General features: G+C 38.9%; 1 protein-coding gene and 4 long non-coding RNA genes across 9 annotated transcripts; 1 reads left to right on the top strand and 4 right to left on the bottom strand.

Moving 5' to 3' along the window:
• Window positions 1-22,499: 22,499 nt before the first annotated feature.
• LOC132641195 (uncharacterized) lies at window positions 22,500-25,795 on the bottom strand. The gene is made up of 2 exons (XR_009582752.1): window positions 25,285-25,795; window positions 22,500-24,927 (listed from the first exon to the last, which is right to left on the bottom strand). It is a non-coding gene; the product is annotated as an uncharacterized LOC132641195 (long non-coding RNA).
• A 3,911-nt stretch (window positions 25,796-29,706) lies between these two features.
• Window positions 29,707-32,637, bottom strand: LOC132641194 (uncharacterized). 4 transcript variants are annotated; one of them, XR_009582750.1, is made up of 3 exons: window positions 32,123-32,637; window positions 31,397-31,537; window positions 29,707-31,078 (listed from the first exon to the last, which is right to left on the bottom strand). It is a non-coding gene; the product is annotated as an uncharacterized LOC132641194 (long non-coding RNA). The 4 variants fall into 4 exon arrangements; XR_009582751.1 differs by lacking the exon at window positions 32,123-32,637 and having other exon boundaries at window positions 29,707-30,094; window positions 30,250-31,078; window positions 31,397-32,115; XR_009582749.1 differs by lacking the exon at window positions 32,123-32,637 and having other exon boundaries at window positions 29,707-30,094; window positions 31,033-31,078; window positions 31,397-32,115.
• Window positions 32,638-37,509: 4,872 nt separating this feature from the next.
• Window positions 37,510-39,105, bottom strand: LOC132639649 (uncharacterized). Its single transcript, XM_060356090.1, has one exon. It carries the CDS (start codon window positions 39,103-39,105, stop codon window positions 37,510-37,512), a length of 1,596 nt encoding a protein of 531 aa, XP_060212073.1.
• A 4,905-nt stretch (window positions 39,106-44,010) lies between these two features.
• LOC132641193 (uncharacterized) lies at window positions 44,011-47,816 on the bottom strand. Of its 2 annotated transcripts, none has more exons than XR_009582747.1 (2): window positions 47,469-47,816; window positions 44,011-47,141 (listed from the first exon to the last, which is right to left on the bottom strand). It is a non-coding gene; the product is annotated as an uncharacterized LOC132641193 (long non-coding RNA). The 2 variants fall into 2 exon arrangements; XR_009582746.1 differs by having other exon boundaries at window positions 44,011-47,113.
• Window positions 47,817-56,521: 8,705 nt separating this feature from the next.
• On the top strand, window positions 56,522-57,491 carry LOC132642634 (uncharacterized). The gene is made up of 2 exons (XR_009583281.1): window positions 56,522-56,857; window positions 57,138-57,491. It is a non-coding gene; the product is annotated as an uncharacterized LOC132642634 (long non-coding RNA).
• Window positions 57,492-72,089: the final 14,598 nt, after the last annotated feature.

Genomic DNA, 72,089 nt, shown 5'->3' with positions numbered 1-72,089 from the left:
ATTGTGTTTATTGATGATATCCTTGTGTATTCAAAGAGTCGTGAGGAGCATGCTGGTCATTTGAGAGTAACTCTGAAAAATCTTGAGCAAAACAAGCTTTATGCAAAATTTTATAAGTGTGAGTTCTGGCTTAACTCTGTGGCCTTGGATCACGTTGTGTCCAGCGAAGGTGTCAAAGTTGATCCGTAGAAAATTTCGGCAATCAAGGACTGGTCGAAACCTATGAGTGCAATAGATATTCGTAGCTTTTTGGGTTTGGCAAGTTACTATCGGAAGTTTGTCGAAGGTTTCTCATCTATAGCCACATCACTGACAAAATTGACTCAGAAGGCTGCTAAATTCCAATAATCTGAAACTTGTGAAAGAGCTTTCTAGATATTAAGGTAAGATTGACTTTGGATCCCGTTTTGACTCTACCTTCAAGATCTGGTGGCTATGTAGTTTATTGTGATGCTTTTAGAATTGGCTTGGGTTGTGTGTATATGCAGAATGGTAAAGTGGTCGCCTATGCTTCACGACAGTTAAAGAAACATGAGAAGAATTATTCGACCCGTGATTTGGAATTGGCTGCTGTGGTGTTCGCTTTAAAGATTTGGCGTCACTACTTATATGGTGAGCACTGTGATGTCTTTACTGATCACAAGAGATTACAATATATCTTCAAGTAGCTAGAGTTGAATCACAGACAGAGGAGATGGTTAGAGTTGCTAAAAGATTATGACTTGAAAATCTTGTATCATCCTGGTAAGACAAATGTTGTTGTTGATTCTTTGAGCCAAAAATCTATGGACACGTTAACATATTTGCGTGCTCAGGATATGCCGACGGGTAGGGAAATTTGAAGGCTTGCTAGTTTTGGAGTCCGACTCGATGAAACTGATAATAGGGAGTTAGTGGGAATTACGTAAGCGCGATATGATGTGGTGAGAATTAAGTCTAAGCAATATGAAGATAGACTTCTAGTGAAGCTGCGAGATGGGGTGGAGAAGGGTGAGTACACTTTATTCATTGTTAGTGCCAATGACGATGTCCTGCGGTTTCAAAGATGCTTATATGTCCTTGATGTTGATGGCCTCCGGCAAGAATTGATGGTGGAAGCGTATAGTTCCAAATATTCGGTGCATCCGGGATCCATCGAAATGTATAAAGATTTGAAGCAACACTATTGGTGGAAAAGCATGAAGGTAGATATCTCAAACTTTGTGGCTAAGTATTTGAACTGTCAGCAGGTGAAGGCCAAACACCAAAAGCCTGGTGGTTTGGCGTAGAATATTGAGATTCCCCAATGGAAGTGGGAGATGATTAATATGGATTTTGTCATGGGTCTACCCCGCACAAAAGCCAAGTTCGATTCTATTTGGGTGATCGTGAATAGACTCACCAAGTCTACCCATTTTCTTCAGGTGAAGATGACGGATACCGCGGTAAATTACGCCAAGTTATATTTAAAGGAAATCGTTAGATTGCGTGGGATTCCGACATCTATCATATCCAACAAAGGAACGCAATTCACTGCTCATTTCTAGAAATCGTTCTAAGAAGGCTTAGGAGCTCGGGTGAACTTGAGCACTGCCTTCCATCCTCAGAAGGATGGGCAAGCAGAGAGAACTATACAAACTCTTAAGGATATGTTACGAGCATGTGTAATTAATTTTGGAGGTAATTAGGCTGAACATCTACCTCTTGTGGAGTTTGCGTACAATAACAGTTATCAAGCAAGTATCCAAATGGCTGTTTATGAGAGGCACTACAGATCTCCAATTGGGTGTCTTGAACCTAATCAGGTAAAACTATTGGGTTCTGACTCGGTTCACGAAGAAATTGAGAAGGTTAACCTTATTGTACAATGAATCAAGACAACTTAGAGTCGACAGAAGTCTTATATGGATATGAGGTGTCGTGAGCTAGAGTTTGTTGTTGGTGACAAGGTATTCTTGAAAGTGTCGCTAATGAAAGGAGTAATGTATTTTGGTCGGAAGGGTAAGCTCAGTCCTCGTTTTATTGGACTGTATGAAATTGTAAGAAGAATTGGGAAGGTGTCTTACAAGTTGAAATTACCGTCCGAGATGGCTATGGTGCATCCTTTATTCCACATTTCAATGTTAAGTTTGTGTAAACGTGATCCTTCTCATGTTGTAACGACCCGTTTGGCCGTTACTAGACTTTTCACAGTAGGTGCCTAGAGACCCTGTGGATTAGTGTATGATTAGTCCACGGGGAAGTTTTACGCTTAATTTTAGCTATAGTCAAGCCAGTAAGAGCAAAAATAGTCTGGGGCCACGATACAGTATCATCGCTACAATGGTTGGAAGACCGTCGCAGCGTGTCTGCCCCTGGCGGACATCCCCTCCGCTATAGTGGGAGGCACTAGTCACCAAGGACCACTATCGCGGTACGTCTATTGCCATAGCGGTATCACTACCGCGGACCTGTAGGCCGCTGCAGCGGTCAACGCTGACCAGACCCAATATTAAAACCTTATTTCGGGATTTGACCTCACTTTTCCACCAAACTTTCTTCTAGGCTGTCACTTGGGAGGATTTCTGGGTAGAACACTTGAGGCTTGGGAAAGGTAAACCTTCAAACCTCCTTTATGCCCTCTTCCTTAAATTTAATTCTTCCTTTAATAGGCCTTGTCTCTTTGGGTTAATAAAAATGGAGTCTTGATCATTGTTTCCACCCTAGGAAAGTGAAATTGGTAATCTTGACTAGAAATCTTGCATATTCGAAACTCCATATAGGTTCTTACTCCCGAATGATAAACTAAACCCGAATAATGACTTTTTCGGTATTTAGAGACTGGGTTAAGACTTGGTTTCTTGAATTGGGAACTTAAGGGAAAGGTTATTTTATATTACTGGTAAGGAGTAGTTAACTATGGAGTCTTGACTACTATGTATGCTCTAATTTGACTCTCGTTCTCAGATTCATGATATTGCTAGACTTCTCCGTCATGTTTTTCGATTCGAAAGCGGAAAGGTGAAGCTTACGTGGACGTTCGTGACACCTGCTCGGCCTCGAGGTAGGTTATGGTCTACTTGAGTTAGACATTAATTAGTGAGTCGAATATATAGAGTAGAATTGACGGGAGAAAGCATGATTATGTATTCGTACACGGAGTTCGGTTGGATATTATTTAGGTTGGTATGTTTTCTGATTATGTGGGCTCATCGCCGTTATTTGTATATTAGAACATGAGGGGTAGTGGTTTGTGTGTTCTGGATGTTGGTTAAGTTAGTGGGTGGGATTCGTTCTATTACTGAGCTGGCCATAATGGGGTCTTGTTGTACTTTATGCTAAGGTGACTTGTACTTAAATTGTATTTGACTTCATTATGTTTGCGTAGTGTTGTCGAGTTGATTCTTCTGAGTTATTTTACGCATTGTGGCATGTGGTGTAATTGTTGTGTTTGGAAGTGAGGTGGTATAGTAGGTTCACTAAGGCGACCTAAACTAGATTGTTGACTTCTTGTTACGCTTATTGTGATACGTGCCAATGAGGATGTAGGCCACCGGCTGAGTACTATGCAATTATTCTCGTCTCACATGGTTACATATGAGTTGATCTTTCATATTGGGGTTTCTATACTTGATTCATATATTGAATACTCATTTTGCGCGCGCGCGCGTGCGCACACACACATATACAAGGTGTTGACACCTAATTTTTGACCTCCTATAATTTATTTTAATTGCTGAAAACACTTGAATATTAAATGGGGGAATATATGTTTTGTTTTTAAATCAGGATGATTTTATAAAATATGCAGATAATATTTTACCTTTATTGTTTAGTTAAATAATTTCTATGATAAATCATTTGGAAATTATTTCACAACATTAATGATGCATTTTAATTTCAACAATAAAATAGTGTAAAATGGCTATTTATTTAATTGTGCAATTATCATAAATTAATCAGTAAATATTTACCCCATTTTAATTCAAGGAAATTGATTTGATTGACATAAATAATCATTTTTACCCCCAAACTTTTATTTCTTCATACTCCATTTATATGGGCAATTCTCAAATTGATTATAATTAATTTAGATTAATTATGGTTATGTTTGTAAATTGCTTCTCACAGGTTTAATTATGACTACAATTGAAATAATCAATTAGTTATTCAAATAGGGCCATAATTGAAATAATAAATTCATTGTTTTATTTCAATTGAGGGCACACTTGTAGCCCCAATATGTTTTGTGAAATCAGTCGTGTCATTAATTAATTAATTATTTAATTTCAATTTAACTATTTACTGAATTAATCCTTTAATTGTTTTTTACCTACCCATTAATTTTAGTATTTTTTATCTTTTGTCCCTTATATATATGCATTAGTATACAGGTTATATATATATATATACTGGGCTACCCGAATTTCCCTTTAAAGGGACCGAATCCAGCCCAACAAGGGCCAGACCCGGCCCAACCCATGAATTAAGAGAAGGGGCAAAGCCCTTTTCTCATTTTCCTTCATCCAAACGCACCCCACCTCCTCTTTCCCTCTCCCCTTAAACCCTAGCCGTTGTGGCCCAACTCCTTCTCTCTCCTCGTCATCGTCTCCAAATGGAGTAATTTTTCAGGTATATGGTGCTTTTTCAGAGCATGGCATGGCCGAATCGAGTAAACATTTATTGCTTTACTCTTTCTCACCTAATTCCACCTCAAACACGGTATTTGTATCCCTTTTTCTTCTACTTTTTCTTGCAATACAATGGCTATGTTTGAAATCTTTAATTGTTCCTTGTTGTATTCGTTTTGAATGCTTAATTTCTATTGGTTCGTGAAGAACCCTACGGATTGACCCTCGTTGGTTAAAATCCAACCGTTAATGCTTTGCTTTGACCCAATCCTACCCCTACAATACAGATATGTGAGGAGGAAATCCCAATTTGAGGATTTATCCCACATCGGTGAACCTAGGGTTTTGGGGGTTTGGGGATTCTATAAATACAGGTCTCATTTTCATTAATTGAGGGGGTGGACACAAACAATCTAAGATTTCTCATTTGTTATACATTAAATACCTAGGGTTTCTAGCCTTGTTTCTTAAGACCCTAATTTTCAGTGAGTTTATGTTTTAAAGTTTATTTGCTCACTTTCTTCGTGTGGTCTATTGATTTTGAGCTTTGGGGGGAACAATTAATCTTTCCAAATCCAAATCTCGACAAAGGCTGCACTACAAAGAGGTAATCCTCTATTCTCTTTTATCTTATTGCATTTTACATTTCTCTGTGTGTTTTAGTGCTTTATCTGCTTAATTTGGTTTTGCTATGTCTATTTTCTGTTGCCTGTCTAGTTTAGTTATCATGGTTTAGGGTAATGTTTATCTTCTGTTTAGTTTAGTTATCATGTTTAGTATAGTTTAGTTTAGTTATTTGTGTTTAGTGTGGTATTTATGTCCTGTTTAGCTTGGTTATCATGTTTAGTTTGTTTAGCTTAGTTATCATGTTAGTGTAGTATTAACTTCTTATTTCTTTGTTGGCTGGGTTATTATCATGTTAGATATAGTGTGGCTGTCCCGTGTTTTTTTGTTTGGCTCAGCAGTTCCCATGTTTAGGGTGGCATTAACTTCCTATCTCTTTGTTTAATTTGGTCCTTGTCATCTTTAGCACAATGCTTGCTTCCCAGTTGCTTGTTCAGATTGCTCTTGATTAAGTTTGAATCCCGTTACTCGATTAGTAGAGTTCTGTGTGCCTAATACCATGTCTAAATTGTTTGATTTCATTTTAGCTTAATGCAGCTTATCCTACACCATGTTTAGCTTCTTAGTTTGTATAGCTGATTACCATGCTAGTTTAGTGTCTTGTTTTTGTGCACTCTCTGTGATCGTGTATATATAAGCTATTTGGTGCTGACAAACTATGCCTCTATATCCTGTAGTTGCTTACCTTATTCCAACTTTCTTCATGACCTTTGTGTATATGTATGTGTTGATCACTGCAATGTTTATTTGTCTGAATGTCTTAAGTCTGGATGATTGTTTGCTTACCACTATTTACAGTATACTTACATTGTTTAAATGTGTATATGCATATGTCCTTTGATATATTTAAAGGAAAACACACTGCTAAGGAAGTCTAGTGGGTCATTATGGATTAGCTTGAACCCTCCCTGGTGCTAGGCATGCCTGGGATTTCCTGGAAATCCCTTGGAACTTGTGCAACGTAGGTAATATGGAGGCGAAGGCTTTCTATTAATGACCAATTAGGAATCCTTTAAGTGGTGTGTATATATTTGAGTATATCATATGGATATTTATGCATATCACCTATTTATTTGCCTATGGACTATTGTTGGAATTAACTTATGCCATAAATTGCCTTTTTTTTAACACCTTGTTTGCTACTTGGCTTATTTGCATAAATATGTTTTTTATACGGTATTAATCCTTATTCTCTTCTATGATAATAGTCCTTCTGCATTTGGGCCCTTCTCTGCATCAAATACAGGGACTGGGCCTCTATTTTGGCCTGTTCGCGTGTTTAAAAAATGGAAGGTAATATTTGTTCGAAGGCCCAACCATGGGTTGTAAATGGTGTAGGCCCAACTATGAGTGAAAATAGTACTAATGGGGCAGGTAACCCATTAGTAATTTAGAATTCTTTTTCTTTCTTCTACATTATTTGTTTGTATGTTTTGGGTTTGTAAAATTAAACCTTTTTATTAGTGAAACCTTGTGAGATGTAGATACTAGGATTATCACCTAGTTAATTAGGTAAGCAAGTTAAAAAAGAGGTTCAAATATTTTTTCAAACTTGGGCTTAAAGATCAATTTTCTGAAAAATTGGATATTTGGCTAAGTAAGGAGAAATGAATTTCGGACCATTTAACAAATTGATTTTGAGATGGATAACCATAGTTTTATAATACTATGTTTGTCAAAAACAAAATGTCGAGTTTTTTCTCATGTTAAACTTGGACATTGAAAGACTAAAAATAGTTATGGCAAAAACTGACTTTAGCACATGAAAATGGTTTGTTTACAATGGATTTTTTTTTTTTTTGAGATGAAGTATAGTAGTATAACCTTGGCTGATTTAGACCAGGAAGTCTACTAAAACTGGACTAAAAATGGCATTGGACTCGGAAAATTAGACACATTTTGGCAAAACTGGACTGTGTTTTTTTTTAAACGTTCGAAGGATTTGAGATGAAAAAGATTTGGACCTTTTACATGGATAAAAATGGATGTTTTGGGAGGCCAGCTCGTTATTTGCAGAATTGGACTAAGTTGTGTGACATTTTGTGGACTAAGACGATATTGGGCTGAGAATTTGACATTGGGCCAGAATTTAAGGTTTGACGGACTATGGTTTTGACTTATTGGGCTTCACTAGAATTTGGACTTAATAAAAATGGACTTTATTGGTGTGTATGTATATATATATATATGTAAATATATCTCATATTTTCATATATAAGTATAAAACCCGTAAATACTAAACTCATATCGTTAAGACTAGAAAGTAACGACTCTACTCGGGGGTGATCCCGGGTGTGTCCTAGTCCGAAAACGAAGTGAGTTGAACACTTACGTGAATTTTTTGACCCAAAAAATCCCTAATTTATAAGGGGACCTTTTTGCCGAATTTTTCCAAAAACTATACTTATATGATGCTAAAACTCTCCATTTTGCGAAAAATTTTATAACACATAAGCAAATAAATAAACCTTATAGTGAAGCTCGTAGGTCAACCGTATTCTACAGATGCTTAATAGCAAGGTGCGTAAAACCTTCCCTGGGGGATCACCACAACCCTTACCTCGAACTCTGGTCCAAAAAGACTTTTTTTCAGTTTGAAAAACTCTTTAACCCGATTTTCCTAATTTTCTTTTTGAATAAATTAGGTGGAGACTCTAATACACTAAATATCCAATTTAGAGCACCAACAATCTCGGATTACTTTTATGCCCTAAACCTGCGTAAAAGTGAACCATAACATAAGGCGCATTTGACAGGGGGTGAGGATGTGACCTACTAGTAATATACACAGGCACATTTGATAGAGGGTGAGGATGTGGCTTAGTTATGCGCTCGTGATCCGAGGTCAGTTCCGGAGCGAGTAGTACATGGACACCATGGGTCCCCTTCAGGTCATGACTATTGTGCGAAAAATGCCTTTAGCATGTCTGTACGGTTGAGATACTATCAGTGGTTGCATTGCATTGGACTTTATCTTATTCTTGTGATTCGTGGGCATTTTACTTGTTGTTATTGGGTTGTTGTGTCTACTGTGAGATTAAGAGTCTGTTTAATTGTCGAAGAGAAGGTAAGGTAATGGCCTCACTGAGGATTTGTGGGTGTGAAGGGTATTGGTTGTTATTCATCAATTATTGAGAGCTAGGTGGTCTAGGCGTTCACTTGGGTTATGTCTTATTGTTGTTCGTTAGTCTCTATTTCCTATTATTACCTTCATTGTGGTAGTGGTAGAGGGAAACTGAGTATGCATAGTCATGGTTGCTACTTATGGTTGGGATAAATAAAGGTGTGAACGATTTTACGTATCTGTTTATCCTGATTATATGCGTGAACTAATCTTAGTCGGCCTATGATACTTACGGGTACGTATGGTGTACTGATACTACCCTTGCTACATACCTTTGGGGGTGTAGATGTGTTTCAGGTTATTGCTTGAATTTTCGTTCACTGGAGTAGCGGATGTCTTCTTACAACTTCTATATATCTCATTCCAAAGGCAGAAGTTGGGTCAGTTTATTTTGGTTACATCTATGTATTGTAGAAGCTCTTGTACATGTCTAGACTAGGTCTTGGGAAAGTGTAATTTTTTCAATTAATAAAGAGTGTCATTTGTGTTTCTTGCTTATTGTTTCATTATCACCTGTTATTTATTTGTCAAATGAATTTTACAAGCGGGTTGGTTGGTAAGGGTTCACCTACCAGGTGGGATAAGGTAGGTGCCCGCACGAACCGTGAAATGGGTCGTGACACATATCTTGACTCGTGAAGAGATTGAAATCGAAAGGTTGTCTTATGAGGAGGAACCTTTGTAAATCTTAGATCGACAAGTTAGGAGATTGAGAACCAATGATGTAGATTCAGTTAAAAGTCATGTGGCAGAACCATAACAACTAGGAAGCAACGTGGGAGGCGGAGGAAGATATGAAGAAGAGATACCCTCACTTATTCCCTATTCCCGGTATGTGTTGAACCTTCCGATTGTAGAATCCTAGCGAAAGTGTAGACTTAAGGTGTGAATTCCTTATTTCATATTTCGGCTTGTTTGCGTTAGTTACGAGAGTCCCCGTAGGGACCATGTGGTTATTTCTAGGATACTAACATAGTTGTATGAGGGGATAGATTGCAATACAAAAGAACTCTAGAAATTCTTAAAATTGAAGGTTTAGAGAAAAATCTTCGGCCCTGACTTTCATTCAAGGACGAATGATCCTGAGAGGGGGATAATGTAACACTCCGTAAATCCGAGTTAGGAGTGAATGAGTAGAATGAGTATTAATGTGATATTTTAACTATATGAAACCCTTTAGGAAGAATTTGTGTGAAAGATAGTTGTTTCGAAGTCAAACCAAATAAGGGAGTTTGTAAAAGTTCTTAAATTTTTCTGAGTTTGAGATAGTTTTCACTTATGCTTAGTTTTTGGGTATTTATGATAGGAATCTAAGAAAAAGTAAAACAAAAGTTGTAGGTCTTTGAAATACCTTTCCAATCATATATGGCGGAGCTCAATCCGAGCTACGTAGGAGAAGTTATGACCATTTTACTGAGCGAATGTCGAATGTCGAGAAACGTGCGTCACGCGCCCAGCGCGCTGAAAACCTATCTCGACAAATAGAGACAGGCGATGGGCCAGTGTCACATGGCCATCGCGAGACCTACCTCGCGCAATGGGTATGCGACGCACGACCATCGCGGGAGCCCGTATTCTTTGGTTCATATAAGTTTTCCACTTTGTTATATTTATTCCCACTTCGTTTTGGTCGAATGTTTACAGTAAAAGAGACCTAGAGAACTCTCTCCTAGAGAACTCTCTCAAATCTTAAGGTGAGTTCCTGATCCATCTATATCAATTCTACATCAAATTCATCCCTTTTGACACTAGTTCATCTTTCCAAACCCTAGATTCTTGAAAACTCAAGAAAGAAAAAGTGCACGTGTGGGATTTCATCTTAAAAGTAATACTTCTAATTCTTCTTAGATTATTAGTGAGGTTTGGACTAGTGTAGAGTATGCTACGGGATTAGAATTCTCTAATGATTGATATAAGGTTCAAGAACAAGATTTAAGGCTTAGAAAACACCCTAGTTTCTGAAACTGAAAGAAAACTCATAGAAGCGATTAAAGTTCTAATCTTTCTTGTCTAAATCCATTGTAGAGTATAGTTGAACCTCGGAAATCCTATTTGGTGACGTTATAACAGAAATTAAGGTATGTCTCTTTTTCGAACATACTTTTTCTATTTTAAAAATGGTTTCTTCGGCAAGGTTTCATGTGCGTGAAGGACAAGCCCTCATGGAACCTTAGGTGTGCTATACTTTGTATTATATTCATGATTTTCTTATTAAAAAGGGGTATTGAAATTGAATTATACAGATTGAACATTAAACATGGATTACCCTTAAAGGGATGCTTTAAACTTGAATTCATCGGTATGGATATTTGAGGTGTTTTGCCCTATGAACGGGTTTGTTGAATTGAAATAGAATAGTGATTTGAAGGTGATTTCTAAATAAGTTAATGATATTGGTATACTCCTATTAACGGGACGATGAGCATGATCCATAATGATAAATTCGGCTTCCATCCTACGATTTTGATTCGGCTGTTATGCCATGATTTTATGTTTGTGTTTGGCCTAGCTACTCAAGAGGAAGGTAGTCACTATGGATCCTAGTGGGGTTAGCCTAGCCATTCAGGAGGAAAAATGGCCATCGAGGGTTCATAACCCCGGTGTGGTCTTTGCCTAGTTATTCAGCAGGAAGGGTGACCATTGGGGATTGATAGCCCCGATGTGGTGCTTCTATATAGTTTAGGGAACCTTAAATGGGTATTCCTTCATTATGTTGATTTGGTTGTCTGTGAGTGACTTGTCGATAATCTTGATTTCATGATTGAAGAGTTAAATGTGACAAACGACACAATAAGTGAAGCTAATGTATTTCTTCTTAAATGACCTCCATTATTGATCTTATTAAGTTGATGATTTACTCTATATCTAAAATTCAAACTGCTGTACTTGACACTGTTTCACTGATCCTTATTATATTATTTAGTTATATTAACTATTGTCCCAGAGACACTCACTGAGTTTCCAGTACTCGGGCATACCATTGTTATTTTGATGGTGTGTTAGGTAACGTTGAAGAGCAAGTTCTGATACGCTTGCAGATTAGGAGAGCTTGCTACTTTCTGGACTATTTGGTGCCCCCACATGCTTGTTGGTGGGGCACCCCTATCTTTATTTTATTAATTTAGTTTCCCGGTCTGCGTTCCGATGAGTTAGACATGTAATTACTATCTCAGATGCTCCACAGATAGTTGTCAAATTGTGTTGAAGTCTCGTATGACTTGTTAAGGAATTTTGCCACGTTTTACAACTAAGTGTTTTGATTAGACTTCCGCTGAATTGTATCTAAGAATGATTATGCTTTCATCCAATTATAAATGTCTTATTTTTTATTTTTTTTAAGATAGTTGTTTAACATAAAGGATTAGAGGTTCGTTGACTAAAATAAGGTGCTTCCGGTGTTGTTCATAGCATCGGATGCCTGTTACGTCTAGGGTCGGGTTTGAGGCGTGACATTTAAAGTAAATGCTGGCTGAAAAGTTTGCATTGTTTGTCAGACCCCAAGTTATTCGATTGGAAGATAATGTAAATTGAGGTATGTAAACCAAATAGATCTTATCTAGATTATTTTGGGACAGTTGAAAAGCAAGCTGGGTGAAGTTCCAACAATTGTGTCTACGAAATTGAGAAATTATCGACTATGTTTCATCTCTTTGAAGAGGTCCCTATATGCAATTTCTAAGACATATAGTTCTGGCTGGATCAATGTGTCCATCTAGAAATTTATGTGTGTCCCCTTGCTTGGTTTTCAAATAAGACTATTTTGACAATATATATCTCCAATCTGGTTGGATGTTTTCTAGGTATGAGAAGAATTGCTCAGAGTTGATGAGTGAGTATTTTATTGTAAAAGATATTAGTGTTGTAGCAGTACAACCCATATAGAATTTGTGAAACGAAAATGCCTTCATGCAGTGAATGTAAGTTAGGCTTTGTTTTTTTGTGTGTAACAACTGAATCCTCAACCACCCATCTTCTTTGGGCCTAATCATTGTAGCCATTTAATCAACTGACGAGTTTTCTTAAGATTGGTGGAACCCGATAGAAATTACATTGGTAGCGTCAAGGGATGGACCTATGTGCAACCTGGTGGTGCTTTGACACCTGTTAAACCCGACACAGACTAAATATATGAAAATTGGGTATAAATATTAAAAAAGCACCTTGAAAGTCAATAAGACAACTTAGTGCTTTAGTTTCCAGGTGAAAATCTCAAAGGTTTGGGCGGCTGGGGCATCTGTGTTCGAACCTTCCGTTCAAAATTTCTATTTTTAACTAATGATACTCAAAACTTTCCGTTCCTTATTTCCTCTTGCATAAGTATAACTTTTTTATTTTTTCTACTTTCTAATTTATCAAATATACTTTATTCAAAAGTCAAACGACAGGCTGAGGCAACTATCAAACCCTTCTCCCCCAAAACTAAAACACCATATTTCAATCTTCTCTATTGTTCTTCTCAATTTCGTTTTCAATTTTCATTATTGCCATCTATTAATCTCAAAACGCATGTACTTTAATTTTTTTAGAGTTAAAATTTTAAGTTAGGATTTTGGATTTAAATTTTTTCATGCTATTTGACTATTTTTTACATATTACAAGTTAAAGACTTTTATATTGTCTCACCAATCTTCCGTAGTTTGTTTTGATCTTTAAAATGGTATTATATATGGATTTATTGCATGTTATATTATTAAAGCCTTGTTGCTTTCCGTTACTGGTGTTAGTACTTAAGTGTAGTCATGTAACGACCCGTTTGGTCGTTTAGGCATTTTGACTCTTTTACCCCAGTTGACCCTTCTCCTAGCTGCGTTAGAGCGTGTTTGACTTGTGGGGATGGGTGGAACGGTTCCTGAGGTCGTCGGATGAGTCTTGGTCAAATTTGAGGAAATTAGAGGCTTAAAGTGAAAAACCTTTGACCAATGGTTGACTTTTGGGTAAACGAATCTTTTGGGGAATTTCATCGATTCTATGAGGTCCAGAGAGTCGCTTATAACTTGGTGGGGTGGTTTTTTTGGTTGTATCTTTGACCAAATTAACTCCCGATACCTGAAAACTAACTTCCCAACCCAAGTTTCAAAATGCAACTGAGTGCATTGAGAATCTAACCGAATATAGACACAATTTCTAAAAGAACATCCAGACCTCTTGAAATCGACGGATTCCTGAAAAATGTCCGTTTACCTAAAAGTCAATTTTGAGTTAACTCTTTTTCGCTTTCAGCCCAAATTGCCCACAAAGTCACCCAAATTGTAACAAAAAACCTCGAGAAGCGTGTCAACAGGTTCCCTTGGGTCAAATGTGAGCTAAACAAACTCAGGTAAGGGTCAAAATCACCGAAAAGGCTACAACGACCAAACTGGTCGTTACATAGAAAAGAGTCAAAGACTCTGCCTTATACTTGCTTAGGCACATTAAACTTATTCTATCAAATACTGTTACACCTCAGAAGAATTTTATGTCGTCATATGATAGATAGACTAATGTGTGGTGAGACGAATATGATGTTTCTATAAGTAAGAAAGGTTATTTAACAATCCTAGTTAAGATTTCAAAGATGTTGAATGTAAGAGGAGAAAGTTCCTTAAGAAGGGAAAACTATATGTGGTGTTTTGGAAAAGTTCCGTAAAGTACCGAGCTAATGTTGACTTAATGATGTCTTAAAGAAGAGTTGTAACTCTCCTTATATTGGTAATGAAGTGTTAAACAAGTATCAAGAAGGTTCCATAAGGATTGGAGATCGAACGAAACGACGGAAACCATTTCAGGGAAGTGGAGTTATACGACCACTTATACGGACCGTATAAGTGTCCGTATGGTATCTGTCAGGCAGATTTTTAGTTGTTGTATAAATAGTCGCCCTTGGTTCTTTTATTTCATTTTTCATCTTCTACAAGTATTGAGAGCTCAAAACCCTTCTCTAAACTTATTCCACCCCAATCCAAGATAAAACAAAGATCAAGAGGCAAGAATTAAAGTGTTTATACATTGGAAGGTCTCTTAGGGTTTGTAGACTACAAGAAAACTTGGGCATTGTAGCTAGGGTTTTACACAAAGTTGGTAGCTGCTCCAAAGCTTGTTTCTATGGGATGAAAAGGCTAGTTTCCATTCTTATTTCATGTTTTTGAGAATGTTTGGTTGTAGTAAAACTTGGGTAGAAGAAAAAAGTAGAAAATGAAGTCTAAATGTAGCTTTTATAGTGTTTATGAGTAGTAATCTATGTGTAGTCATGATTCTTAGTATGATATGGATATAACTATGTTTTGGAAAGTAATAATGGTGATGAAGAAGCATTATATGAAAATGTGCTAAAATGGGTATGAAGTTGCTAGTATGAGTTGAACATAGGGGTGAATATTGAAGGCTTAGTGTAATGTGATTACTTGAATTGGGTATTATGAGTGTATTATGGATGTTATTGTGATTGTTGGGAGTTGTTTTGTGATATGGTGGAAGTTGACGAAATAGGGGAAATGCTGCCCAATTTTAATTAGACTATGAACTGTTCTAGTTTGAATTTAAGAGTGTCATTAAGGCTTAACAATGGTATGGATCCTTCTAAATGTAGATTATTCTAGCTTTAACGGTGAACTTTAGATAGTTGAGAAGACAAAGAGGTATGTAAGGCTAACCCTTCTTTCGATAAGGCATGGTTCCTTGGCTATGTATATCCTTTTATGAGTTCTATAATGTCCTTCAAATAATTCTATCTCTAAAGCTATTAAAGCTCATGATTCTCGATACTTTTACGATCCTATTACTTTCCTTATATGATGATTGTTCCTCCAAGGATAGACGTAACAAAAGCGATAATGGTGATGATATTGATGACGCTTATGGATTCTTAAGTATACGTGTCTAAGCATATATGATTATTATGTAACACCGAGCTTATATGACCGGGTATAATATCTATTGCGCGCACACCACTGCAGTTGGGTACGGATACCACTGAGCCTTGGTAGGGCCAGGTATGTATGATCACCGAGCCTTGTCATGGCCGGGTATGCGAAACACCGAACTTTCATGGTCGGGTATGGTATGGATACGAATATGAATACAAACACGAATGTATATGTATATATGTACGAGCACGCTTTAGAAATGGAAGGTCCCTATGAAAGACAAGTAAGTAAGTAAGTAAGTAATGATGATGATGGCTTTACTATCTCCCGATTCTCCCATCTTATGCTATTTCTTATGCTGTCCCTTATGTTCTTATTATGATGTTGACTATGCTTTACATACTCAATACAATATTCGAACTGACGTCCTTTTGTTTGTGGACGCTGCGTCATGCCCGCAGGTGGCCAGGGAGATAGGCTCAATCCATAGCTTTCTTATTCAAGGACTACTTAGAGCAGCTCCATTTCATCTGGAGCTACAACTTTTGGTATTATTCCTTTGTGTACATACATGGGCACGGCAGGGCCTGTCCCGCCTATATGATGTTACTTACTCTTCTTAGAGGCTCGTAGACAGTTGTATATGGTTAGATGTCTTGAAGCCTTGTCGGCTAGTATTTTGTATATTTTTTTGGTGGCCTCGTCGGCTTATGTATAATGATGTGGGCATAGTTGTTAATGATGGTATAAATGTGTTGTTGCCCAATGAGTTTAGAATTATTGATGTATAGCATTCATGAGTAAGATATGTGGTCCACCTAGATGTGAAAACGAATGTACGATAAGAGGTACTCGGGTGGATTAGCACCGGGTGCCCATCATGGCCCCCGGGTCGGGTCGTGACAAAAGTGGTATCAGAGCAGTTTTGTCCTAGGGTGTGTCTATGAGCCGTGTCCAATAGAGTCTTGTTTATGGGTGTGTTGCGCGCCATGCTTATAAACAGGAGGCAGCGGGCATTTTAGGAATGAATGACCTTCTTTCTTCATAAGATCGTGCAATAGAGCTATGATATAAGGACTTCTCTTTCCTTAACCGTGTGTTATGTATTTTAGAAATGCCTGTAAAGAGAAAGGCTACAACAGCCCAAAAAGGCAAGACAGTGGCAGAAAAGCGGGCTGAAAGAGAACCACCAATGGATATCGAGGAGGGCGAGTCCCAGAATGCGGCTCAATCTCAGTCCTCTCATTCAGTACTTATTTCTGAGGAGCATGAGGGAGCCTCAGCCCCAGCTCCAGCACCTCCAACTCCTCCACCGGATGCTTCGGGCCAAGATGTAAAAGAGCCCATTCATTTACTTACTCAGTTGGTTGCCGCCCAGACACAACGGCAAGGTACGGGGCAAGGTGATAGTGCTGTTAGTGCAAGGGCCCGTGATTTTATTAGCTTGAAACCTCCGAAATTTTTCGGGTCAAAGTCGGATGAGGACCCTCAGAATTTTATTGATGGAATGTTGAGGACACTTCAGTTAATGCATGCTTTAGACATTGAATCAGTGGAGTTAGCATACTATAGGTTGAGGGATGTCGTGGTTCATTGGCATACGGTTTGGATGGCTTCACGGGGAGCCAATGCACCTCCCCCGGTATGGCAAGAATTTATGAATGCCTTCCTCCGACATTACTTACCTCCAGAGGTTCGACAGGCTAGAGCCGATAAATTCCTGAATCCTAGGCAAGGGAGTATGAGTGCTTTAGAGTATAGTCTCCGCTTCAATTCCTTGGCTAGGTATGCTTTGGCCATGGTAGCGGATATGGGTGACCGAGTGCACTGATTTGTTAGAGGCCTAGGGCCACATTTGATGGATAGGTGCTTGACTGCGCCCCTTCAAGACAATATGGATATTTGACACATTCAAGCCCACGCCCAGAATTTGGAAGAAAGCCAACAACAGCAAAGAAGTGAGCGTGAGTATGATAGAGGGTATAACAAGAGGGATAGATCTTCGAGTCCGATGAGTGAGTTTTGAGGCGAGCTGAGACAGCAGTTTTCTAGACATTCAGGCCATGCTATGACTAGTGCGCCTCCACGGTTTACAGGCCAGAGATTTGATAGATCTACGTATTCCGGGCCGAGTCAAAGTTTCAGGGCTTCAGGTTCCCAGTTCAAAGGTGATTCGGGTCAGGCGAGGCCACCTGTGCCGCGATGTTCCCAGTGCGAGAAGTTACATTGGGGCCAGTGTCAACTAGGTTCAGAGGCTTGTTATGCATGTGGTCGGCCAAGCCATATTATGCGCGATTGCCCCTCGGTTGGTGGTAGGGGTAGGACCCAGCCTTCAGGATCGATAGCTGGATCTTCATCATCCATATGTCCTATGGTCCAGGTTCACATGCACCAGTCAACCATGGTAGAGGTAGGAGGAGAACCCCCAGTTCTAGCGGTCCTCAGCATCGTATTTATGCTTTGGCTGGACGCCAAGATCTTGAGTCTTCTCCTGATATTGTCACAGGTATATTATCGGTATTCTCTCATGATGTATATGCTTTGATTGATCCGGGATCCACATTGTCATATGTTACTCCATATATTGCAGGTCGGTTTGGGGTTAAATCGGAGACGATCAAACCTTTTGAGGTGTCTACACCCGTTGGTGAGCCGGTAATAGCTAGTCGAGTATATAATAGTTGTTTAGTTGTGATTTGTGACCATCGTACTATGGTTGATTTGCATGAGTTAAAAATGGTGGATTTTGATGTTATCATGGGCATGGATTGGCTGGTTTCTTGCTATGCCAATGTTGATTGTAGAATGAAAATTGTTCGCTTCTAATTTTCGGGAGAACCAGTTTTAGAATGGAAAGGGAATACTGCGTCACCAAAAGGTAGGTTTATTTCCTATCTTAAGGCAAGAAAAATGATCATAAAAGGTTGTATTTACCATCTAGTTCGAGTTCAAGATGTAGAAGTTGAACCGTAAGCTCTTCAGTATGTCCCCGTAGTGAATGAGTTTCCGGATGTGTTCCCGGAAGAGCTTCCAGGCCTCCCTCCAGAGCGGGAGATTGATTTTGCTATCGATGTGCTACCAGATACAAAGCCCATATCTATTCCTCCTTATAGAATGGCTCCCGCAGAGTTGAAAGAGTTGAAGGAGCAATTGAAGGACTTGCTCGAGAAAGGCTTTATTAGGCCTAGTTCATCCTCGTGGGGAGCACTCGTGTTGTTTGTGCGAAAGAAAGATGGCTCCTTGCGAATGTGTATTGACTATTGGAAACTTAATAAAGTGACGACCAAGAATAAATATCCTCTTCCAAGGATTGATGATTTACTCGTTCAATTGCAAAGCGCCAAATGGTTTTCAAAGATAGATTTGAGATCCGGGTATCATCAGGTGATAGTTAGGGAGAAAGATATCCCTAAGACGGCCTTCAGAAAAAGATATGGCCATTTTGAATTCTGGGTAATGTCGTTTGGGCTAACTAATGCACCGGCAGTATTTATGAATTTAATGAACAATGTGTTTAGGTCCTTCCTAGATTTATTCGTGATTGTGTTCATCCACGATATCTTGGTGTATTCTAGGTCCGAGGCAAAACATGCGGATCACTTGCGTACCGTTCTTAGAGTTTTTCAAACTCGAGAGTTATTTGCCAAATTTTCTAAGTGTAAGTTTTGGTTGAACTCAGTGAACTTTCTGGGGCATATTATTTCAGTCGATGGTGCTCGGGTAGATACCCAGAAGATCGAGGCCGTGAAGACTTGGCCAAGGCCCACAAGTCCTATGGAGGTTCGTAGTTTTCTGGGCTTAGCAGGTTACTACAGGAGATTCGTAGAAGGATTTTCTTCTATTTCTACACCACTCACGAAGTTAACCCAGAAATCAGCCAAATTTCAATGGACAGATGCTTGTGAGCGTGGTTTCCAAGAGCTAAAGGATAGATTAACTTCTGCCCCAGTCCTGACACTTCTAGAGGGATTGGAAGGTTATGTTGTTTATTGTGATGCTTCAGGCGTTGGGCTAGGCTGTGTGCTGATGCAACATGGTAAGGTGATTGCGTATGCTTGAAGACAGTTACGGAAACATGAGAAGAATTATCCAACCCATGATCTTGAATTGGCTGCAGTGATTCATGCATTAAAGATGTGGAGACATTATTTGTAGGGTGTCCATGTGGATATTTATACAGATCATAAGAGCCTCCAATATATCTTTCAAGCAAAACAAATTGAATTTGCGACAGCGGTGGTAGTTTGAATTATTGAAAGACTATGATGTTGACATCCTGTATCATCCAAGAAAAGCAAATGTTGTGGCTGATGCTCTTAGCAGTAGATCCATGGGAAGTTTATGCGATGTGCAGCCAGAGAAGAGGGAAATGGCTCGTGAGCTCCAGCAGTTAGCTAGCCTAGGAGTTCGAGTAGTGGACTCAGGTAGTATGGGATCTACCCTTCAGAATCTAGCGGATTCATCACTAGTGGTCGAAGTGAAAGAGCGACAATATGAAGATCCCATGCTAATTCATTACAAAAATACACTCCCTCAGAAGAAGAAGAAGTCATTTGAGATTTCTGGAGATGGAGTTCTCCGATGTCAAGGCAGGTTGTGTGTTCCCAATGTTACAGGGCTACGCTGCTAAATATTAGAAGAAGCCCATTGTTCCCGTTATTCTATCCACTCGGGAGCAACGAAAATGTATCATGATCTTAAAAATATATATTGGCGGAATGGGATGAAGAAAGATATAGCGGAATTTGTAGCTCAATGTCCCAACTGTCAGCAAGTGAAAATCGAGCACCAAAAGTCGGGGGGATTATTGCAAGCTATAGAAATTCCAACTTGGAAATGGGAAGTAATTAACATGGACTTCATTACAGGCTTACCCCGTTCCCGATGTAAGTATGATTATATATGGGTGATTGTGGATAGACTTACGAAGTCAGCTCATTTCTTACCGGTTAGGACTACATATGTAGCGGAAGATTTTGCAAAGCTTTATGTTAAAGAGATAGTGCGGCTTCACGGTGTTACAGTATCTATTATCTATGATAGAGGGACTCCATTTACAACAAATGTTTGGAAATCTTTCCAAGAAGGTTTGGGGACTCAGGTGAACCTAAGCGCGGCATTTCACCCACAAACGGATGGGCGAGTTGAACGTACCACTCAGATTCTTGAGGATATGCTACGAGCGTGTGCATTGGATTTTGGAGGTAGTTGGGAGGATCATTTACCACTTATTGAATTTTCTTATAATAATAGTTATCACTTTAGCATCCAAATGGCACCATATGAGGCTTTATATGGGCGAAAGTGCAGATTCCCAATTGGGTGGTTCGAGGTAGGAGAAACTAAATTGATAGGGCCAGACTTGGTCCAGCAAGCCATAGAGAAAGTTAAGCTCATACAGGATCGATTATTAACAGCTCAGAGTCGTCAAAAGTCCTATGCGGATAATCGACGAAGAGACTAAGAGTTCCAAGTGAAAGATTGGGTATTCTTAAAGGTGTCGTCGATGAAGGGCGTAATGAGATTTGGCAAAAAGGGAAAGCTTAGTCCCCGATACATTGGGCCTTATGAGATTGTGCGCAAAGTAGGCAAAGTGGCTTACGAATTAGATCTACCTCCTGAATTAGAGTTAGTTCACCCAGTTGTCCATGTATCAATGTTTCGTAAGTGCATTGGAGATCCTTGTAGAATAGTACCAATAGATGATTTTCAAGTTACAAAGCAATTGTCTTATGAAGAAGTCCCCATTGCCATTTTAGATAGGCAAGTACGAAAGCTCAAAACCAAAGAAATAGCTTCAGTTAAAGCTTTATGGAAGAATGATAATAGAGAGGAAATGACTTGGGAAGCCGAAGCAGACATGAAATTCCAGTACCCACATTTATTTTCACCCTCAGCGGAGACTCAGGCAGAGACGCCATTATCCTCAGGTATGTAATGCTTTTCTTGGTGTTTTCTTGGTCGTGCGTGGCCATGGTATTTGTCATTGTTGTTGTAGCCATGTGAGGCGATGTATTTTGGGTTGTTGTGCAGGATGGTAGTGCCTTATTATAGGGGGAACTCTGGAGAAATTTTTATAGAATCCCCGAGAACCAAATATTCGAGGATGAATGTTCTTAAGGGGGGAAGAATATTACACCTCAGAAGAATTTCATGTCGTCATATGATAGATAGAATAATGCGGGGTGAGATGAATATGATGTTTCTATAAGTAAGAAAGGTTATTTAACGATCCTAGTTAAGATTTCAAAGATGTTGGAAGTAAGAGGAGAAAGTTCCTTAAGAAGGGCAAAGTATATGTGGTGTTTTGGAAAAGTTCCGTAAAGTACCGAGCTAATGTTGACTTAATGATGTCTTAAAGAAGAGTTGTAACTCGCCTTAGATTGGTAATGAAGTGTTAAACAAGTGTCAAGAAAGTTCCATAAGGATTGGAGATTGAACGAAACGATAGAAACCATTTCAGGGAAGTGGAGTTATACGACCACTTATACGGTCCGTATAACTTTATACGGTCCATATAAGGGGTCCGTATAACCCCCAGAACGGAGATGTTTTTCATGGTGGTGAACCACGGCCACTTATACGGACCGTACAATGCTATACGGACCGTATAAGTGTCCGTATAGTATCCGTCGGGAAGACTTTTAGTTGTTGTATAAATAGTTGCCCTTGGTTCTTTTATTTCATTTTTCATCTTCTACAAGTATTGAGAGCTCAAAAACCTTCTCTAAACATATTCCACCCCAATCCAAGATAAAACAAAGGTCAAGAGGCAAGAATTAAAGTGTTTATACATTGGAAGGTCTCTTAGGGTTTGTAGACTACAAGAAAGCTTGGGCATTGTAGCTAGGGTTTTGCACAAAGTTGGTAGCTGCTCCAAAGCTTGTTTCTATGGGATGAAAAGGTTAGTTTCCATGCTTATTTCATGTTGGCATGCCCTATTTTCAACGGATTAAAACTAGTTCACAACTTATGACTATGTTTCCTCTGGTTTTTTTGTAAATTTTCAAAGTCGCCACCTAAGTTTAGGAAATATTAGGAAACCATTTATAAAAAAGTAAACTCCATTTTTTAGTCTTTCAAACATGTGAGATTCTAGGTAAGGGTTTTATTTCCTCCGAGGGAAAGGTGTTAAGCATCCCTCAGGCCTATCCGAAGACAGTCTTTAAACATAGCTTAATTAACACTAGAGGGGGATTATTTAATTATTTATAATCACCTATTTAAAGAATTGTGGAAAAGAAACTACACTTCACTGGAAAGAGAATAAGTGTGCAGCAAACTCAATATAAATAGTATTGCAATGGTGACAAAACTGAATGCCAAAATTAAGTACTCAAATTTATTGAACTAGCATGACAAGGAACAAAGACGCCTGCAAGTATGATCTCTGAATTGCCCCAAACAAACTTGCACTGAGATTCTAAAAAAATCACATGAATACACCGTTCAAGCAAGATAAATAGAGAAGAATTTGAACTAAAATGAAACTCACTAAGTCCCAAACAGTAAAGTTTATATGTTTGCTATAAACTCAAACAAAACTCAACACCTTTGTAGCTTCCTCCTAAAACAGTAGGTTTGTGGCACATACTCATAAGAGACAATATATATTGCTCTCCTGGTGGTTGTACACTTGATCTATGAACATAGTGCAAAACATCAGAAGGGTCGTACAAACAAAACTGCTATAGAAAATCCCACAAATGTTTTAGTGGCACCAAGCTGTTCATACGACTACCAAGACCTCCGGCAAGTCTAGGAAGCATGTTCAAGGGAACTGCCAAGAAAACATCAGCGGAAACTTGCAAGAGAGCATATTTGAGCTCACTGTTTTTTTTTTCTCTGATATGAAGTTTCATGGGTGCAGTGCAATAATTCCACATAGTTAATTTCAGGAATTTAGCAAGGTTCAAATTACCTGAAGCATCCCAGTATTCACAATTTCTTATAGCTCCAAGGAATATAGTAAACAAATTAGAACGGGGATCAAATGGAAAGTTTAATTCGAATTGATTATGGCAAAACTGACGCCAAGTTAATCTAACCGCGGAATGACCAGGTGTACTGAAACGAGAAAATATTCCTTTGCTTGTAAGCTGGACATAACAATAAGCTGACATAATAAACATCTCCTCCAAGCGTTGGCCAAGGCCGGGTCGACATTGAGGGTAGATATTTCTAGCGAGTCGAGCAAGAAAATGATTCCTGTCCTCATCAGAGGATGGTTCACTAAGATGTTCACGGCTTCCACGTTGTATTTGTAAAACACATAACATCAGGTATAAGGCTGCCACAGTGTACAAAAATAATCTGATCTCTGCCTTGTATAAGGGGTTCTAAATAAGATGATTGACTGATCTTTTTATGGGAAATGAACACAAATTAATAACTATTCGTTTTCTTTAGAACATCTGAAGTCCTAAACAAAGGTTAATATTCAAACTCGGTTGGACTAAGTAGTTTCCAACTCTAAGAGGTTTACTTCTAAGCCTTTACATTTATTTTGAAAACAGAACCAAAAGTGGATGTTTGAAAGGGGAAAGAAGCTTGCAGATTCTTATTTATTGTGGCCACAAACTTAATATTTTATCACAGAATCCCATTTAGCAACCAAGCAGTATTGTTTTAAACCATTTATCAACTTCTAGTGTATAGGCATATCATGTAACCAAAACAGAGGTGAATTCCCAACACTTTTGAACAAATAATAGTAGTTTGGTCACAACAAAACAAACCGATACAAGGCTTCCACAGATCCAAACTTTAAGCTATTTGTACTTCAGAAAGAAAGGAAAAGGGGCTCAATTACATCTTACTTTCATAACCACACATAGACAGTCTAGCAAGCTAAATGAGTTTACACCAAAACAATGTTTGAATACCTTTAATACCTATGATCATGGGATATTTTTACACTTAAAGATTCCTGCCTCAGTTAAACAAAAGAGACCTCTCAAGACTTGAATTAACCTACACTTAAAACAGACGCACAAACAAACTATAATCCAGGCTCAAGGCAGCATTCATCTCAGGTTTAACAAGAAGCTTTTAAGGACACACACGGGTTAAACATCCTAGTCTCATGCTTATGTCACAATCTCGAGCTAGTACTTCATTGAACTCTTATTTAAACCAACCATGATGATTAATTGAAACCAAATGTATGTTAACAGCTACCAAACAACATTCATGCTAATTCATTCCCCAAATGACTTGGGAATCAGTTCTTACATTGGTACTAACCTAAACTAATCATAATGAGAGAAGCAAAGCACCAATCATATTAACGGTTAAACCAACAGTACTGCAGTACTTTAAACGATTGCCAACAGCCTTTAAAGCTTAAAACAGCACCATTTTTCTGCCAACGTTAGGCTACATATTTTAAAATAAATCTTCTCAAAACAAACCAAAATAAACACTTATATGCTAATGCGAAAATGAATGATAGGAATAAAATGGGGTTCAATTATTATCTTTTGACGGCAGCGACGGGGCGACGGGAGTTAAACACATATTCGACGAAATTAATCGCCTCGCACTAATTTACAACAAACTAAGAGAGAACACATTCCAGCCAACCAAACCAAGTAAACGACGAAAAAATACTTGAACGACTACGTTTTACTTCTTATAAAATGAAAGACGAAGAGAGGACGAGTGTGGTTACCTTCTCCATGACAGCGAACTAAGGCTAATGTCGCCGTCGGGTCTCCGAATCAGCTCCAAACAGTCCTTGCTCAACCTAGAACTTGAAATGAGATTTTGATAACCAAAAACATAGAGATAAAAAATGGAATTTTCTCAGAATCCAATTTCTAAAGCAATAGGAATTTTATACGAGGGAAAAACTTATGAAAAAAAACAAAAGAGAGTTATTTTTTTTCTGTCATTCTCCTCTGCCTAAAACAGCCCACGGACACTGGTATTTATAGCCAAAGTCTTAGGGGATTTCATCAGCTTCCCCAAGAGGCTAAAAAAATTCGGAATTCAAAAAAAAGAGGGGGAAAACGTGACGTTTTTTTTTTTTTTTGATGGGAAGTTCTGAAAAAACAAGATTTTTGATGGACAATATCAAGAAAAAAGGGGTGAAAAATCTCACCTTTTCAGTTCGATTTGAGAGGAGAAGAGCCGAATCTAATGGTTTTTTCCATGGTTTTGGGCTCCAACGGATTGGAACGAGCCCTTACCCCATGGATTGTTGGAAGATCTGCCTAGAAACCCAAAGATCCTTGCATGCTTTTTGATTTGGGGGCTGATAGACTTGGACGAGCTGTTCGAAGCTCTGTCACTTGAAGAAAAGGGGAGAAAGGGACAGGGGTTGATGGGAGGTGGCGTCAGTGACGCCGAAATCGGCTTTCGCCGTCGGTCCGATGGGTAAAGGGGGGTGGCGGCGTGGTGGAAGAGAAGGAGATGAGAGGAGCGTTTGGTTAGGGGGTTGTTCGGTTAGTTTAGTTGCTGAATAATGGATTAGGGACTTGGGGAATTTAGTTTAGGTGCTGGGCCGGTTCGGTTTTGGGTTGGGACAGTTGGGCCTCAGATTTTGGGTAAGGGTAGAAGAGAATTGGGCTGGGGCGTTTTGGGTTAAGGGGATTTAATTTGGAGTAGAAAGGAATTGGCCCAATGTTTGGTAGATGAATTATTTTCTAATCAATTAATACAAACATGCTTCTTTGTCCTAATTAATTCCCAAAAACGTGTACATATGAAAATTATAATACAAGTAATTTAATATGCGTATTTAGTTTAAAATAGAATAAACGATTATTAACATAGTAATAAATAGGATCAAAGGAAAAATGCTAACGCCAATATTGATATAGGAATATCAACACTATTTTTGAGTGATTTAATTGTAAAGCATGATGTTTAGTAATTTTTTTTAATTATATATATATATAATGTTTTGGTGATTTTTAAGAAACGCCAGAAATCTTTCTTAGTTTTAGAGAAATAATATCTTAAAAATAGTGTAATAATTAGTGAAAATATTCCAAACTTATTTCTGGGGAATTTTCACGACTGGGAAGCATAGTGAAATTAATTAAATGAGAAATGAGTGCCAAAATTGGGTGTCAACAGCTTGTTCCTCTTCGACCAGGGATGATGAAAGAGTCATTGGACGAAGACGCTGACGTAAACCCGATTTTGTCTCGACGAGTACATCAGATTGGGTTTGGAAAGAGTACACCTACAAAGGGGGTAATTCTTTTGGGAATCGAGAGGTGAGTTTATGAATTCGACCGAACTCTGGTTCCTGAGTAACCTACATATCTCGGGTCCTAAGAGAATCAGGTCAATGTAGTTCGAATAAGGAGACGATAGAATTTTGAGAGGTCCTCAAAATTTTGCCTCAGTGTCTGAATTATGAGGACACTGGTTCTCTTGTCATGGACAGGGGATAATAGTTTTGTTGGAGATTTGGAAGGTTGAGTTGTTGAAAATTTTTGAGTGATTCTCAAAAAAAATTCCCAGTGTTGTAGTTATGGCAACACGAGGTTTCGGTAGTGGTTTCAGCATGAGCGAAAATGCCTAGAGTGGAATATTGACTAGCTTGACTATGAGTCCCCTACGTATTGAAGAGGACGGGAGTTAACTTAGTTAAAAGAAAACGAGAAGATAGAAAATTTTGAGGGATCCTCAAAATTTTGTCCCAGTGTCGAATTATGGTGACACTGATGTTGTTAAGAATATGATGTCAAGTTTTGGGAGGGAGACGACTGCTGATGAAAAAGATCTTTCTGAAGACGGGATATACTTTTGCAGCCTCCTGATTATAAATGTGGCGACCGCAAAACACTCATAATCAAGACTCTACACGAATGCATCTTCTTGCTGTCATAGGATCATATCAGCCCGTTGTAGAGGACTGACGCTCAAAATTGTCCCAGTATCACATTATGACGACCTTAGGATGCGGAAGAATTTGACTGTGTTTCTAGAATGTATATTGTCAAAAGAAGTGACTTCTTGAAAATTTGAAAGAAAAATTGGTTGGCGAGCTAAAGCGGAGAGCGGATTCATTGACTCTAGCTTGTGAGTTTGATGTCCTCATCAAGCGGGGCGCCTCAGTTCGCTGTGGCAGAGATAGTTCCACGTTGTATTGTGTTCATCTGCAAAAAATGTGAAGATACCTATGCAGTTCAAAGTTATAATGTAATAATAACATAAGGAAATAATGGAAGGGAATGTAGACAAACTAGAATTGAAAGCACCGATTTGCGGAGCGACTGAAATGTAAAGCTTCCGGCTGGCGAAGCAACTGTAATGTGGAGGCTTCCGGTTGGCAGAGCAACTGTAATGTAGAGCTTCCGACTGGCGGAGCAACTGTAATGTAAAGCTTCCGACTGGCGGAGCAACTGTAATGTAAAGCTTCCGGCTGGCGGAGCAACTGTAACGTGAAGCTTCCGGCTGGCGGAGCAACTGTAACGTGAAGCTTCCGGCTGGCGGAACAACTGTAATGTAAAGCTTCCGACTGGCGGAGCAACTGTAATGTAAAGGCTTCCGGCTGGCAGAGCAACTGTAATGTAAAATAAAATCTCCAATTGGCGGAGCAACTGTAATGTAAAGTAAAAATCTCCGATTGGCGGAGCAACTGTAATGTAAAGTAAAAATCTCCGATCGGCAGAGGTGTTGACGAAGTTAGACGGCGGTCCCCGATTGGCGGGGTAATTGGCGTTGTTAGAAGGTATCCTCGATTGGCGAAGTTAGTCGACCCAATTAGATGGTATCTCTGACCGGCGAAGTTAGTCGCAATTAGATTGTCTCTTCGATTGGCTGAGTTAGTCGCAGTTAGATCGTATCTCCGATTGGCGTAGTTAATCGACGTGATTAGATCGTATCTCCGATTGGCGGAGTTAGTCGCAGTTAGATTGTAGATCTCCAATTAGAGGAGTTAGTCACTGTTAGATTGTAGATCTCTCATTGGCAGAGTTATTATTAAGGAACAAGGCTGCTACGGGGGCCCCCATCTCTCGAATAATCGACCTTGACCCTGCTTCTGGAGATACTTGCAAATTTAAATGAAATGTTCAGAGATGAATAAGTCAAGATAACAAAATAAAGTAGGAGAAGGTTATTTTGGCTCATGGTGTAGTGATGGATCTTGTGACGCCTCCACCGGAAGCTCGCTTCGATGTCATCTTGTCCTAATTCCTGTCAATCCTGTACTCAAAGAAAAATTCTTAGTTTGGGTGGGGGTGGTGATTTGTGTTGATCGTGGCCCTAGCCTTGTCACTTGAATCCTTTGAGCTTCTTTGGTTGCGGAGATCTCCGTCCGGAGACTTGGTAGGTGGAAAAATACGTAAATGCACTTTGAAAGAAGAAAAAAAATGGTATTTTAGAAATCGCATTTAGCTTCACCATTCTGACGCCTGCATCCAAAAGGTGTCTTTGCATAGTTTGTTCCTTTGATGATGCTTCTTCGTATTCACGCCAAGTGTCGCGACGTCTTTGACGATGAGACCGATCCTAATCTATAGTTACATTACAAATAAAAGGTTTCCTAAGGGTATGACCGAACCTTTTTAGGTTTCCTACGTATCCCAAATAGGAATCAGGTCTGTACGTAGTTCGGGGGTACAAATGAAAAGAAAATGATATGTAATGTGATAGTGACTGAGCCTGACTCAGGCTGCCTACGTATCCAAATGGAATCAGGTAGTAACGTAGTTCAATTACAATAAAGGGGTAAAATAAAGCAATGACCGAGCCTGACTCAGGCTGCCTACGTATCCAAACGTAATCAAGTCATGACGTAGTTCAATTACAATAGAAAAGAAGGTTAATAAAGGGACCGAATCCGATTGGGATTGCCTACGTATCCCACCATGGGATGTCAGGTCGAATCGTAGTTCCAGTTACATGAAGATAATGTTTTTAGGATTTTCTATTACAAGAGATCGGACCCGATGTGGGTTGCCTACGTATCCCACTGTGGGAATTCAGGTCAGCGTAGTTCTGTTACAATAGAAATGCAAATTAAAACGGAAAAGAAAAAGCTAGCTTTGATGTCTTCAGATGTAGTACTTCTTGATCGAGTCTGAGTTGATGGGCTTCGTGCTCACATTACCATCCATTTCTGCCAAAATCAATGCTCCTCCTGAAAGCACTCAATGAACCACGTATGGACCTTGCCAATTTGGTGCGAATTTCCCTCTAGCTTCGTCCTGATGAGGAAATATTCGCTTTAAAACCAACTGCCCTGGTTCGAATTTCCTAGTCTTTACTCCCTTGTAAAATGCCTTGGACATCCTATTCTGATAAAGCTGACCGTGACAGACAGCGTCCATCCTTTTCTCATCAATGAGCATCAACTGTTCATGTCTACTACGTATCCATTCTGCATCGTCCAAACCTGTCACGACCCAGCCCCGTGGGCCGCGACTGGTGCCCTACTTGGACACCCAGACAGACAAACATATCAAATCGTAACACACTTATCCAAATCGAATCACATACAGATAGCATATACGGCCACAATACTATATGCCGTCTCAAACTATATCAAACTGTATCGAACACATTTCAACGCAACCATATGCGGACATATATATATATCAAAAAGCCGGCAAGGCTATCAAATGTATCAAAAGCCGACAAGGCTAACAGATGGCGCAACGGCCCAAAACATATACAAAGTGCACGCCGACAAGGCTGCTATAACGAATGGGGTCATACAAACACATCTGTACAGAAGTAGGCACACACACACCCACAAATACGTCTACAGACCTCTAAATAGACAAACCGAATCATATGGCGGGACAGGGCCCCGCCGTGCCCCTGAACAAATACATATATACATAGCGAACGAATATATACCAAAATGTGTGCTCTGAAATGAGAAGAGCACTCCAAACAGCAGAAGAGGGTGTCCTAAATGGGTAGATCACCAAACTGTGCGTCTGTACCTGCGGGCATGAAACGCAGCCCCCCGAAGAAAGGGGGTCAGTACGAAATATGTACTGAGTATGCAAAGCAGAATATACAGAAAGCAAATCTGAGACATAAACGAAATGGAAGTACCAAACATAAGTGCAAATCCAACATATCAAAATTTGCTTACTTTCAAAAATATGTAAGTAATGCATAGGGTACAGAAGAATATGGTCGCCCACCCGTCGATGGCGCCATAACACAGCATAACACCAGAAAGTTTCAAATCTCCGTATCCCCGTCACATATCACATCACAACATAACGCCATACACAGCATAACACCAAATATAGGTGGAACCCGACCCTCTTTTGCGAGTAGCTCGATGAACCATAAACACAGCATAACTCCGGAGTATATCAAAGTGCGCACGATAACAGAACCGGCCCGGGAACCGGCGAAAGATATAACAAAACGCACGAGTAGAGTCATGAGTAACCATATGCATAAAATCATTATCATAGACTCAAATATAAGTAAATGACCATACTTGAAATTCGAAATGATAATCATACCAAATTCTTTCAAAAGTCGTCCGAATTACATAAAGGAAAGTCGCGGGACCCACGGACGGGTATTGACCCGAGACGGGCCCGCCTATGGAAAACATACTCATTATACATCATGCAAACTCCTATAAAAATATTGGAGCAATCCGAGCCTTTATGCGAAAGATATGGCATTTCGTAGTTACGGAATTCTTTAAAACAACTTTTTGTACAAAGTTTGGAAATCAATGCTTTCGAAGACATAATGGTTCATACTTCATCACAACATACATAAGAATGCCAAGAAATATATATAAGGATCATAACGTGCTCGGATTTCGAATTTGGAATTTCCTCGAGGCTCGTGATATAGCCTATTGAAAACTAAGGCATGCCAAAAGAAAGAAGGGTTGCGCTTTACATACCTGTTAGCGGCTATTCGTAACCCGTTCGTCTCGTCGCTCTTTTAGCCTATTTATATAAGAATAACGTTATTGTTAGTAACTATATTATCTAGTTTACAAATCCATAGCCTATTTCTCATCGAACCTATATTCTAGCTTATACATATTCTCGTTTAAGATTTTCTATTATCTAAAATTTAACGAAAATCCGGCAGCACTTCCCCTATATTTTCACCTAATCCGAATTTTCAATTATTCTCCTATTAACACAGAAATACCACCGACAGAGATGTACATATATGTACATATAAAATTCTCATAATTCAGCCCACAATTTAGCTATGACTTGGACGAAATTAAATATATCTAGGGGAAAGATTCTTACCTTATATACCAAGAAGTATTCTTTTTCCACTTTACTTCACTTCGAAAAATTCTTCAATTTGCCAGCACCGGAGGAAATTGATATTAGTATCATCACGTCAATGGAATTGAACTTGACTTGATATTTATTAGGACAAAATAGCTGCTATGTTGCACAAACGAAAGGTTGTTACTGTGTATTTAAGAAGGGCATTGCTAGTTGATTTGGAAGTTCACGTCACTGTCCATTTTTTTTTGTCTAGGAATTTGTCGGACTTACCTTGAAAGATTGCTTCCAAGAAAGAATTGCTACGTTGTGCTCCTTTTTAAATATATGCAGTACTTAGTTCCATAAAGTGAATTCTCCAAAAGTGGAATAAAAAGGTTACGCATGCACTCTATTCCTTTTGACGCATGGGGCTTTTAGGACCTTTACACCTCAACAGCCATTATCATCCCATCTGTTCCATGCGTATATTTAAAACCCCATCTTCCCAATTAACAAGCTTCCATGTGGATTATAATATTTATCCCAAAAAAAATCGTAATTAATTCTAATATTCTAATAGAATTCCCCATTTAATCAATTACACACATAATTAATTTCTTGTCTCAATTCACTTAAATAGAAATCACCTTTAACATACTCCATATACCCATTACCATGACCACGTGATATAAAACTAGTCCCACGATTTAGCTGTGATTTCAATGAATTTAAATATATCAAGAATAAGAGAATTCTTACCTTAGATGACAAGAACTAAGTCCATTTTCACCTTACTTCATCATAAAGAAACCTCCAATTTGCTATAATCCGAAGAGCAATCGATGGTAAAATCACGCAATAGATGTGGACATAATCTCAGAGTCAACCCTTGTAGTATTTTTGCGTAGAATCTTAGCATATCTTTTGAGTAGAATTTTATTTGCTCTCGTTTTGTATATGGATAAATTGCAGCATATACATAAATGATTTGCTCATAAAAGGTACTGAGAATAAAGATCCCAATTATTCTTTCTTTTGTGGACCATTGACCCCACTACTTATTCATTTTTATACTCATTATTATTATTATAATTATTGTTGTCCCACACGTGTACACCAACAGATTCTATCCAAAACATTAATCATATGTTACACTACTTTGCAAGGCCCCACGTGGAAATGATAATTCAATACTTATCCATTTTATTTCTTAATTACACTTCTTTGTTTTCCACTAAAATTAATAATTAATTCTTTATTCCCAGTTTATTTAAATATTAATCACTTTTAACAAACTTCATATTCTCATTCTGAGATTCAAGTGATATAATATTAGTCCATAGCCTCTTTCGGGATACACAAAATATTATTCCCAATCACCATCGTCACACTTGTCAAGTGCAAAATTATTTCGGGACCTCAAACTCTTTGTACACCGAGCTCTCGATTTTTATCCTTGAATATTACCGAATCCTACGGCCTCGGTAAAATTAGCTCATATCAGATGGTTCAATTTCCTGGTCCAACAATACGGGATATTATAGCTTGGACCGTATTTCCTGCAAATAAATTTCGAACCTTGACAAAACTTATTTTCTTAGATTTGTTTAACTTCTAATATTTACAACACATATGTACCGTCACTCTAACCACCTATAAGCTTGGCGGATAATCTCATTTCCGCTACTAATATCATTTAACTCGCACGCTTTCCAACGCATAAAAATACGGGATCTAACAAAACCAACATCTTGGATAATCCTTAGAGACGGTATCTCTACTTCTGCGGGTATCACAGCTTCAGAACCATAGACCAACATATAATGAGTTGCTCCTGTGATGTTCTAGCAGTGGTACGGTAACCAAGCAAAGCATATGGCAACTTTTCATGCCACTACCTGTGACTGTCTGTTATCTTCCTTAAGATCTTCTTGATGTTCTTATTTGCTGCCTCGACTGCTCCATTCATCTGTGGTCGATAAGCTGTGGAATTTCGGTGGGCAATCTTAAACTTTTCACAAGTCTCTCTCATAAGATTGCTGTTGAGATTGGCTGCATTATCTGTGATAATTGACTCTAGAATCCCAAACCGGCAAACTATATTGTTGCGAACAAAATCTGGTACCACCTTCTTTGTTACTGCCTTGTACGTTGACGCTTCGACCCATTTAGTGAAATAATCGATGGACACCAAGATGAAGCGATGTCCATTTGATGTAGGGGGATCGATAGGTCCAATCACATCCATGCCCCCAAGCGGCGAACGGCCAAGGGGAGCTCACTACATTGAGCTCATTTAGGGGAACTCGAATGAAATCTCCGTGAACCTGACATTGATGGCACTTTTGTACATAGCGAATGCTGTCTCTTTCCATAGTCATCCAAAAGTATCCTGCTCGCAGAATCTTCTTTGCCAAAGTGAATCCATTCATGTGGGGTCCACATGTCCCTGCGTGTACTTCTTCAAACAACCTCGTCGGCTCTATGGCATCCACACATCTTAGCAATCCCAGATCTGAAGTCCTCCTATATTGGATTTCTCCGTTAAGAAAGAAGTGATTCTCCATTCTCCTCAAGGTCCGCTTCTGTTTGTTAGTTGCATTTTTCGGATATTCTCTCGTCTCGAGCAACTTCTTAATGTCGTAGTACCGTGGCTGGCCATCCAATTCCTCATCGACATGAAAACAATATGCTTGCTGATCGTGTATCTCTACCTTGATAGGGTCGATGTAATTCTTGTCCGGATGTTGGATCATTGATGACAATGTCGCAAGGGCATCAGCAAACTCATTTTGGATTCGAGGCACATGCTTGAAGTCAATCTCTCTGAACTGCTTGCACAATTCCTTCACGCAATGTAAGTATGGAAGAATTTTGACATTCTTAGTGGTCCATTCTCCTAGTACCTGATGAACCAATAAGTCAGAATTGCCTATTACCAAAAGTTCTTTGATGTTCATATCAACTGACATCCTAAGCCCGAGGATGCAAGCTTCGTATTCCGCCATATTGTTCGTGCAGGGAAATCTGATCTTTGCCGAGATAGGGTAGTACTGACCCGTCTCGAAAACCAAAACTGCTCCTATTCCGACTCCTTTGAAATTTGATGCTCCGTCAAAGAACATCCTCCATCCTGAATAAGGCTTTGAAATATCTTCCCCTGCGAACAGTACCTCCTCATCAGGAAAATAGGTCGTAAGCGATTTGTATTCATTGTCTACAGGGTTCTCTGCAAGGTGATCCGCTAAGGCCTGGCCCTTGATGGCCTTCTGAGTTGTGTACACGATGTCAAACTCACTTAACAAGATCTGCCATTTTGCTAATTTCCCGGTGGGCATCGGCTTGTGGAAGATGTATTTGAGTGGATCCATCCTTGAGATCAAATACATGGTGTACGCAGATAAGTAGTGCCTCATCTTTTGTGCGATCCAAGTCAAAGCACAGCACGTGCATTCCAACAAAGTGTACCTTGCCTCGTACGGTGTGAATTTTTGCTTAGGTAGTAAATGGCTTGCTCCTTTTTCCCCGTCTCATCGTGTTGTCCCAACACACATCCAAACGCACCATCCAATACGGACAAGTACAGCAATAGAGGTTTTCCCGGTTCTGGCGGGACCAATACAGGTGGATTGGACAAGTACTCTTTGATTCTTTCAAAGGCCGTCTGACACTCTTCTGTCCATTTTGTGGCAGCATCTTTCTTCAGCAGCTTAAATATGGGTTCACAAATCACCGTCGACTGTGCGATGAATCGACTAATGTAATTGAGCCTTCCAAAACTTATTACATCTTTCTTGCTCTTCGGGGGAGGCAGGTCTTGGATTGCCTTGATTTTTTAGGGACCCAACTCTATACCTTTTCTGCTGACAATGCATCCCAATAATTTTCCAACAGGAACTCCAAACGCACATTTTGCTGGATTCAACTTCAAGTTGTACCTCTGTAATCGTTCAAAGAACTTCCTTAGGTCAGCAAAATGATCTGAACTCTTTCGAGATTTGATAATGACATCGTCCACGTAGACTTCAATCTCTTTATGAATCATATCATGGAACAAAGTAGTCATGGCCCTCATGTAGGTCGCACCAGCATTCTTGAGGCCAAATGGCATTACTCGGTAGCAGTACACTCCCCATGGAGTGGTAAACGCTGTCTTTTCTGCATCATCCTCATGCATCAAAATCTGATGATATCCTGCAAAGAAATCGACAAATGATTGCAACTCATGCTTTGCATAGTTATCGATGAGTATGTGGATGTTTGGAAGGGGAAAGTCATCATTAGGACTAGCTTTGTTGAGATCCCGATAATCCACACATATCCTGATTTTTTCATCTTTCTTGGGAACGGGCACAATGTTGGCCAACCAGGAAGGGTAGTTTGTAGCCCTTACGACATTTGTTTCAATCTGCTTAGTGACTTCCTCTTTGATCGTTAAACTCAAATCGGGCTTGAACTTCCTTGGCTTTTGCTTGATCGGCGGGCGGGTGGGATCAGTTGGTAGCCTATGAGAGACAATGTCGGTGCTCAGCCCGGGCATGTCGTCGTAGGAACAAGAAAATATGTCGACATACTGCTTAAGCAATTCCAACAGTTCTTGCTTCCATTCAGCTTCTAAGCGTATACTGATTCGGGTTTCCTTCACTGTCTCGTGTCTCCTAAATTAACTATCTCAGTTTCCTCCAAGTTCGGTTTCTTTTGATTCTCGAGTTGCTCGATCTCTTGCGGAAGATTCTCAGGCATCATGCTTTCTTCATATTCTTCGTAATCTTGTTCGCCGTTTGTACTTTGCTTAACAGTTTCGTTACATGTCATAATCATAGAATGAATATTTTTACTAGTTTGAGTGCTGAAAAAGAAAAGCGAGTATAAGTAAGATATGATATTTTAATAGAAAAATAAAAATGCATTTTCATTAAAGAAGCATTCAATGCTTTTAAAGAAAAAGGTGGATGACAAAAGAGCACAGGCATGATTCAAGCCTCAATTGATCATGCTATTTTGAAAACAAACTACAATTCCACACTACCAAGACTCCCGGCGAACCAAGGATGGGCTGACAGTCCAATTCTGCAAGATCTCTCCTGGTTCGGCATCACGAATAGTCGATGTCTCGGCATCTGCTTCAGTCTCCCCACAATACTCCTCGATCATTGTCACGAACAGGTTCTCCATTCCTTCTATGATTTCTTCATCGACTTCCGGCACAATCATCTGACCCTGGACAGGAACTTTCTCTGGCACAAAGATCCTTTGGGTGCCGCTAGTTTCTCCAAGCATAGGATCATACCCGAGCCCAAAAGTACCCTTCTGCTGCTTCAGTCGGATTGGTTCAATTATGCCATCAGATTTTGGGCCTAACCCGGACTTTGGCTGGTAGCCGTACTTCAACATCTCTGACACTACCATCTTTGCCGCACTTGACATCTTTATTTCATCATATCCCGCCATCTCATCTATTTTTACAGCTTGCATGATTTCCACAGCATGAAAGGTAGCTCCATCTAACTCTCCCATTTCTTCAATAACCGGAATAGAGCGTTCAGAATAGACGGGGTGACTAAGTTCCCCCTGAACTACGATTTGCTCCCAACCCCATTCGAATTTTAAACACTGATGTAAAGTGGAAGGAATGGCTCCAGCCATGTGGACCGATGGTCTTCCTAACAACAAGTTGTAAGTTGACGATATGTCCATCACTTGAAAAAGGACCGGGAACTCCACGGGCCCGATCTGTAAATGTAGACAGATTTCTCCAATGACACCTTTTTGTGTCCCGTCAAAAGCTCGAACCTTCATACGGCTTTCTTTCATTTCTCCCGTGTCCATCTTCAAACATCTCAGGGTGTTGAGAGGGCAAATGTTACACCCTGAACCTCCATCGATAAGTACCCTAGATACAAACTTATCTCCGCACCTCATGGTGATGTGAAGTGCTTTGTTGTGTTCTATTCCTTCTGGTGGAAGTTCATCATTGCGAAAAGAAATCTTGGTTGCTTCAACCATCTGCCCAATTGTTGTGGCCAGCGTTTCACTCGTCGTCTCATTCGATATGCTTACTCCACTCAGCACCTTAACTAAAGCATCCCTGCGGGCTTCAGAACTCATCAGCAAGGACATGATCGATATTTAGGCAGGTGTCTTCTTCAACTATTGGTTTGCATCTTCTTCCAGAATTCTGCTGCCTCGACATCAGTAATGTTTCTCCTTTGATGGTGCTTTTTGCTTGAACTTCCTCTGTTTAAATCCTCCGGGACATAGCATCTTCCTGACCTTGTCATTCCATGGGCGACTGCGGTTTCCATCATCTTAGCCTTCCCTTTCAATTGATAGTCCCATGGGACTACCCTGGAATCATAATCGCGCTTTCTTGCTACAACAGTTGTCATCACGAATTTTGGTTGGTATGTCTGAACAATTACCGGTGCCTTCAACTGTACCGTGATGATGGGAGCAGTTGGGGATGTTGCGACAAATGCCTCAGTGTTTCCAACGGACACAATGGTTCCCTCCAAGTCATATTCCTCATCAAATGATATCATATTAACCGCCCGATTTCCATGATTTGGTAGCGGGTTGTTGTTCACATTCGGGGGTGCTGAAGTGCATTGAATTGCTCCACTCTTGATTAAAGCTTCAACCTGATTTTTCAAACCAAAGCATTCCTCGGTGTCATGTCCCTGAATTCCCGAATGATATGCGCAACGTTTGTTCCCCTCAAAGTTTCGAGGAATTGGGTCAGGGATTCTTCCTTCAATTGGTTGCAATAATCTTGCTGTCCTCAACCTTTCAAATAACTGGGCTAAAGGCTCGGCTATGGGGGTGTAGGTTCGGGTATTTCCGACTTCGGGAGTTGGGTGAGGTCTTGGGGCATATGATGGTCTATTTTCGTGGACGGGTGCTTGGACAGGGGTGTAAAGTCTTGGAGGATTTTGGTAAGTGGGGGCTCGTGGTGGGTTGTAATGTGGTTGGGCGTTATAAGCTGGGTATGGGACATAAGGGGCATGAGCAAAGATTTGGGGGTTTGTGGGGTATCGGCGAGATGACTTTCCTCGCCGGTAGTAAGGTGTGATATTGGATATGTCCTCCTTTTTCTTCTTAATTCCACTAATGGAACCTGACTGTATGGCTTTGCTTGTGTCTTGTAGCGCAACCATTGATTGAATCTTTCCAGACTTAATTCCTTCTTCTAAAAAGTCTCCCATTTTGACCAAATATGCGAACTTTTGGCCCATTGATCCCATCATCTTTTCAAAGTAGATGCCTTCCTGAGCTCGAATGAAATACTTGCTGAGCTCGCTTTCGTCCAACAGGGGCATAACTCGGGCAGCCTCAATTCTCCAACGTCTTGCATAATCCTGGAATGATTCAGTCACTTTCTTTTGTATGTTGCTCAGAGAAAACCTGTCTGGTGTGATCTCAGTGTTGAATCCGAAGCGATTCATGAAATCCCCAGCCATATCCTGCCAGTCGCTCCATTTGCGAGGATCTTGGCGAGTATACCAAGTGAGCGCCTCTTCTGACAAACTTCTAATAAACAATTTCATCCTCAATTTCTCGTTCCTTCCTACTCCTACTAACTTGTCGCAGTAGGCCCTCAAATGTGCATGAGGATCACATGTCCCATAAAAAATATCGAACTTAGGAGGTTTGTACCCTACTGGCATGCCAATATCCGAGTGTATGCATAGATCATCATAATCCAAACTCTCACTTCCCCAAGTGACTCGCATGCTCCTCATTTATTTCCTTAGACTGTGCAGCTAGCTAATGATTGATTCGTCTTCTCCTATCTTGGCATCTCTCTCCATTTCTGCATACTGATCTACCTCGAACGGGACCCTGACTGTGACAGGAGCGGTAAAGGTTGGAGCCCTAGCTGCATATACAGGTGGCACATGTTGCTCGTGAGAAGTGTCAACGTGTTCCCTTGGTATGTGCTGCACGGTGGGGTAAGTAGGTGCAGTAGCGGTTTGGGTTGATAGTGGGTTTTGTGAAGTATGGATGTAGTCGGGGACGTAAGGGGTTTGTTTATGCATATTTGGTACATTCGCGGGAGTGACCGAAGGTAGGTTGGAAATGGAAAGGGGTATTGGAGGTGGACGTGTAGATGGAGGGAAGTGTTCTGGAACCGGCGAGTCCAAAGATGGAAAGTGAGGTGGGTTTGGGAAAGCAGTCACAATGAGATGGGTCAGGTCCCTAACTTGGCGCAGCTCTCCTCTTAGTTCGTCAAGTTGTAGCTTTAGCAAAGCGATCTCTTCTTCATCGTTCAGATTAATCCTCTCTGTCGAGCTTTCTGGATTCTCATTTGTTATGGAAAGGTTAGCAGTTGGGTTGACTTCGTTGGTGATAGTCATTTTTCCCTTAGACCTCAAATTATAGTGTGACTCGGCCAGTTTGAAGATCAACACAAATCAACCTTTGTTGGGGGGATAAAACTAAAATAACGACAGTTGAAAAACAAAAGTTAGTCCGGGAAACTTTAGAAAGAGTATAGTAACACATTTGATCACATAATTACGTCAAGTCGACGTGCAAACAAGCGTGTCCTAATTGTGGAGCCTCTTTTTTGCTAGAGGTAAGCCTATGTTACACACAAGTTGATGATGATGATCCTTTTTTGACACATTCTGTGATTTTTTAGAACAAACATAACTTCCATTCCAACAAAAGATAACTTGAGAGCTTACAAAGATAGGCCTATGGCAGCCTGAAATGATAAGACACAAAAGGGATGGCCATAAAGGCATACAAAAGGAATGAATCGATGGAATGTTGAAATGAAAATGAAAAGGGTGGCCACGGGGGCGTACAAAGGGATTGGGCCATACGACACTCTTTTGGAATGTAAAGAAAACAAAAACAAAGGGGAAAGAAAATAGTCTAGGGCCATGTCGGGCAGTCATTGCCATCCCTATCATATGTTGGATCATAATCAGGCCCTGGGTCGTACTCAGGTTCTTTCTCTGGTCTGTCTCTATCTCCCAACCTGCCTCCGGGTCATACTCAGGTCCCTCCTCCATACCATGTACTGTAGGCCTGCACTCGGACTGCACCTCTGGTTCCTCCTCTAAATATCCTGCTGGAGGGTACTCAGGTGATTTCTCCGGCTCTACCTCCATTACAAGATTACGCTCTGATTCCCACTCTGGATCTTCTTCTGGATCCTCTTCCATTGGTTCGTCTGGCTCTGTCGGTTCTTCTTTGGGATCCTCTTCCATCTCATCTTCCGGCTCCACCGGATCTTCCTCTTTTACCAGTTGTACCAGATGGTTTACTGAACCTGGAACTACCTGCCTGTACATATTATTATCGATGTTCATGAGAGGCAATATCTCAACTGTAAGCCAAGCAGCTACCTCATCATCCGTGAGCCCATCGAATCCATCCTCGGTTGGCAAAAGTGTCAGGCCTCCCACATTATACCAGGCGTAATACTTGGGTGTGCACCAACTCTCTTCACCCATACCAATTGTGATCATGTTCAACCATTCTCTTTGTAGAATTCTCACTCGTACTACTGGAACCACCTTATCATAGTTACCTTCATTGCGGTGCTATACGGGACCAGACTGGGACATCTTGTGTAACTCCAAACTGCCTCAAGACCCTAAGAGGCGCATCCGGTTAAATCCCGTCCAACCCGACCAACTCAACGAAGTACAAATTCGCAGTTCTTACCAAAGGTCTCCCCGACAGCCAGGGGTATTTCCACTGAATAGCATATCCCGTGAGCTGAACCAAGAATGCGCGCCACTCCTCTTCTATAGGTTTAGGCCAGTACCTCATTCTTTCCGTATGGCTCTAAATTCTGCTGCGAGCATCTATGCAGTAATCCATGATTGGAGGGGGGGGGGGGCAAGTATAGAAGTGTTCCGTGGCCCATAACTGCAGCAAAAGATTACACCCCTCGAAAACGTTATGCCCTCTTGGACAAGCTGATAGAGCTCGGAGCATCTCCGCGAGGATAATAGGGACTAATGTCAATTCATCCGGTCCCGAGAAGCTATTCATAACAAGTGGCAAAAGGTTAATATTGATTCGGTAGGCTCTCTTTGGGAAAACCAAGACTCCCAACAAGGCTACGGCGAAGACTCGTGGCCGCATTTTCTCCCACCTTCCGCGGTCACACGCAAACTCATCCCGATATCGATCAAAGCTTTTTCGACGCCAAAATCTCTGAAAAAGGAAGTCAAACTTCACTCGATCATTTTCCACGTTCCTCAAGACCGGGTAAACATTAAATCCCAAAATGCGCAAGAATTTCTCTCCTGATATGAAGGATTGTGACACTGGCATTCTTCCCTCAAATGGTAAGTCGGTGAATCCACAAACTTCCTTTAAAGTAAGGGTTATCTCAAAATCCAAAAAATTGAAGGTTACACTGGCGGGATCCCAAAATTCTATCAGTAGCATGGTGAGAGTTTTGTTAGCTTGGATACCCATTAATGACATTAATGACCCTAGATGTTGTCGAATTTCCTCTCCGTGTGCCACTTTTATGTTCCTCCACCAAGTTTGCAGGCCGTGAAGAGATGAGACTATCATTTGGATATTTGGTAGGTTTTGGTTAATTTCCATCTGAAAAAGAAGGGTAAATGTTATGATAAGTATTGTTTGTTAAGAAAAAATCATCTTGTGTCTCTTAAGGATCATTTCATCAATTCACATAAAGGGTTATGTCATTCAGGTTTCAAACCTTTGACAAAATGGTGGATTCCTAATTTGCATCGACAATACCTTGGATTGTCCTGCCTAAGGTGTATGCAGCATGACTTATTTTTTCTAATTTTCCTAAGAATTTCGGAGTGGGACTGAATGTCTGCGAGAAGGTAAGTAGTAAACTACCGTACCGACTCTGAAACTAGAGAATCCAAAGAAGGAGTGGAGGTGTGTCAAACAACACCTCGCGTGAACCACAGTGTGTGTAAGTGTACGGCCAAAGACTCGATAGAAAGTGCAATGACATTATAAGGAAAGCAGTAACAAATAGTGTTTTCTCAAACAAATAAGGAGCACAAGTTTGGCTTTGGCTTGCGTCCTTTCAAATATAGCAATGTAACAACTCATAAATAATAGGTGATAAAATAAATAAACAAACATCCCTCGAATATCTACTTCTTAAACTAAGTCTACTAAAGTCAAAACCTAAGCTATGGTCCCCAGCAGAGTCGCCATTATGTCATGCCCTATTTTCAACGGATTAAAACTAGTTCACAACTTATGACTATGTTTCCTCTAGTTTTTTGTAAATTTTCAGAGTCGCCACCTAATTTTAGGAAATATTAGGAAACCATTTATAAAAAAGTAAACTCCATTTTTTAGTTTTTGAAACCTGTGAGATTCTAGGCAAGAGTTTTATTTACCCCGAGGGGAAGGTGTTAAGCATCCCTCAGAGCATATCCGAAGACAGTCTTTAAACTTAGCTTAATTAACACTAGAGGGGGATTATTTAATTATTTATTATCACCTATTTAAAGAATTGTGGAAAAGAAACTACTCTCTCAAAACTATTTGTATAAAAAAAAAAAAGGTTTTTTAATGTAAATATAACTATGTGAGTAAATGCATATTTACAAAGGAAGTAGTTAATGCTGATGTATGCATGAGGAAAATATGTATGACATTTATTTTATATGAGAATAGTAAGTGTCATATAGAATAAGGAGATGTATATTTTTTATAAGAAAATAATCTACATATGTGATAGTTTATCCTAGGTGAATACTTAAAAATAGTTATGATGACATGATAATACTATATGTGTACATATAATGAAAATACGACTAAGGGAATTAATAAAAAATAAGATAGTACAGGTATGGTATGCGCGTATGAAAATAGTATGTTGGTATACCCACAATAAAGGAAAGTAATTAAGACAAGATATGTATTAGGAATATATATTGTTTTCAAAAGAGTACGTATGTATGTTTTAGAAGATGAGATATAATATGATTGTTGTATATAATGTATACTAAAGATAAGTATTTATAATATAACGTACATACGTATGCATGTGATGAGAAAATGATTAAAGGTATTTAAAGTAAGAATAGTATACATACATGTAAAATAGGATCTTTGTATATAAAACAGAGCATATTCCTTGTAGTTCTTGAAAATACTTGAACCACTATACTTGGGTCCTAATATGATTTCCTTGTATTACACTTGCGGAATTTGGGCCTGCTCATGTTAGCTGATCAAAAATAGATGACTTCAAAAAAATGTAAGACCATTTGGGCCTTGTTAGGCATTTGATCTTAGGAAATACCAACATCTTTTGTGTTTCCTGCAAACTCATTTTTTTAGAAAACCTGGCAATTGTTTACTCCGATAGCAAATCAGTTAAAAAACCTGGAATTGTTTAGAATATTTTCTTTCTTGAGGCTTGGTATAAGTGAATGAAGTGTTTTTTATCCTTCTATGAAAACTGGCAACACTATTTTTGCCTGAAGCTAAAGTTAATGAAACTTTGTCTTCATTGCTACTGTCCTGCTTCTAGCATCTCACGTCGTTTATGCTTACTGTTGAAATTCCAGTTTGAACAGATGGTTCTTTCCTAACTGGCACTATCTTCACTTATTTAGTAGATCATACGCTAGCTGTGGTTTTATGTGATGCAGTAAGGCACCTAAACCCAATTGATTAAGTAAAGTCTAATAGCGGGAAGATTAAGCAAACTATTCCTCTTAACCATTCTTGAGAGGTCATGCCCAAAACAAGAAATAAATACTGCAAATACAAAACTCACAAAATGTTAGTAAAATATATAAACGACACATCAATACAAAGACATAAAATTTGAATAAAGGAAAGAGGGCGTCGACACTTAAGACGCGAGCGGAAATCGGGAACAGCTAGGCACGAGCAGAACTGCTGCTACTAGTTTCTCTCTGATCTGGGCAGAATCCGGAGTTGCCATAACTCCAAATGCTCCCAAGTGTTTCATGAAAAACAAAGGAAAAAAAAAAGATAAGGATTAGAGTGCAACTTGAAAAGAAATGCCAAATAATGTATAAACTTATAACTAAACACACAAATTTTAACTAATATCCTAGAACCTTAGCTATGAATTATCAAATCCAATATTCAAGTCTAGCAATGAGGAAGTACTAAATTCGTATCACACAATATGGTATGACCTGGGTAAAAAGGGAACAAATGTCCATCTAGCAAAATTATTCACTATTTTAATTATGCAAGTAGAGTATTTAGCAAGACATATTAATCAAATTATGTGTTCTAATACACTTCACTGGAAAGAGAATAAGTGTGCAGCAAACTCAATATAAATAGTATTCCAATGGTGACAAAACTCAATGCCAAAATTAAGTACTCAAATTTATTGAACTAGCATGACAAGGAACAAAGACGCCTGCAAGTATGATCTCTGAATTGCCCCAAACAAACTCGCACTGAGATTCTAAAAAAATCACATGAATACACCGTTCAAGCAAGATAAACAAAGAAGAATCTGAACTAAAATGAAACTCACTAAGTCCTAAACAGTAAAGTTTATATGTTTGCTATAAACTCAAACAAAACTCTACACCCTTGTAGCTTGCTCCTAAAACAGTAGGTTTTGTGGCACATACTCATAAGAGACAATATATATTGCTCTCCTGGTGGTTGTACACTTGATCTATGAACATAGTGCAAAACATCAGAAGGGTCGTACAACCAAAACTGCTATAGAAAATCCCACAAATTTCTTAGTGGCACCAAGCTGTTCATGCGACTACCAAGACCTCTGGCAAGTCCAGGAAGCATGTTCAAGGGAACTGCCAAGAAAACATCAGCGGAAACTTGCAAGAGAGCATATTTGAGCTCACTGTTTTTTTTTCTCTGATATGAAGTTTCATGGGTGCAGTGCAATAATTCCACATAGTTAATTTCAGGAATTTAGCAAGGTTCAAATTACTTGAAGCATCCCAGTATTCACAATTTCTAATAGCTCCAAGGAATATAGTAAACAAATTAGAACCGGGATCAAATGGAAAGTTTAATTCGAATTGATTATGGCAAAACTGACGCCAAGTTAATCTAACCGCGGAATGACCAGGTGTACTGAAACGAGCAAAAATTCCTTTGCTTGTAAACTGGACATAACAATAAGCTGACATAATAAACATCTCCTCCAAGCGTTGGCCAAGGCCGGGTCGACATTGAGGGTAGATATTTCTAGCGAGTCGAGCAAGAAAATGATTCCTGTCCTCATCAGAGGATGGTTCACTAAGATGTTCAAGGCTGCCACGTTGTATTTGTAAAACAAATAACATCAGGTATAAGGCTGCCACAGTGTACAAAAATACTCTGATCTCAGCCTTGTATAAGGGGTTCTAAATAAGATGATTGACTGATCTTTTTATGGGGAATGAACACAAACTAATAACTGTTCGTTTTCTTTAGAACATCTGAAGTCCTAAACAAAGGTTAATATTCAAACTCGGTTGGACTAAGTAGTTTCCAACTCTAAGAGGTTTACTTCTAAGCCTTTACATTTATTTTGAAAACAGAACCAAAAGTGGATGTTTGAAAGGGGAAAGAAGCTTGCAGATTCTTATTTATTGTGGCCGCAAACTTAATATTTTATCACAGAATCCCATTTAGCAACCAAGCAGTATTGTTTTAAACCATTTATCAACTTCTAGTGTATAGCATATCATGTAACCAAAACAGAGGTGAATTCCCAACACTTTTGAACAAATAATAGTAGTTTGGTCACAACAAAACAGACCGATACAAGGCTGCCACAGATCCAAACTTTAAGCTATTTGTACTTCAGAAAGAAAGGAAAAGGGGCTCAACTACATCTTAGTTTCATAACCACACATAGACAGTCTAGCAAGCTAAATGAGTTTACACCAAAACAATGTTTGAATCCCTTTAATACCTATGATCATGGGATATTTTTACACGTACAGATTCCTGCCTCAGTTAAACAAAAGAGACCTCTCAAGACTTGAATTAACCCACACTTAAAACAGACGCACAAACAAACTATAATCCAGGCTCAAGGCAGCATTCATCTCAGGTTTAACAAGAAGCTTTCAAGGACACACACGGGTTAAACATCCTAGTCTCATGCTTATGTCACAATCTCGAGCTAGTACTTCATTGAACGCTTATTTAAACCAACCATGATGATTAATTGAAACCAAATGTATGTTAACAGCTACCAAACAACATTCATGCTAATTCATTCCCCAAATGACTTAGGAATCAGTTCTTACATTGGTACTACCTAAACTAATCATAACGAGAGAAGCAAAGCACCAATCATATTAACGGTTAACCAACAGTACTGCAGTACTTTAAACGATTGCCAACAGCCTTTAAAGCTTAAAACAGCACCATTTTTCTGCCAACATTAGGCTACATATTTTAAAATAAATCTTCTCAAAACAAACCAAAATAAACACTTACATGCTAATGCGAAAATGAATGATAGGAATAAAATGGGGTTCAAGTATTATCTTTTGACGGCAGCGACGGGAGTTAAACACCTATTCGACGAAATTAATCGCCTCACACTAATTTACAACAAACGAATAGAGAACACATTCCAGCCAACCAAACCAGGTAAACAACGAAAAAATACTTGAACGACTACGTTTCTACTTCTTATAAAATGAAAGACGAAGAGAGGACGAGTGTGGTTACCTTCTCCGTGACAGCGAACTGAGGTTAATGTCGTCGTCGGGTCTCTGAATCCGCTCCAAACAGTCCTTGCTCAGTCGAGAACTTGAAAGGAGATTTCGATAACCAAATACTTAGAGTTAAAAAATGGAATTTTCTCAGAATCCAATTTCTAAAGCAATAGGAATTTTATACGAGGGAAAAACTTATGAAAAAAAAACAAAAGAGAGTTTTTTTTTTCTGTCATTCTCCTCTGCCTAAAACAGCCCATGGAGGCTGGTATTTATAGCTAAAGTCTTAGGGGATTTCATCAGCTTCCCCAAGAGGCTAAAAAAATTCGGAATTCAAAAAAAAAAGAGGGGGAAAAGGTGACTATTTTTTTTTTTTTTGTTTTGATGGGAAGTTCTGAAAAAACAAGATTTTTGATGGATAATATCAAGAAAGGGGTGAAAAATCTCACCTTTTCTGTTTGATTTGAGAGGAGAAGAGCCGAATCTAATGGTTTTGGGCTCCAACGGATTGGAACGAGCCCTTACCCCATGGATTGTTGGAAGATCTGCCTAGAAACCCAAAGATCCTTGCATGCTTTTTGATTTGAGGGCTGATTGACTTGGACGAGCTGTTCGAAGCTCTGTCACTTGAAGAAAAGGGGAGAAAGGGACAGGGGTTGATGGGAGGTGGCGTCAGTGACGCCGAAATCGGCTTTCGCCATCGGTCCGATGGGTAAAGGGGGGTGGCGGCGTGGTGGAAGAGAAGGAGATGAGAGGAGCGTTTGGTTAGGGGGCTGTTTGGTTAGTTTAGTTGCTGAATAATGGGTTAGGGACTTTTTGGGGTGGTCTTTAAATTTTGCGATCTTTAAATTATGCCCCTCATATTGCTGGTCTTTAATTTTTGCCCTTCGCATTGCAACACTAAGCGTTCACGCAGAAATCATGAGATTCTGAGTTCGAACCCTCGCTAAAGCATAAATTAAAAAAAAACTGCAAGTCAAGGTTTGGGTCACGTGTATGCCGGACCCGACATAAACTTATGAAGGAATTACCAAAGTTATGCCGGACCCGGCATACTCATGCCTTATGGGCAGACTTGGCATAAGTATGCCAGGTCCGTCATAACTTTGGTAATTCCTTCATAAGTTTATGCCGGGTCCGGCATAACTTTGAGATCTCATGTCAACTTTTTACAGATTTTTAGTGACATCAAAATGCTCTATTAAAATTCAAGTGGTTTTTGTGTCAATGTTGCCTAAAGACTTTCTTTGCTACATTTCCTGTATTGGATATATTATAACTGCTCTTATTAATATATTATGGGGTAGTGTTAGAAAAGAGTAGTTGTCGTGATTTTGTTCCATTATATCTAAGCCTAGTTTTTCATGAGTATTAACACTATGATAATTGTTGACAGCATTTGCATGACGATGAGTGGAAGAGGCCACGCACAAAGTTTTTACCTTGAAGCCTTTTAGTTCTGTAATAATATTGGAAGGAGGACAATGAAATTCTTCCTAGGTACCCTTATCCAGTAGGGGTATACTTTTAATGGGCAAACTTTTATCCCGGACCAGGCATAAACTTGTGAAGGAATTATCAAAGTTATGCCGGACCCGGCATACTTATGCCAAGTCTGCCCATAAGGCATAAGTATGCCGGGACCGGCATATGTTTGGTAATTCCTTAACAAGTTTATGCCGTTGGGGCATACTTTTAATGGGCAAACTTTTATGCCGGATCCGGCATAAACTTGTGAAGGAATTACCAAAGTTATGCCGGACCCAGCATACTTATGCCAAGTCTGCCCATAAGGCATAAGTATGCCGGGTCCAGCATAACTTTGGTAATTCCTTCACAAGTGTATGCCGGTGGGGGCATAACGAATTTAAACTCTGTCTTGCGATTTTTTTTTTAAATTTTGACTGTGTGGGGGTTCGAACCTGGAACCCATGGGGTTTAGCCGAAGGGCAAAACTTAAAGATTTCAAATATGAGGGGCAAAATTTAAAGACCACCCCAAAAGAAGGGCAATTCTGCGAATTGCCCCTTGGGGAATTTAGTTTAGGTGCTGGGCCGGTTCGGTTTTGGGTTGGGACAGTTGGGCCTCAAATTTTGGGTAAGGGTAGAAGAGAATTGGGCTGGGGCGTTTTGGGTTAAGGGGATTTAATTTGGAGTAGAAGGGAATTGGCCCAATGTTTGGTAGATGAATTATTTTCTAATCAATTAATAAAAACATGCTTCTTTGTCCTAATTAATTCCGAAAAACGTGTACCTATGAAAATTATAATACAAGTAATTTAATATTCGTATTTAGTTTAAAATAGAATAAACGATGATTAACATAGTAATAAATAGGATCAAAGGAAAAATGCCAACGCCAATATTGATATAGGAATATCAACACTATTTTTGAGTGATTTAATTGTAAAGCATGATGTTTAGTAAAAAAAAATTTAATTATATATATAAAAATAATAATAATAATGTTTTGGTGATTTTTAAGAAATGCTAGAAATCTTTCTTAGTTTTAGAGAAATAATATCTTAAAAATAGTGTAGTAATTAGTGAAAATATTCCAAACTCATTTCTAGGGAATTTTCACGACTGAGAAGCATAGTGAAATTAATTAAACGAGAAAGGAGGACCAAAATTGGGTGTTAACACATGTTGTTGAGAATGTTTGGTTGTAGCAAAACTTGGGTAGAAGAAGAAAGTAGAAAATGGAGTCTAAATGTAGCTTTTATGGTGTTTATGAGTAGTAATCTATGTGTAGTCATGATTCTTAGTATGATATGGATATAACTATGTTTTGGAAGGTAATAATGGTGATGAAGAAGCATTATATGAAAATGTGCTAAAATGGGTATGAAGTTGCTAGTATGAGTTGAACATAGGGGTGAATATTAAAGGCTTAGTGTAATGTGATTACTTGAATTGGGTATTATGAGTGTATTATGGATGTTATTGTGATTGTTGGGAGTTTTTTTGTGATATGGTGGATGTTGACGAAATATTGGAAATGCTGCCCAATTTTCATTAGACTATGAACTGTTCTAATTTGAATTTAAGAGTGTCATTAAGGCTTAACCATGGTATGGATCATTCTAAATGTAGATTATTCAAGCTTCAACGGTGAACGTTAGATAGTTGAGAAGACAAAGAGGTATGTAAGGCTAACCCTTCTTTCGATAAGGCATGGTTCCTTGGCTATGTATATCCTTTTATGAGTTCTATAATGTCCTTCAAATAATTCTATCTCTAAAGCTATTAAAGCTCATGATTCTCGATACTTTTACGATCCTATTACTTTCGTTATATGATGATAGATCCTCCAAGGATAGACATAACAAAAGCGATAATGGTAATGATATTGATGACGCTTATGGATTCTTAAGTATACGTGTCTAAGCATATATGACTATTATGTAACACCGAGCTTATATGGCCGGGTATAATATCTGTTGCGCGCACACCACTGCAGTTGGGTACGGATATCATTGAGCTTTGGTAGGGCCAGGTATGTATGATCACCGAGCCTTGTCATGGCCGGGTATGCGAAACACCGAACTTTCCTGGTCGGGTATGGTATTGATACGAATATGAATACGAACACGAATGTATATGTATGTATGTACACGAGCAGGCTTTAGAAATGGAAGGTCCCTATGAAAGACACGTAAGTAAGTAATGATGATGATGATGGCTTTACTATCTCCCGATTCTCCCATCTTATGCTATTTCTTATATTGTCCCTTATGTTCCTATTATGATGTTGACTATGATTTACATACTCAGTACAATATTCATACTGACGTCCTTTTGTTTGTGGACGCTGCGTCATGCCCGCAGGTGGCCAGGGAGATAGGCTCGATCCATAGCTTTCTTATTCAAGGACTACTTAGAGGAGCTCCATTTCATCCGGAGCTACAACTTTTGGTATTATTCCTTTGTGTACATACATGGGCACGGCGGGGTCCTGTCCCACCTATATGATGTTACTTACTCTTCTTAGAGGCTCGTAGACAATTGTATATAGTTAGATGTCTTGAAGCCTTGTCGGCTAATATTTTGTATATCATTTTGATGGCCTCGTCGGCTTATGTATAATGATGTGAGCATAGTTGTTAATGATGGTATAAATGTGTTTTTTCCCAATGAGTTTAGAATTATTGAGGTATAGCATTTATGAGTAAGCTATCTGGCCCACCTAGATATGAATACGAATGTACGATAAGAGGTACCCGGGTGGATTAGCACCGGGTGCCCGTCATGGCCCCTGGGTCAGGTCGTTGCAAATACTTATGCCTGTACACTACAAGAAAAATGGCTATTAGGGACGAGAAAAATTGTCCCTAAAAGTCTAATTCTGGTCCTTAAAAGTCAATAGCGACGGGAAAAGCCCATCCTTATAGCTTATAGGGACGAGATTTTGATACTGGTCCTTCAAGTGATTTTGCGACCGCTGAAGTTTTTGTCCCTAAAAAAATTTTAGGGACCACATTTTTGGTCCTAAAATATGCATTTCAAGACAAGCTTAAATAGTCCTAATAACCTTTTGTGACTGGAAATCTGGTGGTTAATCAAATTGTAAATCCACCTTTAGGACCAGTAATTTTGCAGTCCCTAAAGGTGGTCTTTTCCTACCTGTCAACAGAATTAGAAATAATACCTCACTGTGATATATATTATTTGTATGTAATTACAAAATATGGATTAACAACCCATTAATGGTACTGTATAGCCATGATATAAAGTCACATTGCGATACACAATCCTTTAGAGAGAAAAAAATTAAACATCCTAATATAATTTTTGCTTAAGAGTTGTCACGACCCAACCGGAGGGCCATGTCGAACGCCTGGAGCTGATCCACCGAGCACCTCATTGCATACGTTTCATAATCATATCTAAATGGGCCACATGGCTAACTCGTAACTATCATAATCTGTAAGAGAGACAAGTCCAAGAGATATATGCACATCTATATATTTACCATCAATTATACTCATATATACAAGTCGACAAGGGTACCAAAATGATATACAAAATACGAATCGATGTGGTTATAGAACATCTAACTATATACATTCTGTCTACGAGCCTCTATATAGAGTAAATAAAATCATAAAGACGGGTCAGGAGCCCACCATGCCCATATATACACAAAAGAATAGTACCAGCTGAACTGTAGCTCCGGAACAAGCGGATCACTCCTGCACAATCGCTGACCCTAGGGGTCTGGTCCGTCTCCCTGTCTACCTGCAGGCATGAACGCATCGTCCACAACAAAAAAGACGTCAGTACAAGTGATGTACTGAGTATATAAGGCATGAATAACGACACAATAAAGAATCAAAAGAAAACATGAGATAAGAGAAATAATATGTACATCTGAATGCCTCTTAAGGCGGATGTCATGCATGCTTAGCTTTTAAAAAAAACACTTTCATACATACATATATATATTATCCTGCCCGGCCATTTAGGCTCAGTGTTATCATCATATCATCATCATCCCGCCTCCAGGGTAACATCATAACCTGCTCACTGCAGTGGTGTGTACATCTACGTGCTTGCTCGGCCAACTATAGCGCGGCGCGGTGTGATAAAATACATACATATATATATAAAGAATGTATAAGAACCCAAATAAATGCTATAACTTTATTGGAGTGACGTAAGATCGATATCCTTCGATTATCATTATAGATCTATCATCGTCAACATGTCTCATCTTGAAGGAATCAACAATCATAAGATTAGGTCAATGTCAATAAATAAGATCAATAATCACGAGACTAGGATCAATAATATCATAAGAGAATCAAGAACATAAGCTTCTAGCATTTCTATGAGTGTAGTCATTATAGATATCCTTTGTGTAAGCTTGTAGCTCTGGAATCATACCATAAGAAAGAAAGGGACAACCTTAACATACCTTGATGTCTCTTTAACTACTCAACGCCTATGCTCCTGAGCTTGTGAATTTACATTCAAGATGATTCGCGCTAAGGGTCAGTCATAGAAACGCTTATAGGGTCAAACTAGATTAATTGGTAAGCTAATGAAAATAGGACAGTATTTCCCTTATATTTTCTACTTCCTCCAATCTTCAAAACAACTCCAATACCACAACAAAACCACAACAATTCTATAATCACAAGATTACATTAAATTATACTCAATTCAATCCCCAAACTTCTTTTCATAATCAATCCATAACAACAACTTTAACACAACCCCTTATACACTTGTATACGACACTTCTTTAACATCATTAATATCCCTCATAACAAGATTATGCTCAAAACATGCTAATAACTATAGCACAAGTTAATTTACAACTCAAAATATCTTTCAAATTCATATCTGAACTTTTTCCTCCAATTTCTTCTCCCCAAATCTTAGGATAATTACCAAATAAACTCATAAGCATGAAACTAATCTTACCTCAAAATTCAAGAACACTTCAATTCCAGGGTTACTCCACCATACAAACACCCACCCAAGCATTTTCAATAAGAGGCGACAAGTGTAAAGCTCACTTTGTATTATACTGGCTGTATAACTTGGCCGTATAACATTATTCGGTTCGTATAATTTGGCCGTATAATGCCACCTTAATTTTCTACTTCTCTGTTAAATTTTAATATCCTTAAATATGGTCCATATCTTAAAATACGAACCATATCTCACGTATACGACCCGTAGACCATATTTTCCAAAAACAACTTTTGATGAACCTTCCCGCTTCGATTCACTTATTCTCCAATCCTTCCGTAACTTACCAAACGTTAATTTAGACACCTATAATCAAAAGTTAAACATGTTCAACCTTATATATCCTTGGAATAAGTCCCGATGTAAAAAATTAAGACACCAACGTACTACGAATCTCAATGCACAAAACTACAAGGTGTAACAAGAGTCCTACTAATATGAAAGGCAATTTGTTCAGCTTGTTTGTAGTCTTCAAAACTTGCGTATCTGGACTTGTAAATTATAGTCTTCAAATCCTGTACAAAGCATAAAATATGTTGTATTTAGGAAAACTATAATTACCGGTACTTTGTTGTTTCAAGTATAACTGTAATAACTTCATATTTTAACATAATCAAAATCAAACAAATTCTAATAGATTTTGGTAAGAGACACTGTTACATCTCAGAAAATTTGAGTTGTTGCGTTGTGAATAGGCTAATGCGAGCTTAAGGTAAAACATGAAGTCCTTATAAAGTTAAGGAGAGTATTTGATAGCTTTAAAGTGCATACTATAAGATTTTGAAGTCACATGAATCGGTGGAACGAAATTCGTTGAAGAAAGTGAAATATAAGTTGTGTTTGGGAAGGTTTTCGCAATAATTGAGCTAATATTTATTTAGTAATGTTTTGAGAAAGAGTTATAGGGCTCCTTATATGGTTAATTAAGTGTTATACAAGTTCTAAAAAGGTTTCTCAAGGATCGGAAGTCAAGTGAATCAATGAGAGCAAGTTCGGAAAAAATGCCTTATACGACCACTTATACGGTCCGTATAACTTTATACGGTCCATATAATGGTTCGTATAACATTCCAGAGAAGGGTCAATCTCTGTTGGGATTATACGACCACTTATACGGACCGTATAAAGTTATACGGACTGTATAGGTGTCCGTATAATCGGGTCGGGTCATTTTGTTTTTCCAGATTTTTCCGTTTTTATATATAGATGACCCATGTTCATTTAATTCATTTCCCATTTTTTTTCCCAAGTCTTGAAGGCTCTAGAATATTCCCCCTACCATATTAACACAAACCCAAGAGAAATCGAAGATTAAATACTAAAATTCAAGAGAATCAAGTGTGGAGAGACTATCTAGGGTTTGTAGAATTCAAGATTTCCTTTGGTGTTGAAGTTGGAGTTTCATTCAAGTGAGGTACATTAATCCAAAGTTCATCCTTGTACAATAAAAGGTGAGTTTTACATCAATTTCATGTTATTAAGAGTATTTGGTTGTTGAACAACTTGTATGAGGGAAGAAAGTAGGAGATGAAGCTCAAATATGGATTTAATGATATTTTTGAGTAGTAAATTAACTTGAGTTATGATTGTTAGTATGCTATGAGTACAATATTGTTATGGGTGGTGCTAATGATGTTGAGGAAGTATTATATGAAAGTGAATATGATGTTTCGTTGTTGCTATGGTTATGAATGACCTTAAAAAGGAGTTTTGAGGATTGGACAATGTTTAACTTGAAAGAAGCCTCTTGATTATGATATGATGGATGTTGCTATTGATGTTTGGGAGTTGTTTATTATATGGAGAAAGTCGATAAAACAAAGGAAATGCTGCCCAAATTTTGTTAGCCCTTAGTTACTTTAGTTTAAGCTTAATCATGCTTTTAACGACCTAACCTTAGTACTAATTCTCTTGAATGTAGAGTCGTGAGCTTGAGAGGAGAACGTTTAGTCGTTAAGGAGATATAAAGTTATGTTAAGGATAGTCCCTTTCTTTCAAAGGCATGATTCCTATGTTGTAATTCTATCCATGTTTACCTTCTTATTTCCAAAAGTAGAAGTCCATGATTCTTAAAGCTTTATATGATGTTAAAGATGAGATGTTTTCTATGATGATCATGATGATGATGATTTTATTTCTAGAAGTCCCAAAGCTTATGATTGTGATGTTATTATGAGATTATTGAGCTATTTCATGAATCACTTGATGTTATCTATTGTTGTTGATCTTACCTTATGAATTGTTCCTTCGGGGTGAGTTATAGCGATGATGATTATCCCATAATATAAATCAGAGGCCACCGGCCTTACATCAATTCGATAGAGTTGTAGCTTTTAATTGGGATCTCATGCATGCTTATTTTTATGTATGATTACACCAGACCTAGTTGGTCGGGCAGACACCACTATGATGGGCGTAGTGGGCGGCTTACACTACAAGAAAGTGGAGATACGACGACATTTATTTAGTGACATTTGAAATAAATGTCGGGAAAAAGGGAATTTCGCGACATTTATGAATAAATGTCGTAAAAATAATGACATGTGATACAAAATGTCATAAAACGACAACATTTGGCAAAAAATGTCGTTAAAATAATGACATTTGACGTAAAATGTCATTAAAACAATGACATTTGATACAAATGTCGAGAATATTATAACATTTGTTTCAAATGTCAGCTTATTAACCGTTAGTTACCGACATTTACACCTATTATTCAAAATCTAAATCTTTTTAAATTAAATCACCATTCTTTATTAACTTTAGATTAAAAAATTTATCGGATGCATAAAGTAGTAATTATATAACATATAACAGATGAACTTGGAACTAAAAATGTGGCTAAATTGTTTGTTTAAGTTAGCCAAATTAAATCTGCAATTATGATAATATAACTATTTACTATTCTACTAATAAGAAAAAAGCTACTGTGCTGAACGTTTGTATGTTTTAAAAGTAACTATTAATATGAGCAGTTTATTTTTTATTTTATTTTGTTCTATGTACTTTAATAAGAGAGTTACTTTTCATTTGTACCCAAACTTTGCCCCCCAAAATTAAAAAACCCCTGAAGTATCTTCCCCCCAAAATTTTAAAGCCCAACCAAATATCAATTCCCCCTTCCCACGAAATAAAACCCTTTCCCCAATTCCCTTTACTCACGGCGGCCTAACTTCTCCCTCCCTCACCTTTTCTTATTTTTTTCTCTCTTTTGTGCTTGAATTTTATGTGTGCTAGTTACTTTTTTTATTTACTTTTTCTTTTGTAGGTTTTTACAAAGTGGAGTTCCCGAAAGAGCTGAATTGAATAATATGCTTGCTGCATTGAATCATGCTTTTTTTGTGGATGCGAAGGTAATCCTCCGTCATGTAGGCTTTAGGATTCACATTGAATTTTTAAATCTATATTTTTACTTTTTTAATTGTACATTGAATTTTGAGATCTAAAATATTTGACTATTCGGCCTTAATTGATTTCAGGTAATCTTCAATTCTATTTTCTATGTTAAGGACTATGTAATAATTTGATTCTTGTGTGGTTGAAAAAATAAGTGGGCTTCTTGGAGTTTGATTCTGCTAATTTTATTTAACCATATTTTTCTAACATACACCTTTATGTTTGGTTTGCTATCAGACCTTTGTTTTCATCTTCAATATGCAAACATTAGAGTCGAGCAGAGAAGTCTTCTGAGGAGGGAGTCGTCATAGAGATTCCAATTGCTGCTTTGTATGAAGGCTCGCCAAGTGACTATCAAATAATCTGTATTCTTGGAGTCACTAGTCAACATTAGAATTTAATTGTAGTTAGCATTCTTAGCATGATGGGAGAAAATTTTGTATTTCTTGAGAACCATTTAGTATTGGTGGTGTTATAATATTTATAAAGATGTAGTGTGTTGAAGTGACTCTTTTATTGTAATTCAGAATTGTTTCAGAGTGTATGACTTGTATATCGAAATTATATGAATGATTATGGTATTAGATTAGATTTTCTTAGTATATAAAAATGAAAAAAAAAACGTACTGACTAGTGATGATTTTCTGACATTTCCGTGTATGTATAGCAAGGATGGGTATGATTTTCTCACATTTCATTATATGTAGCAATTTAATTGAGTTAAAACTCAAAAAAAGTGACATTTAATAAAAGTCATATATAAATGTCACTAACTTAATGCCGACATTAATCTAAATGTTGAAAAACTTAATGCGACATTTTAATAATGTTGTAAATAAATGTCGTAAATCATCTACCGACATTAATATAAATGTCGGAAAATTCCCGACATACAAATATACGACATTTGTACTAAGTGTAAAATAAATGTCGCTAAGTGATTTTGCGACACTTGTGGGTCTTATTACGACATTTATAAAATGTCGTTGTAGGCCTAATTTCTTGTAGTGTTATGGATAACACCGTGCCTAGTTAGCCGGGCAGTCACCACTAGTGGGCGGCATGAGATGGTTTCCCCGGACGCGGGAGGCCCGGACGCGGAAGGCCCGGACGCGGGCTAATGATGATAAGCAGTTTATATATATGTTATGATGTTGTTTTAAAAAGTAAAAGTTAGCATGCATGGTTCCGCCTTAAGAGGCAATCAGTTACAGGTTATCTGTTTATCTTATATTACTTTATTTCTTTATGATGTTATTATTCATACCTTACATACTCAGTATAATGTTCGTACTGACGTCCTTTCTTTTGTGGACGCTGCGTTCATGCCCGCAGGTAGACAGAGAGAGGGTCTAGATCCCTAGGAGCTTTATTAGCAGATATATAGGAGCACTCCACTACTCCGGAGTTGTGGTTTATTGGTATATTCTTTTGTGTCTATATCTGGGGCATGGCGGGGTCCTGTCCCGTCCTTATGATTTTCGGTACTCCAGTTAGAGGCTCGTAGACATGTGTGGATAGTGGATGTTTCATGACCTTATTGGTGTATATTATGTATATCATTTTGTAGCCTTGCCGGCTTGTTCATGTATATGTTCGAGGTGGAATCGAAGCTTACTTCATAATGAGTTTTATTTTATAGAATGGCATTTACTTAGTTTGAGTTATTTGATAATTAGAGAAGTGGTCCACCGAGATAGATTGGAAGAAGCACGGTAAGTGGTGCTCGGTAGGCTAGCTCCGGGTACCCTTCATGGCCCTCCAGTTGGGTCGTGACAAAAGTGGTATCAGAGTAGTTCCGTCCTAGGGTGTGTCTACGAGCCGTGTCTGGTAGAGTCTTGGTTATGGGTGTGAAGCACGCCACACTTATAAACAAGAGGCTATGGGGCATTTATGAATAATGACCGTTCTTCTTCTTTATAGATCGTGCGATAGAGCCATAATGTAAGATTTATCCTTTTCCTAATTGTGTGTTATGATTTCAGCAATACCTATGAAGAGGAAAGAAACAGCTGCCCAGAAGGGCAAGACAGCGACAGGAAGGCAGACTGAACGGGAGCCACCGGTGAATATAGAGGAGGGTGAGTCCCATAATGAGGCTCTATCTCATAACTCTCACACTCCACCTATTTTAGAGGAGCATGAAGGAGCCTCAGCTCCAACTCCAATGACTTTAGTTCCTCCTCTAGGTGCCTCAGGCCAACAGATGACAGAGGCTATTCAATTACTGACCTAGTTAGTTGCCGCCCAGGCTCAGCGGCAGGGTGCAGGTCAAGGTGACAGAGCGGTTAGTGCAATAGCTCGTGATTTTATCAGCTTGAATCCTCCAGAATATTTTGGGTCAAAGTCGGATAAAGACCCGCAGGGCTTTATAGATGAGATGCTGAGAACGTTGAGGATAATACATGCTGCTGATACTGAGTCAGTGGAGTTGGCTTCCTATAAACTGCGGGATGTGGTTGTTCTTTGGTACGATAATTGGATATCTTTAAGAGGGGAAAATGCGCCTCCCCCGGTATGGCAGGAGTTCATAGATGCCTTCATCCACCATTATTTGCCACCCGAGGTCCGACGGGCCCCAGCTGACAGGTTTTTGAATCTAAGGCAAGAAAATATGAGTGCTCGGGAGTATAGTCTCTGCTTCAATTCATTGGCTAGGTATGTTCCGGCCATGGTAGCCGACATGGGAGACCGGTTGCATCGATTTGTGAGCGGTTTAGGGCCACATTTGATTAAAGACTGCTTGACAGCTTCACTCCAGGAAGGGATGGATATCTATCGTATTCAGGCTCATGCGCAGAATTTGGAAGAGCAGCAGCAGCTGCAAAGGGGTGAGCGCGATATTGACAGAGGGCATAGTAAGGGAGCCAGATCTGCAGGTGCTAGCAGTGAGTATAGAGGGGGTCAGAGGCAACAGTATTCCAGGTATTCAGGCCAATCCGCAGCTAGTGCGCTTCCTCAATTTGCGGGCAGGATATTTGACCACCCTATTTATTCTGGACCGAGTCAGAGCTCGAGCGTTTCGGGTTCCCAGTTTGGAGGTAATTTTAGTCAGAGGAGACCACTTGTACCACGATACAATCAGTGCGGTAGAATACCTGCGGGTCAGTGTCGTCGAGGCTCAGATGCCTATTATGCCTGTGGTCAGACTGGGCATATGATGCGTGATTATCCATCGATGAGTAGTAGAGGTGGGACCCAGCCCACAGGATCAGTAGCTGGCTTTTCTTCGTCTGTGCGCCCTGTTGGGCAAGGATCACAGGTGCTATCAGGTCGTGGCAGAGGCAGAGAGGGAGCATCCATTTCAAGTGGCCTCAGCCTCGTATTTATGCATTGGCCGGGCGACAGGATCTTGAGTCCTCCCCCGACATTTTCAGAGGTATATTATTAGTATTCTCTCATGATGCTTATGCATTGATTTATCCGAAGTCTACTTTGTCATATATTACTCCTTATATTACTGATCGTATTGGGTAAAACCCGAGCCAATTAAAATTTTTGAAGTGTCTACTCCTGTTGGTGACCTGGTAATAGCTAGACAAGTATATAGAGACTGTGTGGTTGTGGTGTGTGATGGTCATATTGTAGCTAATTTGATCGAGCTGAAAATGTTAGATTTCGATGTCATTATGGGCATGGATGGATTGTAGAACAAAAATGGTTCGATTCCAATTTCCGGGAGAACCATTGCTTGAATGGAAAGGTAACACAGCATCCCCAAGAGGTAGGTTTATTTCCTATCTAAATCAAGGAATATGATTGCTAAAGGCTATATTTATCATTTAGTCCGGGTTCATGATACCGAAGCGAAACTGCCAACTCTTCAATCCGTTCCGGTAGTAAATGAGTTTCCAGATGAGCTTCCAGGTCTTCCACCAGAACGGGAGATTGATTTTACTATTGATGTGCTACCGGACACCGAACCCATATCTATTCCACCTTATAGAATGGCTCCTGTAGAATTGAAAGAGCTAAATGCACAACTGAAGGATTTGCTCGAGAAGGGATTTATTAGGCCCAGTTCAACGTCATGGGGAGCACATGTCTTGTTTGTAAGAAAGAAAGATGGTTCCTTGCGAATGTGCATTGACTATAGGCAGTTGAACAAGGTGACAATAAAGAATAAGTATCCACTTCCAAGAATCGACGATTTATTTGATCAATTGCTGGGTGCTAAGTGGTTTTCAAAAACAGATCTGAGATCAGGATATCACCAAGTGAGGGTTAGAGAAGAGGATATTCTGAAAAGGGCTTTCAGAACCAGATATGGTCATTAATAATTTCAGCTAATGTTGTTTGGGTTGACTAATGCTGTTACACCTTGAAAATTTCCCCGCGAACGTACAGTGGATAGGCTAACAAAGGGCATAGTGTGTACGATGTTTTAATAAGAAGGGAACGACGTTTGACGATCCTAAGTAAGATTCCAAAGGCAATTGCAATAAGAGATCGGTTATGCTCCATAATGACTAAGTATAGGTTCTGAAAATGTGGAAAGTTGCAGATTTGCACTTTGTCCAGTTGATCGTAAAATGAAAGACGGACCGTAAAGTAGTTTACGGGTCGTAAACTGCCCTGTCGTATTTCAACTCCCAAAACTTCAACTTTCTGTCAAATGCTTGAATGGTTAAAGACGGCTTGAAATACGGACCGTAAACTGAAATACGACCCGTAAACTGTGTTCGTAAATCACCATGTCTCAGCCTGACTTTCTGGTTCTGTTATGATTAAATACGGCCCGTAAACTGGAATACGGACCGTAAACTGAGTTTACGACCACTGTTGTACTTGCGACGACTGTTCATTCCAGATCAGATTTTGGGTTATTAAAAAGGGGACCAAGTTTATTATTTCATTTCCACACTTCACCCCTTCTCTCTAAAACATCTCTCTACACTTAATCCACAAGAATTCAAGGATTATTAGTGATCAACAACATAAACTAAGTGAATCAAGTGTAAGAAAACCCATTAAAGATCATACAAGTCAAGAAATCTCATTGGAGATGAACTAGGGTTTTTGCTCAAGTGGAGTATTATCAACCAAGGCTGCTCCTACGACATCTAAGGTAAGATTCATGGTATTTCTATGTTGTTTAAGGTATTTGAGAGTTGAAATACTTGGATTGTAGAAGGGTATAGAAAAATGGGTCATGAATGTGGAATAGTGCCATTTTGAGAAATAGCTTAACTTGAGTTACGATTCTTGATGTGTTGTGATGTAAATATGTTATACATGATGTTGAGAACATGAGATGAGCAGTGTATGAGAATAGACGTCATCGTGTGTTATGGCCATGGATGTGGATGATTGAAAGTAAGTCTAGAAATGTGGATAATGTGGATGAATAATGACTACCATTATAGTATTGTGGATGTATTATTGACATTTGAGAGTTGATATACGCTATAGAGGAATGACGTATAAATAGAGGAGACGTTGCCTGATTTTCTCTAGTTTTTGTCATGTATGCTAGCTATCGATTCTAATGATAGTATGACTTTAATGAAGGTAGAGACGTGAGCTTCGGAGGAGAACGTGCAAGTGTAGAATAGTTCAACAGAAAGGTATGTAAGGCTAACCTTTCTTTCATAAGGCATGGTTCTTTGGCCAATCATCTAAATCTTTTACGAGCTTATGATATTCTCCAAATGCCTCTATCTTCAAAGTTACTAAGCTTATGATTCTCGATATGTTACGATTGTACTAAGTTCCTCATATGACGAGCAAGCCTATAAGATAGATGTGACGAATAACGATAATAGTGATAATGATATTGATGACGACTATAACGGTAATAGCAATAGCGATAACGGTAACGATGATGATAGTGATGATAATAGTAAGGATGCTTACGAGTTTATATGTATGTGTGCCTATGTATGGCTATTATGAAAACCCCGAGCTTGTATGGCCGGGTAGAATATATGTAGATGTATATGTAAAGCGCGCACGCCACTACAGTTGGGTATGGACGACACTGGGCCTTGGTAGGCCAGGTACGCGTAACACCGACCCTTGGTTGGCCGGGTATGTATGATCACCGATCCTAGCTATGGTCGGGTACGTGAAACACCGAACCTTCGAGGTCGGGTATGTTATGTAAACGATGTGTGTATGATATGATTATGTATGTGATATGGATATGAGTATGAATACGAATATGATACGAATATGAATAAGAATATATACATGAACACGATTATGGATACGAAATGTAAATGAGTATGAACATGAGTACAGATACAGATACGGATGTATGTACACAATTATGTGCTAGAAATGGTATGATAATGTGGTGAAATTTCAGACTCGAAATCTAAATCAAATATTGCAGGGAAGGGAGAGTGATAGTCAAAGCAAAGCATTGGCACCACAAGAGAATCATAGCAGATGGGATTTGAAGAGCCATGAGGAAAATGAACAAGCAGGGGATAGTAGTACTAACAATATGGAAAATAAGGCAATCAATCAGGGGAATGTAGAAGGGAAACAAAAGGATAAGGAAAATCATGATCTTAACATGGTGCAGAATGAAGAAGGCAAATCAGCAGTATCAGGGCAGATAACAGTGTGAGAGGAGATACCAAAATCAAAATTTAATATTGAAGGGGGAAGCAGAGATCTAGATGTGCATACTATAGAGCATAATTTGGAAGCAGCTGTTAGGGCAGGAGATATTTCACCAAAGTATCTTCAAAAAGGAGGAGGAAAATCAAAGAAAAAGATATCAAGGGAGACAAGTGTTCCACCTGGGAGTGGAGTTCATACTAGAAGGCAGATTAATAAACTTAATAAACCATGATGAATGCTCTTATATGGAATATTAAGTCTGTTAATACCATGGAAGCTTTTACAAGGTTGATAAAACTGAATCAAAGATACCATTTTGGTTTTATAGGCTTAATGGAACCTTTTCAAGATTCAGACAAGATAGAGGAATATAGAAGAGGACTTGGAATGGAGCATGCAATAGTTAATATATCTGGTAAGAATTGGGCTTTTGTGGAAGATATATTTGACTATTACATAACTGTGGATAATCAGTAGCATTTAACCATTAAATTAAGGGTTAGAGAAAATCAGGAGGATATGCTAGTGTCACTAGTGTATGCAAAGTATACTCAAGCTGAAAGATTGGAGTTGTGGGACTCTCTGGAGGATTTATCTACTTCAGTTGATATTCCTTGGATGATTGGGGGTGATTTTAATGCAATAGCTTCAGAAGATAAGAAATTTGGTGGTCTTCCAGTAACCATCAATGAAATTCAGGATTTTAGAGGTTGCATCCAGAACTGTGGAATATCAGATTTGGGATTCAGTGGCAGTAAATTTACTTGGTGGAATGGCCAAAGTGGTGATGATTGTATTTTTAAGAGATTGGATAGATGCATGGGTAATCAGTTGCTACAAGCAAAGTATTCTAGTGTAGGTATCAATCATCTGATCAGGAATGGGTCAGATTATGCTCCTATGTTAATTTCCTATACAGGAGGCGATAGAAGTATCAAAAAACCTTTTAAGTTTTTGAACTTTTGGGTAAAGAATGAAGGTTTTATAGAGTTGATTAAACAAAATTGGACAACTGATTTTATGGCAAATCCTTTCATACTTTTTCATCATAAACTGAAAAAGGTGAAAGCAGCTTTGGTACAATGGAGTAAAGCAACTTTTGGGAATATATTCCAAGAAATTGAAGCTCTTGAAGAGTTCATTAAGGTGAAGGAAACACAATTTCAGAGTCTTCCCACTCCTACTAATAAACAGGAATTGCATAAAGTGCAGGCAGAATTAAACTGATATTTACATCTAGAGGAAGAATTTTGGAAACAGAAAGCTGGGATGCAGTGGTTTCAGGATGGGGATAGAAATACAAAATTTTTTCATGCTTATGTTCAGGTGAGAAGGAAAAGGATGCAAATAAGAAGAATTCAAGGGGCAGATGGGAATTGGATAGAAGAAGAAGAGGGAATAATTGCTGAAGCCATCAGATTCTACACTGCTCAATTTACAAAGGAAGAAGATCCCAAAGATTTTGAAATTCTAAATCATTTGCCCAGAATGATTTTTGAGGAAGATAATTTGTGGTTTGAAGCAGAACCAACTAAAGAAGAGGTGAAGGCAATGGTTTTTCAACTAAATGGAGAGAGTGCATGAGGACCTGATGGTTTTACTGGTGTATTTTATCAAGTTTGCTGGGAAATTATTGGAGAGGATGTTACCAATATGATAAAGGCTTTCTTTTGTGGAACAGAACTGCCCAAGTTTGTTACTCATACTAACCTGGTCTTATTACCAAAGAAAGAGATGGTTAACACATTCTCTGATTTGTGACCAATTAGTTTGAGCAATTTTGTGAACAAAATCTTTTCTAGACTGATTCATGAGAGATTGGTGTCAAAATTATCTGATATTATATCACTCAATCAGTCTGGATTTGTTAAAGATAGAAGTATTGTGGAGAATATATTGTTGACTCAAGAAATTGTGTCTGATATAAGGCTGAGGACAAAAGATGCAAATGTTATAATTAAGCTGGATATGGCAAAGGCCTATGACAGGGTATCTTGGTTGTTCTTAACTAAGGTACTTAGGCATATGGGATTCTCAGAGAAGATTATAGACATGGTCTATAGGATTGTTAACAATAACTGGTACTCTGTGTTGGTAAATGGGCAGCAGCAAGGTTTTTTCCAATCTACTAGAGGAGTAAAGCAAGGGGACCCTCTTTCCCCTACTTTATTTATCCTAGCAGCTGAGGTCTTATCTTGGAGTCTGAATGCACTTCATCAAAATATCCAGTTTAAGGGTTTTGGTATGCCTAAATGGAGTCCAAAAGTAAATCATCTTGCCTATGCTGATGACATGATCATCGTTAGTTCAGCAGATGTGGTGTCTTTGCAAAACATAATGGGAATTTTGAAGAATTATGAGCAGACTTCTGGTCAAAAGATTAATATGGACAAAAGTGTTGTTTATATGCATAATAATGTCACAGGGGACATTAGTATCACAGTTGAGATTGTAACTGGCATTAATAGAAAAGAATTTCCTTTTATGTATTTGGGTTGCCCTATTTATCATTGTAGGAGGAAGAAGGAATTCTTTAATGCTTTGATCCTTAAAATCATGAATAGATTACGAGGCTGGAGGGGTAAAATGTTATCCTTTGGAGGAAGGGAAATTCTTATTAAACATGTGCTTTAAAGTATGCCAATACACATGTTATCAGCTGTTAACCCTCCTATTGGGATCATTAGGCAAATTCACAATATGTTTGCTCAGTGTTTTTGGAGCAATACTATTGGGGGCAAGAGCAGACATTGGGTGGCTTGGAATAATTTCTGTGTTCCAACTACAGAGGGGGGCCTAGGTTTTAGATCCCTTCATGATGTGTCTTTGGCACTTTTTTGTAAGCTCTGGTGGAATTTCAGGACAAAACCTACCTTGTGGAGTGCTTATATGACCAACAAATATTGTAGGAAAGAACATGGTATAGTGGTACAATGGAAACAGGGGTAACAAACCTAGAAAAGAATGTTAGAAGCCAGGGACTTAATAGAACATCAAATTTAGTGGCAAGTTAGGAAAGGGGATTCACAGTTCTGGTTTGACAATTGGACTAGATTGGGAGCTTTATACTATGTAAATCCAGGGGATACTTATGATGAGAGAATTCAGAATGTGAAAGAAATGGTAGTGGAGGGGAGGTGGAATAGAGAAAAATTGATGGAAATACTCACTGAAGACAATGCTGATCATATAATTGAGAATATAACCCCACCCAGGGAGGAAAGAGATATTGATAGATCATGGTGGATACTAGACACAAGTGGGGAATTTTCAATTAAATCAACTTGGGATTTTATTAGGCTGAGGGGACCACAAGTGAACAGTTGCAGGTTCATGTGGATAAAGGGGTTGCCTTTTTAGATTTCTTTTTTTCTTTGGAGATGCTGGAAATACAAAATTCCTACAGATGATGTGTTAAAAAAGATGAATATCAATTTGGTGTCTAGGTGTTGGTGTTGTATAAGTCCTAGGGAGGAGACTATGCACCATTTGTTTCTAACATCAGATACAGCTAAAAGGACATGGTCCTTTTTCTGCAATGCTGCAGGAATAAGCATGGAAGGAGTGCAGCTGCAACAATTGATTGTGAAGTGGTGGAAGGCACCAGTAACTGGCAGATTGAAACAGATATATGCTGCAGTGCCATCAATTATAATGTGGGAACTTTGGAAGAGAAGAAATGGTATTAAACATGGGCATAAGAGGGTTAATAGTTCAGTTATCTATCTAGTCTTACTCTCTATTCAAAGACTAGTATTATACAGGAATCCCTTTATTAGAAATATTCATGCTGGATGGAAGGAATTGATTCAAATGCTGGAGGGAGGCAAGGCAAGAGTGAAGGTAACACAAGTTAGATGGAATTTACCTCCACTTGGGTGGTGTGCTTGCAACACATATGGTGCTTCTAGAGGTAACCCAGGGAGGAGTGCCTATGGTTTTTCCTTGAGAGATGCTGAAGGGAATTTACTATATGCACAAGCTGAGGAGATTGGTTATGCCACAAATATAGAAGCAGAAATTGTGGCTATTTTGGAGGCCTTGAGGTACTGCAAGCAACAGGGGCTTCATAACATCATTTTTCAGACAGATTCTCAAACTATTCAGAAAATTTTGTCTGAAGAATGGAAACCTCCATGGAATATTGCAGGTTGGGTGGAAGAGGTGGAGGAATATAGAAGGGATTTGGATGTCATATTCAATCATACCCTAAGGGAAGCAAATAAGTTGGCTGATGCTTTAGCTTTGCTTTAGATGAAGGTCCTTGGCAGTGCTACTTGTTTGAGGAGTTGAATGTGCAGATGAGAAGAATTATAAATAGTGATAAGAGTCAAATTCCATATCCAAGAATTAGGAGATACTGAAGGGGATGGAGGAAAAAGGAGAATGGACACTAGGAGATCATTTCATTCAAATCCTGGAGGAGGAGAATGAGACTAATTTTTTAACTAACTGTTTGTTTATTTTTGCAGGTTTATGTTACAAGACTAAACAATACAGAGGAAATGTCAACTGCTGTGTATTAGATCTTAGAATCAACAAGTCAGATACTGGACAGCAATACAAGCACAAAAGGTACAACAATGACAAGGATCAAGTAGAGATGGTGTGGGTCTACTTTGTGGTATTAGTACCAGATGGTACTCAGTCAAAGGGATACACACTACATCTATTTGTATCAATGTCAAGGGAAGGCATATCGTGCAAGGAAAACCACAGGACACAACAATCAAAAAAGTCACAACACATGATAGGCACATATATAGAAGGTAAAGCTAGTGTCATACAGATACAACAGGTTCGACAGAGAGGAAGAGTACACAATCAAATTCTAAGTCATGACCTATACCAAAGAGATTTGATGGATGCCTTATTTGTGGTATTAGCATCTTATGATGCTCAGTCAAGTGGGCAGAAATTAAATCTATACAAGTATAAGCCATGGCTAGAAGGAGATTTACAACAGATACATGTATACATGATACAACAAAATAGGGAACAAATAGAGCGTACAAAGTCACTGCAGATACAACAGTTTCATCACAGTGAAAGAGTACACAATCAAATTCTAAGTTATGACATATACAAAATGGATTTGATTAATGTCTTATTTGAATTAGCATTATATGATGCTCATTCAAGTAGGCAGAAGTTAAATCTACACAAGTATAAGTCACGGCTAGAAGGAGATGTACATCAGATACAGATACACAGGACAAATCAAAGAGGGAAATAAATAGAGTTTACAAAGCTTACAGGTGAAATGAAGCTCAGATCCAGCTGGTTGCGAGAGCATGGAGTCATCAGAAACACGAAACAGTTCGAAACCTCAACTCGTATCAACAAAACGAGTCAACAGAGAAAGAGGGGGAATAGTTCATGTTCAACAACAACCAATTAATGGAACAACAAACAACAATGGAACAAAACGGCCGAAATCGACTCAGAACACGTACAAGAAAAGTAAAGAAGAAGAGGAGAAGGACCATCTTCAGATCAGCTTCAGAGAGTTGCAACAAGTTTTAGACAAAACGGCGTGAAAATAGGGCAACACATTTCAGATATCCCCAATTTAGAAACGGGGGTCAAATGTAACCTATTTGGACCGAACCAATTTTGGGCCGGTCATTTGCTCTTTTATTTTATTTGTTGGACCTTTTTCTTTAAATAAATAAAAAGCCCAACTGGGCATAATTAATTAAAAAAAAATTATACCTCGTACTCTTCTTAAGATCTCTGTCATGTAAACTACTCGTCTATAGGAAAAACATGTCATACACATCCATACACGCATATGCATTCACATGCACTTACTATACATACATTTATCATATCCGTACCCGGCCCTTTCGGGACTCGGTGTGATCCGTACCTGGCCCTTTCGGGACTCGGTGTGATCCGTACCCGGCCCTTTCGGGAATCAGTGTGATCCGTACCCGGCCCTTTCGGGACTTGGTGTTATCCGTACCCGGCCCTTTCAAGACTCGGTGTTTTCCGTACCCGGCCCTTTCGGGACTCGGTGTGATCCGTACCCGGCCCTTTCGGGACTCGGTGTAATCCGTACCCGGCCCTTTCGAGACTCGGTGTCATACCCAAATGATCAGTGGGACGCAATGCATACATACATACATATACATAAAAATACATAAATGAAATCAACATCATCATTAGCATTAACATTATCACTATATCATTCCTTGAAGGATCAACTATCGTAAGATGAAATCAATAATGTCATGAGAGTATCGAGAACCATGAACTTAGATTGCATTAGAAATAGAATCGTCATCGCTATATCTCACCTCTAAAGAACAAGTATTATGAGGTGGGATCAATCACAAACAATAGTCTCAAGATCATGAATAAGCTCAATAATATCGTAAGGATCATGATATTCATAGGCTTCTAGCATTTATGGAGGCAAGGATATGACGGATATGGTACAAAGTTTTATAACAAGGAATCATGCCTTTAGAAAGAAAGGGTTTAGCCATACATACCTTTTTGGCCGCTTTAACTTTAACTACTAAATGCTTGTCTTGGTCCTTTAAATAAATCTTTCTAGAATCTGCCGAAATTTTGACAACATCTCCCCTGTTTATATGCCTAGCCCAAAATAGTAATTCGGCAACCAACAACAACAACATCAATACCAACATTAATCATAATATTCTCAACACCAAAATACTCCATAAACATCCCACACGATGTTTTCCCAATTTTCACAACCAACTAACTCGCTATACAATTATTTAACGACTTTATCTCCATAAATAAACCAAAATCAACATTAATAACAGGATATTCATACCTTATTCTTGTTAAAACAAAGATATCTTCAATATCTACCATGAATCCACCGCAAAACCATACTAGAATCACATCCATGCGTTTATCCGAGCTTCGATTAATACTTCTCGCTTGAAAATTGCTCACTCTGTGATCCCCCCTCTCTCTCTTCAATTTTCTGGAAATTTCTGGGCAAATATGGTGAAAAAAGGGTTTTTTACCCTTTTTATAAGGGTCAAATTCGGGTCGGGTTCACTGTAGCAGCACTGTAGCAGTAGCACGTGTTTCTGCTCTGTCAGCTGAACTTGTAACGTCCATAATTCTCTACTCCGATGTTCTATCGATGAGCGGTTTGTTGCGTTGGAAACTAGACTCGACAAAATTCATCGTAGGCTTTTGTTTCACCTTAAAACACTTCATATGCTAAGAGATATATGTCCCCCAAGTTGGACCAAAATTTTCACACAAAACATTGCCCATCTTTTCTCCAAAGTCGTACTACTTCATTTCTTCCACTCATTTCCTTATAAAACCTTCCGGTATACCTTATATACATCCTTCACTCGTTAAATATAATTAATAATGGTCTCTCCTTATATTCCAAAGTGGTTTTACTTAACCCTAACTCAACGTACTTATGTTTCAAATTTCATAAGTGCTCTTTGAAGATACAGGGTGTAACATTCTTCCCCCCTTAAAAACATTCATCCTCGAATGTTGTTGCTTGCGAGCTCGGTGCTTTCATTAGTTTCTTATCCTCATGTTCTTATGTATGTACTCAGTGGTCAACTGATATCTAGTTACCGTCCTGGGACATGTTGTCATTAAGATGGTCCTAACTCATGATTGCTATGGCCCCCGGCCGACATGTGAGCACCCTTAATTTTTGTACTGTTTTTCCTTGCTCCTTATCTCTCTACTGGTAGACAAATTCTCTTATTCAAATATGGCACCTTTCCTTTCTTACTTCTCTGGTGCTATTCTAGATCCCCCCCTTTTGTACTAGTCGACCTTATATATATACCATATCACCCTTTTTTTTTATCCCTTGGTCGGACTCTTTAATCTCTTACAATACCATCATAGTTCCACTTATGGTAGCATCCAGATGATTTGCAATAGCATTTCCTTGCTAGTGACTTGTTATTCTCAATGATTACCGTTTCTCACGTTCTTCGTCTCTTACACACTTAGTCATGACTTCCTTTTAATACAAGTATACTTCCCTCCTTATGTCCCACTTATCGAAGCCTATTTTTTGACCCCATATATTCCTCTTTTGTTCCATACTGTCACACTTTATCTAATTCGCTTTCCTACCCTCAAATTTTTACCAAAATAGTCCCGTGATTTGCCCGTCGTCTCTCTTGGAGGAGGATTCACTCCCTCATGTTTCTTACATCTTTTTCCTTTTCTCAAGACATTCTAATCCCTTTACTTTCTGTATACTCACTCCCTTTCTTTTCCTGACGTTATTGCGTTAGGACTTTCCAACTCTAATCTGTAGTGAAAATAGCATCAACTTACCTTGTAACATTTGTACCACTTTTTTCACTTCAATTTTGTAACTTGAACTTCATTACCTTGTTCGATCAATGCCTTCATTATATAGCAACACCGGTTGCTGGGACACACATACCAATTTGGCGCGGTCACATATGGGATATCATACCTATACATATATGTGGTTACTATCCCCTCACTTACAAAGTATCTCCAAAAACTATTCAAACTCATCCTAATTCTAGAGTTATGATGCACCTTCTTTCTCACCACCGATCTAGTCCGCCTTGTCCCTCGCGGCCTCTTAAGGTTTCCAACCACTCC

The sequence above is a fragment of the Lycium barbarum genome, chromosome 5 (genome assembly GCF_019175385.1).
Source record: "Lycium barbarum isolate Lr01 chromosome 5, ASM1917538v2, whole genome shotgun sequence".
In the NCBI taxonomy this organism is placed as follows: Eukaryota; Viridiplantae; Streptophyta; class Magnoliopsida; order Solanales; family Solanaceae; genus Lycium; species Lycium barbarum.
Note: the sequence above shows the minus strand (reverse complement) of the source record. Positions and strands in the feature narration are given on the sequence as shown.

Bases quoted from the DNA above. Each gene is read 5' to 3' on its own strand.
- LOC132639649 (XM_060356090.1), bottom strand. From the start codon at position 39,105: ATGAGGAGCATGCGAGTCACTTGGGGAAGTGAGAGTTTGGATTATGAT.